We start from the raw sequence: 70653 nt of genomic DNA, 5'->3' as shown, positions 1-70653 counted from the left end.
GCAGTCCCATATCTTTCTATTGAATTGTGATGTTTGCTGCAGTTTTCCACTCCCAGAAATGCTTGGTAATCCACTTATCCAAATTGGATTCTTCTTAACTCCTTGAATTTGTATGAACTCATTAATAAATTCTTCTTCAGAATATCATGTAAATCCTCATGGAGCCTGGGAAAATTATTTTTATGTTGCAAGTATATTATTTTTTAACCAGGGGCAGTTTTTATTTTATATTTTATGTAGCAGAAGCACTAATTACCTTATATCACCTACAATGTTTGCAGAGGCCCACAGAACATATGGTGGGATGGGAACTATCCTAGTAATCAAGGTTGGTTGAATGCAAAAGATGATAGCCAAGGAAAATTTTTCAGAGTTTGATATTCCAGCAGTAGGATTGTCCTCTGTTTGTCTACACGATTTTTGTGCTCCATTATTGTTTTCTACATGTAGGTCTCTGCTGAGTCAGCCAGCCAGTTTGGCGAATTGGTAGCTGATCCTGACACCAATGAGTTGTTGCATTACACAGAGAAGCCTGAAACTTTTGTAAGTACAAGTTCAGATATACTCTTAATATTTAGGGAATTTCAGTGCTTCCACTATTTCTTGAATGATTGATTAAAGATGGATCTGGTTCAACCTTTTTAGCTTTTGCTTTTTATGCGACTGATCTTTTCTGGTTATCTCTTTTTTTTACTGTAAGTAAAATCAATACGTTTTCTGAATACCATATTGCTAGTACATAACCAAACATCAACCTTTTCTTTTCTTTTCTTTTCTTTTATTGAAGTACGAAAGGCTTAAAATTTCATTGAATTGAATGGTGATGTCTGTTACTATCTACTACCCATTCACTTTCATTAGGTTTTTCTTTTTATTTGTTTGATGTTATGTTTTGATGCAGGTAAGTGACCGGATAAATTGCGGTGTTTATGTGTTTACACCAGAAATATTCACAGCCATCCAGGATGTTTCTTCTCAACGGAAAGACAGAGGTATGCAATATGGTGTTTGGCCTGTAGGGTGCTGGTGTGTGATTAATTTAGAAATTCCAGAATTCTGTGGTTCTTTTGTTAAAACAACTTGAATATATTAGTGTAGCCTGTTTCAGCAATAACCAAGGGTTTCACAATTCATCATGAAAACCTGCATCAACTAAAAATCTTTTGACCCTAAAGCTTGCCATATCCTGGCATGTTTTTTTAGAATATGATAGCATTCTATGTAACTATGGATAGTCTTGAGTATCGCTTGTGAAAAATTTGAACTCTGTTTTACCATTTGCAGCTAATCTGAGACGTATTTCCAGCTTCGAAGCCCTCCAATCAGCTACAAGGTTTGTCCTTACTCATGGTTTGGACTTTCCCTACTTTTTCATCCCTTTATCTTGGAATTACTGGCTCTAGGTTGAGCATTGCTAGTATAATAATTTCACTTTAAACTATTATGATAAATTTATTGAAATGAAGTTCAACAAATGTTTTGTCTTGTGTTTTTATTCTAACATACAGCATTATTTTACTTGTTAAATTTGGTAATTTGATTTCAAAATATAATTGACCTGTTGTTGACTATGTCAATCTGGGTTACATGTGAAGAAGCTATCAACTGGGATATTCCAAACAATCCATAAGATGCATATACCTGTGCTGTAACTCACTGGTTTGAAAACCATCAATTACAATGCTTGTGTAATGGACTAAGAGTGGATCTATTTTCTTTCTTTCTTTCTTGGGCCTCTTTAGTTGTTGAATTGACTAAAATGTAGACTGGTGCATGACAATAATCATATATTTGTTTATGTAGCTATGTAGATGAGTGATTTGGAGAGTGACTGTTCCAGCATGTTCTTTTGTCATGATTGATTATTTATTGCCATGGGATTTGCAACTGCATCTTGATCTTGTTTGAAGAGTCAAGTAGTCAACAGGTCTTCAGTATAACAAGAAAATTCAATTTGTACAAGTCAATTGGAATACAGATTCACTGCGGTAATATGAACTTCATTGTTTAAGTTGCAATATACATCCTCTAATATCCGTACTAATATTTTGGGAGAGTCATCCTTGGTAGTTTTAACAAAAAATTGTCTTAGCCTTTTCTTTTCCTTTCTCAACTTGCTAGAATATTGTTGTTATTGCTTAATCATGGATTTGATAGAACCCAATATTTACCACAACTTCCTGCCCTTATGCAACTTCCCTTAACAGGAGTCTTCCAACCGATTTTGTAAGATTGGATCAGGATATCCTGTCACCCCTTGCAGGAAAAAAACAGCTATATACATATGAAACCATGGACTTCTGGGAACAAATCAAAACTCCTGGGTAAGACAATGCTTACATATTATGTTAGTATCTTCTTTTCCATCTTTAACCATTCACCCTATGTGATTTTTACCAAATCCGCACTGCAGAATGTCTCTAAAGTGCTCTGGTTTATATCTTGCCCAATTCCGATTCACCTCACCCCATCTTTTGGCTGGTGGTGATGGCTCAAAGACTGCTACCATTGTTGATGATGTTTATATACATCCATCAGCAAAAGTACATCCAACTGCCAAGGCAAGTTTTCCATCTTGTTTATGATACAGAACTATGGGTACACTATTACTGTTGGCCGATGCAATCCTTTTAGAATAATCCCTTTTTTTCCTTTCTGTTTATAAGTTAGTAATTACTTTTTTTTATCCATGGAATGCATATTAGCACTCTGTTTGTCCCTTTATGGTTGATTAGGTGATGAGAACTAGGTGTGCATGCCTCTAGATGACCTTAAAAAACTTAGTTTCTTTATTCATCTATTATGATGCAAAATGATTGTTGCCGGCATACTCTTTTCCTGTTGGAGTAGAAAATGATTTACAAACAAACAAATCATACTGAAACTCCATACAAGTTGATGTGTGAAATATTAAGCGGTAAAACTGCGGGTCTTGCAAATAAGAAATGATTGTTCAAACATGAAAAAATTGTAACTGCTACATCATTTTTTATGATATGTTTGTTTCTATAGCCTTACTCCTTCCTGTTTTATGTTCCTTTTCTTTCTCCTTCATCTAATTCATATATGATACTGACCTTTTGTGGAATGTGATGAAACAGATTGGTCCCAATGTCTCTATATCCGCTAATGCTCGTATAGGACCAGGTGCAAGACTCATCTGTTGTATCATCCTAGATGACGTTGAAGTCATGGTAGGAAACTGAAATAAGGGATTTACTGGATTAGATTACTATTTTATACATTTTTTTTAGGGGGGGGTTGTGGAGGGGCCACTTAACATATCTCAAACTTGATGGTATGCTTGTTTCATTTATCAGGAAAATGCAGTTGTCATTCATTCAATTGTCGGGTGGAAGTCTTCCATTGGGAGATGGTCCCGTGTCCAGGCAAGTTTCCTGTTATATTTTAGTTGGCATGATACATCTGTTATTTGCTACTTTCCCAATGTTCTTTTCTTCAATCAGTATCCAGACAATGTAACAAAGGCAGGCATCATATTCGTATGGTGGTGTTTTTCTCAATATCTGTGATACCATTATAATATCAGTGTCTTGTTTGATGTTGTGCTAGTACCTTTTTTCCCCCTCTTACAAACATTTTCTGAAAGCTTCTCTCTATCTTGTCCAAATTTGTCTGATATGATACATCTGTTGGTTCTTATTACTACCACTAGGGTCTGTTCCTTAATCAGCTTGCTTTCGCTTTAATCCATGGTAAGATTTATTATGTTTAATGAACTGATTACATAGGCTGAAGGGGACTACAACGCCAAGCTTGGGGTTACAATTCTTGGTACTTTCTTTATGCATAAACCCTGTTTTCCCTTACCAGACCATTTCCATTTTTTAGAGACAAATTGTTTCTCTGCACAATCTCAGTGTTCTTTTCCTTGATCCAGGCGAAGCTGTTACTGTTGAAGATGAAGTGGTGGTGGTTAACAGCATTGTCCTCCCGAACAAGACACTCAATGTTAGTGTTCAGGAGGAAATTATTTTGTAGACGACCTGGATGGCTCCGATGTCCATTTCTGCCTTCTCTCTTTCACCGGGAATCCAATATTTTTAAACAGTTTAGTATCAAGGTTGTAAATTGAAATTTGCGAATTACAATAATAAGAAATTTATTTAAAAAAATAAAGAACAAGAACATGCATATTCAGAATAAATTCATGTCTTTTCTTATATATATTTTTTGAATCCTTAAAATACAAAACAAGTAATTTATTTATAGAAAAAGAAATAAGAACATACTAATTCAAGTGTCATGAAAAATTAAAAAATTAAATTTAAAAGTAATGAAGTCTAAGAGATTTTAATGAATATTTAATATATGTAATTATAGATTTTTTAACATTTTTTTTAATGATCTTGTACTAAAATTTAGTATGCAAAAAAAATCCAATGAAAAAAAACCTAAGCAAAGGAAAAGGAGTGCAATATTTGTGTGGTTTTTTAATACTTTAGAATTCAATAAAAAAAATTAATGTAGATATTTTAATATCTATATTTGAACATTTTATTATTTTTAAAAATATCAAACTGTTTCATTAAAATCTTATGAAGTAAATTTAATGGGAAAATCTAAGCAAAGAAAAAAAAGTATAATTTATATTAGTTTCACCTCAAAAGTACATGTCTTATGATAAATATTTAAGATAACACATTTCAATATTATGATAAAAATTTTGTAAATAAGTTTATTAAATTATCACTTGACCTGATTTGCTTGATATTAATTTTTTGTTTTTGTTGAAGCTTATGAGTATAAAAGAACTTTGATAATATATGATTTATTTTGTCTCTTTTAATGTAGCCTCCTCTAAATTTAGTGATGCAGGCAGTATAATTAACCTTAGCCATATATATTCTTGACTTGGTTCATGGATTACAATAATTTCTGAATGATTTGACGAAGTAGCTACTAATGTTTTTTTGACAAATCTTTAAGAAATTACAGTATCTCCATAGATAAATAAATAACATGTTTATAATCTTCCTTTATAGGGATAGAGAGATAACCTGCATTTGCAAGATACATGAGTGCTTCAATAACACTAAGACATAGTACTTTTGGACTAGGAATTTCTTCATCCTCTTCTAATAGTCAAAAAGGGTATTTCTTCACATCAAGTGATCCAACAACTATAGATGTACTCAAAGAATGAGCATTGTTCATGTAAAAGTGCTTCAGAACCTTTTCTATATATCGATTAATGAACAAATATTCTATTTGAAAAATGTTCAATCTATAAATCAAGACAAAATTTTGTCTTTATGAGATCTTTCTCACAAATTCATCTTTCAAATAGGTTGCAGTTTTTATTAGCTCTTTAGGAGTACCAACAAGATTTAAACCATCAACATATACTGCAACAATAGCAAATCTGGATGTGGTTTTCTTAATAAAAATGCATGGACAAATCTTATTATTCTCAAACCCTTTTTCTAGGAGGTATTCATTAAGATGATTATACTACATTCGACTAGATTGCTTCAACCCATATAAATATTTTTGTAGTTTAATAGAATAAACACTTCTAGGTTTATCATAAAAGGCTTCAAGCATTTTGAATCATTCAGGGATTTTCATATGGATATATTTATCTAATGATGCATATAAATATGTTTTAACTATATCCATTATATATATATATATATATATATATATATATATATATATATATATATATATATATAGAGAGAGAGAGAGAGAGAGAGTTTGAGACTACTAAACCAATCAAAAATCTGAAAGTGATTGCATTCATAACTAGAGCATAAGTTTTCTCATAATCAATGACAAGTCTTTGAAAGAAATCTTGTGCAACAAGTCGTGCTTTATATCAAACAATTTCATTGTTCTCATTTTGTTTTCTAATGAAAACCTACTTATATCTAACGAGCATAACACCTTTAGGTGTATGAACTACAAGTCCAAATACTTCACGTTTTGCAAGTGAGTTTAACTATGTTTGGATTGCTTCTTTCCACATTGACCAATAATTTCTATGTCGACATTCTTCGATAGTTTATGGTTCAATTTCATCACTTTTGGTGATGCCAAAAGCAACCTTAAATGCAAATATGTCATTTATGATAATTTTATTTCGATCCAAAATCTCTCATATGTGAACATAGTTTATGGAGATCTTATTATTTCTAAATACCTGGATCTCTTCAGGAAATGCCTCTTCAGGAGGTCCCTCTTCAGGATGATCAATATTAGAAGATGATTTTGACACAATATTTATCGCCTGTTTTATGAACGAGAAATCTTTAGGAGTATCATCATCTATTTGTTGTAATTTTCATTTTCTATGATTTTTTTCCTTAACCCCAACAGGTCTTCCGCGCTTTAGGCATGATATAGATTCATTTGCTACTATGTTACCTTTTTTTCTTTTAGGGATTTCAATTCTAGATGGAGCATTTGCAGTTAGAATATGAGATTTAACCATCTTTTTATTGGTGGTAAAAATATCTGGTAATTGATTTGCAATATTTTGTAAATGAATTATGTTTTGAATTTCAAGTTCACATTGATTTGTTCTTGGATCGAAATGAGATAACTTCAGGTTTTCCAAGTAATTTCTTGTCATGTTTCAGGCACTAACTTTTCTTTTTTTAATGATGGAAAAATGTTCTCATCAAAATGGCAGGCTTCAAAACGTGCTTTAAAAACATCATCAGTTAAAGGTTCAAGAAATCAAATAATAGATAGAGAATCAAAACCAATGTAAATTTCTATTCTACGTTGTGGATCCATTTTAGTCCTTTGTCCCATACTATAGGCACATAAACTGCACAACTAAAAGTTCGTAGATGAAATATGTTTGGAGGTATACCAAAAACAAGTTGCAAAAGAGAATATCTATGGTAAGCACTTAGTCTAATTCTAACCAATGATGTAGTGTGTAATATAACATGTCTCCATACAGATGTAGATAATTTTGATTTTATAAGTAATGGTCTAGCAATTAATTAAAGACGCTTTATAAATGATTCTACTAGACCATTTTAAGATTGTACATGGACAACAAGATGTTCAACAACAATTCCAATAGAAATGCAAAAATTATCAAATGCTTGAGAAGTAAACCCACCAGCATTGTCCAATCGAATTTTCTTGATTGGATAATCAGGAAACTGCACTCGTAATCTGATAATCTGTGCTATTAATCTAGAAAATACAACATTTCAACTAAAAAATAAACAAACATGTGATCATTTACTTGATGCATCAATCAATACCATAAAATATCCAAAAGGTCTGCATGGTGGATGAATAGGTCCACATATATCTCCTTGAATTCTCTTGAGAAAAGATGGTAATTCTATAATAATCCTTCATGGAGATTTTGGTAATTAATTTACCTTTAGAACATGCAATGCATGGATTTCACTTGGTAAAAAAATCTTCAAGTTCTTTAAAGGATGCCCATGTGAGGTTTCAATAATTCATCGCATCATTATTGATCCCGGATGTCCAAGTCAGTCATGCCAAAGCATAAATATTTTTAGGTAAGAACAATTTTGGTGTATCATAATATTTATTTCGATAGATTTCATGATCGTATAATAAATTCCAGAAAAGAAAACATGTAATTTTTCGAGTACAAGCTTCTAGCCTGAAATACATGAAATAATATAAAGATATTTTTTTTTGTCTTCATCTATTGTTTCAGTATGATAACCATGAGCACATACATCTTTAAAACTGAGTAAATTTCTTCTAGACTCAGGTAAATATAATGCATCTTTGATGCCAAGTTTTGTGTTATTTGGTAACAAAATATTAGCTCTTCCGAAGCCTTTAATCATGTTTGTTGGACCTAATATTGTAGTGACATTAGCTTTGGTTAATATCAAATATTAAAGTATTTATTTTCCTTGAGAATTGTGGGCATTGTTGCACTTTTTGCTAGACATAAATCTTCATCATGAAAATGCAAACCTTTATTCAAAATATAATTAAATTTTATTACTTAAATGAAATAAAATTGACATTGTTTATTGAAAATACAATAAGATAAATATCATAATACAAATAAAAAAAATATTAATCATCCCTAAGGATTCCACCACTAAATATATTATCTGTTTTATCTAGGTTTTCAAAGAAAAAAATACATCAAGATAAGTATTATGACCTTCAAAATCATCTTTGTGAATAAAATTAGTCTCAATTGCATTTTGTTTTAGAGAAGTTTGATATAAATCTATAAGATGTTTTGGTATGCGACAAGTGAGAGGTCAATGACCATGCATACCACACATATGACACTTATCTTCAAGTTTATGCAAATTCTTGCTCTTTTCTTGTTTGGGTTCACTGTGTCTCCATTTATGGTGGTATGGTGAGTTGCCTTTTTAAAGGATTATCTCTTCTCCTTTTCCATTTATTTTTTCCATATCTATACCCTTTGGTTCTTTCTTGTCTTTTGGACAAATGTTCCATTCACTTCAAGGAATGGTTTAGAACCTGTGGGATGGGATTGATGATTTTTCATCAAAAGCTTATTATTTTGTTTAGTCATAAAAAAACATGAAATTAGTTTTGAATACCTCTTGAAACTACGTTCTCTATATTGTTGTTGCGGGACAATATTTGAGGCATGAAAAGTAACGAATGTTTTCTCTAACATTTGATTCACCATACAATTTGAGCTATGAGGTAATTTTAAAAGGAGCTGAATTATATTCACTAACCGATTTAAAATCTTGCAACCTCAAGTGCAACCAATCATAACGAGCTTGAGAAAGTATGATAAATTTTTGGTGGTCATATCTTTCCCTTAGATTTTGCCACAGAACAAGAAGACCTTTTATTTTGAGATATTCAATTTTTAATCCTTTATAGAGATGGTAGTGAATGAAAATCATGGCTTTTATGCGATCCTGCAAGAATACGTTATTTTCTTCTTTGATGGTCTCTCCAAGATTCATAGCTTCCAGATGAATCTCAACATCAAGGATCCATGACAAAAAATTATTCTCATATATATTAAGAACGGTAAATTTAAGTTTCATTAGATTTGACAATATCCAAAAAAAGGAACAACTTATTCAATAAAGTCATGCTATTTATTTAGTTCTTTAGAAATATTAGTTCTTCAAGAACTGTATTGATTTATTTAATTCTTCATGAACTTACAATACTAATTCTTCAGGAACTTTAAATCTTGATGAATAAAAATGAAAGAAAAATTGTCAAAATAAGTTATCGAACCAAATATTTTCCATAAAATATGTACAATAATGGGGGGAAATGAAATTGATACAAGCCACGTAATATAGGAGTTCATGCATGCCAAGATTTCAATATAAACTAATAACGTGTTAAAAAAATAAATAACAAATAAGAACATGCATATTCAAAATAAAACTAAAAAGAGATTCATATATTTTTTTATATATTTTTTCAATTCTTAAAATACAAGACAAGTAGCCTATTTATAAAAGAAAAAATAAAAACATTAAAGGATACTAAAAAATCTAAGTGTCATGAAAAATTAATAGACTAAACTCAAGAATAATGAAATTTTAAGAAATTCTAATGTACATTCAATATATATAATTATAGATTTTATAACAAAATTTGATTTCTAGCTGTTTGACACCTTCCTGCCAAAGTTTGTGAGCTTGATAGTTTAATGGCCCAAAAGACCATAAATATGGATACATCCAGATATTTACAGTACAGTTTTCACTTTATTGAGGCAACCACTGTCTTGATATGCCAAATTACGGCTGCGGTCTAACTATTTTTTATAAATCTTAGTGCAATGACGATATTCCATTCGCCATTGTTGCCCAAAGTTGAATGCTTCATGTACTATCACTTCCAAAAGAGAACCAGAGGACATCAGGGTGTTTGTAAATGTGATTGACGTAAGATTTAATAGCATTCGTCTTGTTCCTCGCATAGTTGATTTAGCCATAGTTTAGCGAATGCAATCTATCCCGTGTTAGATGGGATGAGAAGCTTCCATTCAATTATACATTTGCAGAGACTTTATCTGTAATATCTTTTATACCTTCTGGCATCATAAGAGTATTGAAACAATCAGGAGATGCAGAACAAGTTCAAGATAGAAAAGAGTCAGGAGAGTATTGTTTTGTGCTACAGCTGCTGTCCCATGAAGAAAATGATATGTTGCACAATCGAAGGCAACTTCGTAGCTAGTTAACCTACGGAGAAAAGACCATATATTCAAATTTATTTGCTTCGATGCATCAGATAAAGAACATTGCGTGGCCATGCTAAGATGGTGCACGGGGAATGTGCATCCAACCTGAAGCCATTTCTTCTGTCCTAAAAAGTACAAAAAGAAGAATTTTGAGAGCCCAACACTGTACTGGTCATAGCGAAAAGCAGAGCCACAAAGTATCAGAATTTAGGAGGTGTAATGGTTTCTTCTCAGCAACTTCAGTGTACCATAATTTCCATGCTTCCGTGTAATGGGAAAAATTAGGAGATGTGTAATGGTTTCTTCCCAGCAACTTCAGTGTACCATAATTTCCATGCTTCCGTGTAATGGGAAAAGAGATCTCTCAGAGCTGCAAAAAGTATCAGCTTATGAACTTTTCATATTTCCCCACTTGGGTTCTAAAAATTCAACAAGAAATTCAATTGGATGATAAGGCATATCAAGATAAACGATTAACAACAAGAATAGAGAACTAAGTGAAAGAATGTGGATAGGACAAGGAGAAAAAAAAAAAACTGGACGACAAAAGGATTGCTCAAAAGTGGAGGTCTCAAGGGAATGGGTCCAGATATATTAGCAATCCACTGTAGTGGATAAACAAAGTGATATGACCTATGCAAACCCTATTTGCTTTTCTTGGATGTATAGCTCTACTAGCATACTTCTAAACAATAGCCTATTGACAATTTTCATGCCTTCAGGTAACTCAGCAAGGGAGTCATCAGCTGTCCAACTCATTGCATGATATCACAAGGAAACATGAAATCAAAAGCTGACCAGGTTATGTAAGACGGGTGTTTGTTGTTTCATGCTGCACATGTATTTCTGAACCTAACGTCAAATAATTGGAACTTGAAAACTGATATGATCAAACTATTTCACTGAATTTTTAACTAAGCATTAGATTGTACCTTGGTTGTGATATTGAGGACGAAAAGTAGACGAAAGACCCTCCCAATCATAGATTCGAGTCACATTGTCTTCAGGGTTTCCCGCTTTGGCCACGCTAACAGGAGCAAAGGGGCCAAACTGGAAACTTCCCGACTTCTGCTGTAAATCCTGACCAAAATTGCCTCTCTCGGCGACAGTTACCATATTTTCATCTTTTATTTGCTGCATCTTCAGATTCTGGCTTTTATCCCCGTCAACTGAAGAATCCATTTTGTTTCTTTTGAAACATGTGTTTGTGATATCAGCTCCAAATGTCCTCTTCCTAGACTCAAAAGGAGCCAAAGGATCACCAGATCCGTTCTCTGATTTGCCTCTGAAGCCTAACCACCTGAATGCAGGTTTCCTTGTATCAGCAGTGTGGGTCTGCAACACATTTAATAAACATCAGAACTTCAAAGAATTGTATTAGCGCTTGAGTAAAAAAAGCTAACATGATCCTTTTAGTTTTTCAACAAGTATGTGTCGTAATTGATTACCTTCTCAATAAGTTTCAGAGAAGACAGCACATTTGCAATGTCATATAGCCTCCTTACTTTCGCTGTACAATCATGTTATTCAGAGGATGTAAATCAAAGAAGTAGATCACCAATAGCTCTTATCAAAAGTAGATAAGGTGAGAAAAATTACTTCTCATAATTGACAAATTGTGGCCATCTCCTAGTAATAACTTGGCAGATTCATCGAGTGAGATCAAATTTGCCTAAAAATGAATCCCTCATAAGCACCAAAGTAACAGATAATGGCATAATTAAACTCTTTTAAGATTTCACTCACGTTGGAGCACACAAAGAGCTTCACGAAGTTCTGAGTAAGAAGCCCCAACGACTTTTCTCTCCGATGATCTGTAACAAAAATAATTGAGCTTGTTATAAGATGCCAAGAAAAGTAGATGGGTAATTATATCCACCGTTTCCTTAATGACCCAATTGACAACAATTGAAGTCCACCCAAAAAATTTGAACAAAACAAAGGTCTAGTTCCAGTTTGACACATCACAAGAATAAATAATTAAAGGATCTTTGTAAGTTCGTTAAAGTAATTGCTTTTCAAAATCATATACATATTCTGGGAAAAAAATTACGAGTACAGGTGATGTAACATACTGGAAAAACAAAAGAAAAAAAGAAAACATCAGTATAGATATGTTCATAAAAAAGAGAGGACATTACCAGATCTTGACACAGCCATAGATTTGATAATACTAGAATTCTCATTCTGGCTTCCTGTGTTAGGATTAGAATCAGAGTCATCGTCCTCGTCCTCATCATCATTTGCAACCTAAAAAATTCAAAACACGCAAACAAAAGACAGATTAACCCAAAACCCAACAACAAAACGAATGAAAGAAACCCTTTTTAAAACACAGTATGTTCATGAAGAAAGAATAAATAAACCCTTAAAAATCCACTTACTTTCGCAGAATTATTGCTTTGCCTATCAATTGTATTGACATTATCTCTCAAACCCTCTTCCTATTATATCACCAACAACATAAAATCAGTCCAATTTTCGAAAAATAACAACACTTCATAAAACCCTTATCTAGCTCAAATATACGAAACAAAACCTGAAATTTTTTTTCTTCTGATTTTTGGGTTATTTATATTACCTTCAAATCTTGTAAAGCTTTAGGGACTGAAGCAAATCCCTTCCATGAATACTTATTCTTTGCCTTTCTTGCAAGAACCTAAAGAAAATAGAGGGGAAAAAACATATAAGAGAACTCACAAAACAAACATAAAAAAATCACAACATCATAAATCAAGAATCTCACCCCAACACTCTCCAAGACATTCACTATATCATAGATCCGTCTTCTCTCAACTCCTGCAAATCACAAACCCATTAAAAAAGGAATTCAAGATTCCACCCGAACAAAATACAAATCAATACATCTAAACCATAATAACCAGTAAATTATCAAAATCAGGGTCGAATAAAGAAATAATAAAAACCTAATTTAGAAGCTGCATCATCAAGTCCAATCACGTCAATGTCATCTCGATTATACAGGGTCAAAAAACTGCAAAATAAACAAATAAAAATCAATTTAATTCCGGGAAAATTCTGGGCTTTTGAAAGAAAGGAAAAGGGAAATATGGGTTTATTAACTTGGTGCATAAGAGACCGAGAGATTTCTGTTTTCTGCTATAAGCGTGATGCCTTGAAGGGGGATCTATGATATCGGTATAGGACAAAGCCATTATCTTCTTATTTGGCTGAAGATCTGATGCAGTGAATGGAACTGTAAGGACTGTGGATTTTATTTGATAAAAAGAGGGAGGAAGGGAAGAGAGGTGAATACCGTTAAAAAGGAAGAAAGGCGGAGATTGGAGAAGAGAGGGTTTGCTGTTTGACTTTTGTAGGCGGGGGTTTGGAATTTTGAACAGAGGAAGAGTAAAAAGAAGAAGACGTTTGGAGGGTTAATCGTCTTTTAAAAACTTGGCTCTAGCGGGAATTTGAATTCTCCATTCTCTCTTTTTTTCACGTAGACGCGCTCTCTCCGTTTGTGTAATTAATAATTATGATGCCATGATGGTTGGTGTGGAGTGTTTTTGTTTTTTGGATAATTTTTAAAAGTATTATTAAATAAGAATAATTTAGTATTTTATGATGGTTTTAATATATTAATATTAAAAATAAAAAATAATATTTTGATATATTTTTAATCAAAAAACTATTTTAAAAGACATTGTGCATCACAATTTAAAACATACACGAAAGCATTTTTTAACCCTAAAAAAATAGTTAGATTTTATTATTATTATTATTATTATTATTATTATTATTTACATTTAGGATGATGCTTTTATATATATAAATATATAATAAAGTGATGCTATTAAAACTTATATTCAAATATATTATCGAGTTGAATTATGAGTGTATATATATATATTTGGATGCCCCTATATATAGTCTCATTTAAACACTTGATCATCTTCCCCTGTAATCTGAGATGTAAAAGGCTCTCTCTTTTCTATTCCAATGCAAAAATATTTCTTTGGATAAAAAAAAATAAAGTTGCTGGAGGTAGAAATTAAAAAATGTTTTAAATTTGGTGACGAAAACATCATCCATGCATTCTCTGGGTTTGAGCTCGCAATTGAAGGAGTTTAAAATCACACCAGCATATCTACATACACAGTATTCTTATACATAAAAGGCATCAAGACTTCATAATATTAGATGATTTTACCCCACGATGTGTAGATTATCATGGTTTGGAGCAATAATTTCAATATTATCAAAAACCTCAGTACATAATTTAGAACTGATCTTGTAGAGATTTTCATTCATAATGTATGTCAAATTATCATGGTGTATGGGAGTTGTGGCTGGCGTCACGGTGGCTGTGTTTCCACATGTCGATCGGGAGTTTTGTGTTGATCGGGGGAGGAGGAGAGGCTGCAAGTTTGTTTCTGATTCAATGGGTGGTTGCTGTTGATTTGCATGGAGTTTCTTTGATGGTCTACTGCCGTTTCTTTATTGCTGGGAAATTAGAGGGAGGTGTGGTCCATGAAAAGTGCTAACGTGATGGCTGGAGTTCTGGCTGGAATCTAGTAGGTGAAAGGTGAGAGGAGACAAGAGAGAGAGAGGCGGATGAGGGGGCTAAGTGTTTTTTCTTTTTTCTTTTTTCTTTTTTCTTTTTTTATTAAAAAATTCAAGATGTACTAGTAATATTTTATTAATTATTTTCACTTTGAAAAAGAATTACCAATTTTCCTTAAAAATACCAAAAAGCCATTAAGAAGTCATAAGACGACAAATGGTTAAATGCTTGATGATAATTTTATCACTTTGTAAATTATGTTATTTTTATCATAATATTAATATTTTTTGACCTATTTTTTATGATATTTTTTAAAATTTATAAGGAAACATGTTCAAGTCTCGTATTATTTAACCAAAAAAAGAAGGAATGGAAGGGTTGAATTATAAAAATAAATAAACCCTAGCTCCAGGTCGTCTTCTCTTCTATTTCTCTAGGAAACAACAACCCTCAGTACCTCTCTCTCTCTCTCTCTCTCTCTCTCTCTCTCAAAGACCTTTCTCTTCCATTGATGTTCCCTCCTCTCTCCTCCATCAACATTAATGAGTTCAGCAACATCTTAAGGTCGCCCTCAACAATAGAAATCGAGAAATAGAAGAAGAAATGATAGAGATCGAGAAAAATCAGAAGAAAAAAAAACAAGAGAGAAAATACAATTTTGCATTAACTATAATTGCTTATTACCTGCCCCTAAGTCTTTTCTTAAATAAAAAAACTTTTATAAGGGATACAATTTAATTTATAGGGATAAGAATTCAACAGGGACTCAAATTCCAAATTAAGGTAATTTTTAAAATAAAATTAATTTTTTTATTTTAAATTAATATATTTTTATTACTTTTACGTGCTAGTGTAAAAATTATTTTTAAAAAAAAATTATTATAATAAAAAACAATCATCACAACATTCTCAAACTAAAAATCAATGAGACATTTTTCTCCCTTCCTCCCCGACACAACAACAATAACACCAGTCACTTGGTGCCTATCCCTCAAACCGATCTAAACCACACCATCTCCAACATCCACACATAGAAAAAACCACCCAAAACGTTGTTGTCTCCGATGCTCCGGTAACAGCCAAGCTAGCTGCCGAGAGGGAGTTTCTTCTTTTCTAGTTAAAATTAATGGCTTCCAATCAAGTGCAAGCCACGTGCTTGTCAACAAGTTTAGCAGGTGGAAGCCACTCTATAATAAAACAACTAATTGCTCTAAACACCCCCCTAAACTTTCAGTCAAACACAGGTAAATCCCTAACCTCTTAATTTTTTAGTTTTGGTCTATCAGATTAAGGCAATGTAAGGTCTCCTCCAACGTCCCCCAAAATTCAAAATTTTTTTTTTTTGTTAAAAATTAATTTTTTTTAGTATGTTTTGGATTGTTTTGATGCGCTAATTTTAAAAATGATTTTTTAAAAAAATAAAATAAACATCATTTTGATACATTTCGGCATTAAAAGCATTTTGAAAAGCAATCGCAACCACACTCCCAAACAAGCGCCTGTTTGGGATTGTGGCAGCAATAGCGGTTCAAAGTGTTTTTCGTTTAGAAATGCATCAAAATGAAGTTTTTCATTTTAAAAAAATTATTTTTGATATCAGCACAACAAAACGATATGAAAACATAAAAAAAAATTATTTTAAATAAAAATAAAATTTAAAATTTTTGGGAACGCGGTGCACTCCCTAAAAATAGCCATCTACCATGCATTCTTGATAATTTAAAGAGTGTCCTAATGTGGTAACTATAAAGTTTACACACATATTTTTCAATGGCTATGTTTATCACTTAGAACAAAGTTATTGTAAACTCTCGGTCAAAAATTAATAAATCAAGATAATTATTTAATAGGGCAAAATATCAGTACACAAAAGATTAACTAGCGATAAATCCTATAAATATATTATTTAAAGGAGGAAATTTTGCAAGTTTGAGTGAGACTATTTATAAAAATAGAAGGGAGTCTATAATAAATTAATGCATAATACTTTGGCAAGAAACATTGATGGTCGGTGTGAATCATGCATACAATCATGCTTTTTAGATTGAAAGTAGTAAAAACTATGCGGAAGAAGTTATGATAATTATAAATAAAAATCTTTAACAAATTAGTTCAAGAACCTCGATGATTTAAGTAAATAGTATAATAGGTGAAATTCAAATTTTTGGCAAAATTTTTTATTAATTATCCAATTTTATAATGTTGAACATACCTTTAAATTTGATAGTTACATCAGATTGAGAATTGTTTTTTTTTTACCTTAGGTTACAATTTTAAGACAATTGAAGATTGTAAGGGTCCCGTAAACAAAAGGTCAGTAACGGGTAAATATAACAAATTAGAATTGGAAGAATGAGCAAGGGTATAATAGCAATTGATCTAGATCTCTTTTGTTTGCTGGAAAGTAATTTGTTTTTTAAAAAATGGTTTTTATGGAAAATAAATTCCAAAAAGTAAATTATTTTTTTATATTTGGTAGTGTCATGAAAAATAAGTTCAAAAACACTTTCTAGTATTTGGTTATGTCATAGAAAATAAACTGAAAAATAATTTTTAAATATTTTTTTTTCAAGTTTATTAAAAGAATGAGAACCAAATATAATAGATAAAAAAGTTTAAGGATGATGAAATTGAAAAAAAAATCTAATTTTATAAATTTATTCAAATAAAATAAATAATAATTAAAATAACAGAGACAAAATTTGACATATAAAAAAATTGAAAGATGATGAAATTAAAAAAATTATAATTTCATAAATTATTTCAAATAAAATAAATATAATAAAAAAAAATATAAACATATAATATACAGATCTTGTAAGATTACAATTAATGGTCAGCTAATTGAACATATGGACACAAACACATATAAATATATAAACATATTAATTGGTGTTTATTTTAAGATATTAAATTACATCTTGTTAAATAAATAAAAAATCAATATCCATAAACATTTCATAAGTAACACAATTTAATAAATCCTTCAAGCTTACTTGTATATGATGAAACAAATCATACATCAATTGTCAACAAATAACAAGTTCTTTTATGAATTCATTCTAAATTTCTTTGCCTCAAACCAACATCAAGAACATCTCACCATAGTATTTAGCCAAGAGGATCCATATTCTTTATATCTATCATCACTCCTTAAACTATAATAGCTAGCAAGAGTCAATAAAAAGGATAGGCACCCACATTCATGCTTGTCAAATTCGAGCTAAAATGGCTAAAAAACTACTTAAGCTTGTAGTTTTGAAACCCAGCCCAGTCTGGCGGGTCAATCCGGGGCTGGAACCGAGTCGGGTTGAAAAAAAAATAGGAGAAGAAAAAACCTGGTGTGACCCGGCAAGACCCGGTCAAAAACCCGGTTGCAACCCATTGATTTTTTTTTTACTAAAACAACGTCGTTTTGATTTTTTTTAAAAAAAGAATTGACCCGGGCGACCCTGTCAAAACCCGGAACTCTGACCTTAAACCGGACCGGGTCTGAAAACTATGCTTTAGCTATCTCCTTAAAAATTATTATCACATCCATACTTTTTAAAATAAAGAGTCATGCATATTTTTTTAAAATAATTGAAATTAAAATACTACAGCAGATATACTTCAACAGGCAAAGGCATAACATTAAGGTGACTCGCCCAAATATCTTTCATTCAGATTCATAATAAATTGCAACTTTTGTTTCTTGAGAGTTGTTCTTTCATTTTCAACTTTTTCCTAACCTATAAATTTATTGAGGAAGTGCATCAACAAATGTTATAGCAAGAATATGACATATATATATATATGTTAGCTCTTATACGTGGCATAATGGAAAGAACTCCTTTATATTGGAAAAAGAATATATCTATCTCATCTTGCAATTAGTATGGGACCTTCATGTTAAGGGAAGTCTTAGAACAATAAGTAAATACAACAAGAGAACCAGTATTTTAATCACATATATTCCTCATGTTAGGTTTCATGAAACATATATACACAACAGAAATGGTAAATTTAATAATTTTACAGGAGTTTAAAGATCATGTTAAATAAATTTAGGATTATTTAGAGTTTATATAAAAATTACTTGAAAATAAGATGTTCTTTTCGGCTTTAAATAATTACTTAAATGTTAGATTATTGCAAACCATAAATCGGTCAAGTGTTTAGCCTCTAACGGTAATTTACACGAACCACCTATAAGAAATCTTTCAAACACTTTTAGGAAAGAGAGATTGTTATATTTTTAAGTATTAACTCCTTTTTTTTGTGTTTTTCAGGTGTTATGTATTATATTGTTTACTACTCAAAAAATAAGAGGCATAACATTCTATTTTTAGGGAAACCTGAAAACCCTATAAATGAAAAAAAAATATCAATTTTCCCCTTGAATAATATCATATATATTATTTCAATATAATTTTTAGAAATTTATTCAATCAAGTCGCTACTTGATTTTTCTAGGTCTAGAATTGTAATTCCTCGTATAAATTACATTATAGTCCTCAATTTCTAAAACTTATTTACAATCAAGTCACACTTGAATAATCATCTCAGTTTAATTTTCAACCACTGGTTCTTATGCGTGTGACCCACTAGGTTGTTGTTCTATGATTAAGGCAACAATAACATTTAAGGAGGGGTGAATTAGGTGTTCCACTAATAATAACAAATATTACAATTAACTCAATTAAACAAAACAAACACAATTAACCACCAATATAATTAAAGTTCTTGAAGTAAAGAGTATAAGAATAGAAATTTCAAACTCGGTTTTTAACATGGTTCGGCAAACCTATATCCATACCTTAAACACCAAATCGGTCTTGAGTATTAAAATCTTCACTAATCCAAGTCAAAAATTAAAATGTTTTTGATGAATCTTCACCAAGACCTTTTTCACCACTTGAAAAAAATATTATCTTCAAGATTTTTTTACCTTGATGATGTACCTCACCAATGACAAAGAGTTTTTCACTTAAACTCTTGAAGAATTAAAATTGTTTAAAATGTAGCAACACTTTCTCAAATAGTAGATAATACAACCAAAGCTTATATCTCTATAGATCACTCAATAACACTTAAAATATATGTGTTTAAGTATAGTGAGTGTAAGAATTTTTACTCTTTTACAAAAATATGCAGGTTTTAATACACAAATATGAGTATGATTTAAAATTGATGATTTGAGATTTTTTTTTCTCTTGAAATAGCTTGTATATGATATATATTCAAATTTTATATTTTATTTTTCAATTAGACAAGTATGTATATGTTTTTTACAAAAATTAATTGTTTATAGCCGTTATTATTCTTTTAACAAGTAAAACGGTCAACTGGTTTAGATTGGTCAAGTCGATTGGTTAACCAATTCCTACAAATTCTCATATGTTCATTACATATATAAAATATTAACATGTGACCCAAAGGTCAACACAAGGAAAATATTATGAATCCACTAACCAAAAATTTATCAAGAGAGCTTGTGAATAATTCATCAAAGAAAATAGGCTTAAAGCCTTTAAATAATGATAATCATACCTAGTTGATTATAGATCCCAAAATATAGGTTTAAATAGAAAATTAAGTCATATAATATTTTTTGTAGTACTAGAAAATTATTATTTCCTACTTATTCCTATGTTGAAATAAATGTTCGTTATGGCATGATAAGATGTAAGTTGAACTCTTAATGATTTTTATATCTTGATACACTAAGTGGAGTATAACATGATATTTTTAATGAAAAATCATCTATATAAGTGGAAAAAAAATTCCATTTCTTTGATAATTTCGATAAAAATTAAATTCTTTAAAGCACTTATAAATCTAATAGCTATTCGAGGCCAAAATAAATACAACAGTGAGAGCCAAATGAAACATCTAGATAAAGAACTATATGAGTATTATTATTTTAGTTTACACAAAAGTTTGAATAGTTTAAGACATCTCGTTTATTATTTAACCAAGTAAATCTAATAGTATTTCACTAAGAAATGTTTAAAGTCAAAAACTACTTATTTTGATTTAGTAATCTACCAAATCAACATCTCTCAATAAATCTTTGAGTTGTTTTCAAGTTGGTGAGACAATTTTCAATTATATAAGAAATCTGGAAATTCATATTAATAAATTATTTCAAATAAAATAAATAATTAAACCACCACTTCATCCCACTTTAAAAACTCATTTGATTTCGCGTTGCAAAAACATTTTAAAAAAAATTAATTTTTTTTAATTTTTTATTTGTTTAAAATTGATTTTTTATATATTTTTAGATAATTTTAATATATTAATATATTTTTAAATTAAAAATACTTAGAAAAACATCAACCAGAACACACTCATCCTAAATAAGCCATTTTCGTGGCATGGCATCTTTGACACCGAATAACACTGGCAAAAGTTTTACTGTTAAATGAAAAAAAATAAGAAAAAGGTCCAAAAACAACAGGTTTATAACAAGTTCATACAGAGACAACTTTCAGTTCAAAGACATTGACTAGGTCCAGAAACATAGCTTTCATCACAAGCAGCTACAATGAAATGCTGGGATTTTCAAAAAGAAAAGATGACATTAATTTATATCCAATTTCCTACCAGGTCTGCTAAAACAAAATATTTCCACCAGAATTTAGCACATTATGCACTTCATTTTGGGTCCGTGAAGAAACTGTTGATGAATGATATAACTGTAGGTGGCGCTTCATTCAAACATGCTCATAATAACATTGTCTCTCAGCCAAGTTCCCTGTACTTCCATCAGCCCTGCTGGAACCCTGTTTCAAGAAATAAAAACTAAATGAATATTTTGCTTCAACCAGAAAAATTGCTCTAAACACCCCCCTAAACTTTCAGTCAAACACAGGTAAATCCCTAACCTCTTAATTTTTTAGTTTTGGTCTATCAGATTAAGGCAATGTAAGGTCTCCTCCAACGTCCCCCAAAATTCAAAATTTTTTTTTTTGTTAAAAATTAATTTTTTTTAGTATGTTTTGGATTGTTTTGATGCGCTAATTTTAAAAATGATTTTTTTAAAAAATAAAAAAAACATCATTTTGATACATTTCAACATTAAAAGCATTTTGAAAAGCAATCGCAACCACACTCCCAAACAAACGCCTGTTTGGGATTGTGGTAGCAATAGCGGTTCAAAGTGTTTTTCGTTTAGAAATGCATCAAAATAAAGTTTTTCATTTTAAAAAAATTATTTTTGATATCAGCACAACAAAACGATATGAAAACATTAAAAAAAATTATTTTAAATAAAAACAAAATTTAAAATTTTTGGGAACGCGGTGCACTCCCTAAAAATAGCCACCTACCATGCATTCTTGATAATTTAAAGAGTGTCCTAATGTAAAGTTTACACACATATTTTTCAATGGCTATGTTTATCACTTAGAACAAAGTTATTGTAAACCCTCGGTCAAAAATTAATAAATCAAGATAATTATTTAATAGGGCAAATATCAGTGCACAAAAGATTAACTAGCGATAAATCCTATAAATATATTATTTAAAGGAGGAAATTTTGCAAGTTTGAGTGAGACTATTTATAAAAATAGAAGGGAGTCTAGAATAAATTAATGCATAATACTTTGGCAAGAAACATTGATGGTCGGTGTGAATCATGCATACAATCATGCTTTTTAGATTGAAAGTAGTAAAAACTATGCGGAAGAAGTTATGATAATTATAAATAAAAATCTTTAACAAATTAGTTCAAGAACCTCGATGATTTAAGTAAATAGTATAGTAGGTGAAATTCAAATTTTTGACAAAATTTTTTATTAATTGTCCAGTTTTATGATGTTGAACATACCTTTAAATTTGATTGTTATATCAGATTGAGAATTGTTTTTGTTTACCTTAAGTTACAATTTTAAGACAATTGAAGATTGTAAGAGTCCCGTAAATAAAAGGTCAATAACGGGTAAATATAACAAATTAGAATTGGAAGAATGAGTAAGGGTATAATAGCAATTGATTTAGGTCTCTCTTGTTTGCTGGAAAGTAATTTGTTTTTTAAAAAATAGTTTTTATGGAAAATGAATTCCTAAAAGTAAATTATTTTTTTATATTTGGTAGTGTCATGAAAAATAAGTTCAAAAACACTTTCTAGTATTTGGTTATGTCATAGAAAATAAACTGAAAAATATTTTTAAATTTTTTTTTTCAAGTTTATTAAAAGAAAGAGAACCAAATATAATAGATAAAAAAGTTTAAGGATGATGAAATTGAAAAAAAAATCTAATTTTATAAATTTATTCAAATAAAATAAATAATAATTAAAATAACAGAGACAAAATTTGACATATAAAAAAGTTGAAAGATGATGAAATTAAAAAAAATTATAATTTCATAAATTATTTCAAATAAAATAAATATAATAAAAAAAATATGAACATATAATATACAGATCTTGTAATTAATGGTCAGCTAATTGAACATATGGACACAAACACATATAAATATATAAACATATTAATTGATGTTTATTTTAAGATATTAAATTACATCTTGTTAAATAAAAAAAATCAATATCCATAAACATTTCATAAGTAACACAATTTAATAAATCCTTCAAGCTTACTTGTATATGATGAAACAAATCATACATCAATTGTCAACACATAACAAGTTCTTTTATGAATTCATTCTAAATTTCTTTGCCTCGAACCAACATCAAGAACATCTCACCATAGTATTTAGCCAAGAGGATCCATATTCTTTATATCTATCATCACTCCTTAACTATAATAGCTAGCAAGAGTCAATAAAAAGGATAGGCACCCACATTCATGCTTGTCAAATTCTAGCTAAAATGGCTAAAAAACTACTTTAGCTCATAATTTTGAAATCCAGCCCAGCCCGACAGGTCGACCCAGGACTGAAATCAGGCCGGGTTAAAGAAAAAATAAGAAAAGGAAAAACCTGGTGTGACCCGGTTGATCCGGTCAAAAACCCGGTTACAACCCATTGATTTTTTTACTAAAACGACGTCGTTTTGATTTTTTTTTTAAATTAACCCGGTCAAAAACCGAAACCCGGACCTTGAACCGGGCCGGGTCTAAAAACTATGCTTTAGCTATCTCCTTAAAAATTATTATCACATCCATACTTTTTAAAATAAAGAGTCATGCATATTTTTTAAAAATAATTGAAATTAAAATACTATAGCAGATATACTTCAACAGGCAAGGCATAGCATTAAGGTGACTCGCCCCCGTATCTTTCATTCAGATTCATAATAAATTGCAACTTTTGTTTCTTGAGAGTTGTTATTTCATTTTCAACTTTTTCCTAACCTATAAATTTATTGAGGAAGTGCATCAACAAATGTTATAGCAAGAATATGACATATATATATATATGTTAGCTCTTTTATGTGGCATAATGGAAACAACTCCTTTATATTGGAAAAAGAATATGACATATATATATATATATATATATATATATATATATCATCTTGCAATTAGTATGGGACCTTCATGTTAAGGGAAGTCTTAGAACAATAAGTAAATACAACAAGAGAACCAGTATTTTAATCACATATATTCCTCATGTTAGGTTTCATGAAACATATATACACAACAGAAATGGTAAATTTAATAATTTTACAGGAGTTTCAAGATCATGTTAAATAAATTTAGGATTATTTAGAGTTTATATAAAAATTACTTGAAAATAAGATGTTCTTTTCGGCTTTAAATAATTACTTAAATGTTAGATTGTTGCAAACCATAAATCGTTCAAGTGTTTAGTCTCTAACGATAATTTACACGAACCACCTATAAGAAATCTTTCAAACACTTTTAGGAAAGAGAGATTGTTATATTTTTAAATATTAACTCTTTTTTTTTTTTGTGTTTTTCAGGTGTTATGTATTATATTGTTTACTACTCAAAAAATAAGAGGCATAACATTCTATTTTTAGGGAAACCTAAAAACCCTATAAATGAAAAAAAAATATCAATTTTACCCTTGAATAATATCATATACATTATTTCAATATAATTTTTAGAAATTTATTCAATCAAGTCCCTACTTGATTTTTCTAGGTCTAGAATTGTAATTACTCGTATAAATTACATTATAATCCTCAATTTCTAAAACTTATTTACAATCAAGTCACACTTGATTAATCATCTCAGTTTAATTTCCAACCACTGGTTCTTATGCGTGTGACCAACTAGGTTGTTGTTCTATGATTAAGGCAACAATAACACTTAAGGAAGGGTGAATTAGGTGTTCCACTAATAATAACAAATATTGCAATTAACTCAATTAAACAAAACAAACACAATTAACCACCAATATAATTAAAGTTCTTGAAGTAAAGAGTATAGGAATAGAAATTTCCTATACTCTTTACTTTGTATATGATATATATTCAAATTTTATATTTTATTTTGTAATTAGACAAGTTATGTATATGTTTCTTACAAAAATTAACTGTTTATAGCCGTTATTATTCTTTTAACAAGTAAAACGGTCAACTGGTTTAGATCGGTCAAGTCGATCGGTTGACCAATTCCTACAAATTCTCATATGTTCATTACATATGAACAAGTTGTCGACCGATTAATTTGGTATCACCAAAAAGTCAACCGGTTCATATAGAATACTAGATGTATCAGATTTAATCCCGGTAATTTTTTACAATTGTTTTATCACTTCTTTTTAAATGCATGCAAATTGAAGTTTGTGCATTCATTTTAATTTGTCTATCAAGTATGATATAAATATTTACATTTAAGCACTAAAATGAACACTTAAAAACTAAGTTTTCCTTTACATTGTATCTTGAATTTGTTGATTGATTTTTTCATTCAGTACCCCATGCATGTTGATGTGATTTTCATATAAATTTGTTTAAATTTAATTTCATCCAAGCATATCATTAGTTCATTTCTATATAATTGTTATCATTAAAATATATAAAATATTAACATGTGACCCAAAGGTCAACACAAGGAAAATATTATGGATCCATTAACCAAAAGTTTATCGAGAGAGCTTGTGAATAATTCATCAAAGAAAATAGGCTTAAAGCCTTTAAATAATGATAATCATACCTAGTTGATTATAGATCCCAAAATATAGGTTTAAATAGAAAATTAAGTCATATAATATTTTTTGTAGTACTAGAAAATTATTATTTCCTACTTATTCCTATGTTGAAATAAATGTTCGTTATGGCATGATAAGATGTAAGTTGAACTCTTAATGATTTTTATATCTTGATACACTAAGTGGAGTATAACATGATATTTTTAATGAAAAATCATCTATATAAGTGGAAAAAAAAATTCCATTTCTTTGATAATTTTGATAAAAATTAAATTCTCTAAAGCACTTATAAATCTAATAGCTATTCGAGGCCAAAATAAATACAACAGTGAGAGCCAAATGAAATATCTAGATAAAGAACTATATGAGTATTATTATTTTAGTTTACACAAAAGTTTGAATAGTTTAAGACATCTCGTTTATTATTTAACCAAGTAAATCTAATAGTATTTCACTAAGGAATGTTTAAAGTCAAAAACTACTTATTTTGATTTAGTAATCTACCAAATCAACATCTCTCAATAAATCTTTGAGTTGTTTTCAAGTTGGTGAGACAATTTTCAATTATATAAGATATCTAGAAATTCATATTAATAAATTATTTCAAATAAAATAAATAATTAAACCACCACTTCATCCCACTTTAAAAACTCATTTGATTTCGCGTTGCAAAAACATTTTAAAAAAAATTAATTTTTTTTAATTTTTTATTTGTTTAAAATTGATTTTTTATATATTTTTAGATAATTTTAATATATTAATATATTTTTAAATTAAAAATACTTAGAAAAACATCAACCAGAACACACTCATCCTAAATAAGCCATTTTCGTGGCATGGCATCTTTGACACCGAATAACACTGGCAAAAGTTTTACTGTTAAATGAAAAAAAATAAGAAAAAGGTCCAAAAACAACAGGTTTATAACAAGTTCATACAGAGACAATTTTCAGTTCAAAGACATTGACTAGGTCCAGAAACATAGCTTTCATCACAAACAGCTACAATGAAATGCTGGGATTTTCAAAAGAAAAGATGACATTAATTTATATCCAATTTCCTACCAGGTCTACTAAAACAAAAAATTTCCACCAGAATTTAGCACATTATGCACTTCATTTTGGGTCCGTGAAGAAACTGTTGATGAATGATATAACTGTAGGTAGCGCTTCATTCAAACATGCTCATTATAACATTGTCTCAGAGCCAAGTTCCCTGTACTTCCATCAGCCCTGCTGGAACCCTGTTTCAAGAAATAAAAACTAAATGAATATTTTGCTTCAACCAGAAAAATTGCCTACCATAACTGCTATGACTGAAGTCATTGAACACTTCAAAGCATAATTCAAGATTAGAAAATTCTTTCCTGAATTCAGTTTTTATATGGGGCGGAAAAAACCCTGCTGGGAGTCTAGAACCCAACTCTATTTTAGTATTTCTTGTACTGCATAAATCACATTGGTGTCATAGAAGAAAAGGACAAACTCAATCTCTTCGCAGCAGGTAATGTCTATCTAGCATTGATCGATTTGAAACCAAGTTACACCCCCATATCATATCATCCCACAGAAGCTAACATAGTTGAATCAACATAAAGTTTCCTTTCATGTCACAATAGACAAGCAATGGAAAACTAATGACATGATCTAGCCAAATAAATCCCATAATATTCACAATAATATTATATCCTCAACCCCATCACCTTTCCAATCTCCATGAACCAAAATGAATAATACCCTAGCTTGTCTAGCATTTTTAACTGGTTTCTAAAGCATTGCCCCTTGCTACAATGTCAAACTGATTCATCATTTAACATCAAAGGTAAAAAATTGAAAAATTTGAAAGAAAAGGCAAATGTGGTCAAAATTTATCTATAGCAATGCATGGTAGCATATACATGTAGTGATAAAACAAGTATGCTAGCACAAAGAGATGAAGGGGAGGGAGAGACATGACCTAGTGGTTGACATAGACATTGCCAACTAACTGTAAATCACATGTCACTGAAACAACATCAAGTCTTCAACAGTTGTGAATGGATGATACACCTGTGAGCAGAATGCATCAGCAAGATCTACCTATACACAAACAAATATGAAGAAAAAGATTGAAGAATCAATCACAGAACAGAAATGCATCAATCCGGCATACACTAGTTGAGAGTGCACTTCTATGATACCGGAAGAAAGTCGAATACCCTCATAGTTCCCATACAAGAAATTTCACATCCAAGACTATTTACAGCTTCCATCACCCTTTCTATTTCATTGCATGACCATAATACACTCCATGGCATTGGATTTGGAGATGGGATCAAGTAATACACAATCAAATAGGACATTATCTGCTCCCATCATTTTGTGGAGAAAACCATAGCACTCCCGCACAATCCTTCTAGACAAAAATACCCTTCAATTTCTCTTCTTCTCAACTGACACCAAAGAAATTTTTACAATTTTGGAAGAACAACAAGGTCTGCTAATTTTTTAGCATTGAACAAATACAAAATCCGATGGGATTCATAACTTTATTAACAGGAATGATGGCCAGATGAACTCTGCAATCTCAGAATCTCTTTTGCAGAACTGTTTGCCAGTTAGCAATAGCCCATCGAAACCCAATTGAAAGTAAAATTTGGAGGCACAAATCCGTCATGAACTTTCTCAATCAACAACTTCCCTGCCACAGTTGAAAGTAAATTTTCTCATAAACATCAAGTTTCTGAATTTGGCAGATAATCCCCACTGGTCATATTCTGAAGAAAGGCCAGCTCATTTTCAATCTGTCTCCCATCAGGAAAATGTTGAATCACAAGACTATGCTTTTCAACTTTGAACATTACAACCATCATCCTTCATTCTTACCATAAACTTCATTGCCCACTTCATTTCACCCACATGACACAATCCCATAATCATCATAAGTTATTGAATTTGGCAGGTAACCTTTTATATCATCTACTTTGAACCAATATAGCTCCCTCAGCAATATTTTCACACAAAACATGAATCAAAGCATTTTAAATGCCAAAGCACTCCTTCCTTCACCATCTGATCCAACAACATCAAAGCCAATGATCACAGAGTATAAGTAACAACATCTATATCAAAATCTCTCTTCTTCATTTCCGAAAGGAAATCCCAAGCTTCATAATCTGACCAACTCTAAGTTGTACCCTTTAAGCATTATATTACAACTTGTCAAATTTAGAGTCAAATTCAATCCTCTCCCAACCATCTCTTTTAGCATCTCCAGTGCTCTATTATCATAATCAAACACCATCTGATGCAGTGCACGATGAAGGATTATTTTTTTCATCGCATAACCATCCATTCACAATTACGTTATAACTAACACAATCAACCTCAAACCTATATCTAAAAACCTTAAATGAATTATAATCTATTTCGTCTCACTTTGATTTACACACATCAAGAATTGTATTAAAAGGATGCGGGTCAAGAAAACAACTAAATCGATGCATAGAAAAAAGAAGAATTAGACAGCTTAAAGGGTTCACCTGATGCAGCATACCTTTCAGCAATGATTGCATAGGTTTTTGGGGGAGAGGCCAAGGGCGGCACAGTGAGTGCAAGAAATAGGATCAGAGAACAGGGAAGTCGCAGAGGTGGGCAGAAATGCTGAATTTCTCATTCTGGTTCTCTGGAAAAGAAGATGGGTGGCATAACTTCAGGACTGCTGTTGCAAACAAATTTCCTTGGGACATTTTCAGAATACTTCTCCCTCTTCAATGTTATCCAAAACTGCAGAAGCACTCCTCTGCTGGGTCAATTTGTTTAAGAGATAAAAAAAAATAAACATGGTATCGACCAGAAAAATCACCTCCAAAACTGCTGCTTTCCTCCAATTCATCGAACACTTTCTTCAAAGCTTAAACCAAAGAAGACAGGAGAATTCTTTTCCAAATCCAAGTCCTTTTAAAATCAAATACGAAGCTGAAACAAAAACCATTGGGGACCAACTCTTTCTTATTGTTTCCTATCAATAAAAGATATGAATTGAAGACGTAAAATCAACACTTTCACGGCATCAATCACATTGGTGTAATAGAAAAATAAGACAAGATCTGTCTCTCCATAGGAGTTAAGGCCTTTCAAGCACGCAAGGTGGAAATTAACAAGAGGTCCTCTCCCTCTCTTTTTTACCTGCTGATTGATAGATTTGAATCCACGTTTCAACGTATTCTAACATACCATGGAAGCTAACATAATTAAAGTCAACATGAAGTTTCTCTTTAAGTCAAAATATACAAACATTGGAAAAAAGACAGCATCATACAGTTACATGAATCCAAGGAAATTCTCATCAGTATAACCATGAACAAAATTTGTATGGAAACCACCATTTGTTATTTGTCACCCACAATGAATATACTACCTAGCTTGTCCAGCACCTTAACTGAATACGGTTTCTAAAACACTCTCATGCCAAGATAACAACAAATTAATCTGTCAAATACTATCAAAGACGAGTTTAACTGGCATAGGACCTTTGATTGACCATGGAGTGTATTTTCATTCCAAGAACTGGGTTTGAAGTGTAAAAAGCACCTTCTAATGTTGCATTTCTTTGGTTTGGAAGTTTCAGTATGTTGTCTGTGGGTTTCTAACAAAGGAAAGCCCCCCATATGCCATTTGATTAATTAAGTTCCGTGCTGCTTGCCACTCCCTGAGGCCAAGGACAGGGTTGAACCATCATTCCAGGATTTGCAGAACTTCAGTGGAAGTCAACAGAGCATTACCTACATCCGTACATGTATAAGTAATCTAACCATACACAAACAAATATACCGGAACAACATCAAACGGCAGTCAAGAAAAAGAATGAATCAATCTGGCCAACAATAAAAGAGAACAGATCCTTACAATAAAACAAAAAATAGAATACCTACTTATCTCCCATAGAAGAAATATCACATTCAAAATTAGGTACTACAGCTTCCATCATCCTCTCTAATTCACTGCATGACATAATCCACTCACCAGCATTTAATTTGGAGATGGGATCAAATGATACATGACCAAACTGAGCATATTATCCCTGTCCACCTTTTGATGGGAGAGAGACATACACACAAATCTGTTCAAAACACTGGGTTGAAAATAAATGAAAAGTCCAATCCTTCACCATTTTCACAAATAATGAATCAGTTTCCTTCATCTCATATACCAAACAAACAATAATTATTTACAATTTTCGAAGGTGACATGTTGAAGTCCAGTAATTTATTGGCCAATTAAAAGTCTGATGAGCTTCACAACTTTATTTTACGGGTAAGACGGCCACATCTACTCTGCAATCTCAGAATCTCCTTTGCAAAACCTTGATTGCCTGTTAACAATAGCCCATTCAAAACCCGATTGAAAGTGAATTTCCGAGGAACAAATCCTCTATCAACCATCTCAATCAACAAGTTTCCAGCCACCAATAAGTCATCTGATTTTTTCCTAACAAACATTGCACTTATCAATATATTGTAAGTGTCCAAATTCGGCAAGCAATCCCCACTAGTCATCTTCTGGAACAAGTCCAGCGCTTTGTCAATCTCTCCTTCATCACAAAAGTACCGAATCACAAGATTGTATGTTTGAACATTTGGCTCACAACCATCATCCCTCATTCTTCCCATAAATTCCATTGCCCGCTCCATTTCACCTCTATGACACAGCCCTCTAATAACCAAATTATAAGTTATTGAATTTGGCACATAACCCTTCACCACCATCTCCTCAAAAATGACTATAGCATTATCCACGTTGTCTTTCTTACACAAAACCTGAATGAAGGCATTATAAGTAGCAACGGAAGGAAGCACTCCTTTCTTCACCATCGTATCAAAAACCTTTCGAGCTCGCTTAATCTCACCAGCAACACCAAACCCATGAATCACAGTAGTATAAGTAATGACATCAATTTCACAGTCTCTCTTCTTCATTTCCAAAAAGAAATCCCAAGCTTCATTAATCTGACCAGCTCTAAAATACCCTTTAAGCATTGTATTATAACTAGTCAAATTCGGAGTCAATCCTCTCTTAACCATCTCTTTCAACATCTCCAAAGCTTTATTAGTCCTCTTAATCAAACACCAACCATTCACCATCACATTATAACTAACACAATCAGCCCTAAACTTTCCCTTAAAAACCTTAAACAGATTATAAGCCATTTCCACGCGTTTGGACTTGCATAACACATCAAGGATTGTATTAAAAGATTGCAAGTCTTGAAAACAACCAAATTGATGCATAGACAAGAAAACTTTAACAGCTCTATGGGGTTTACCCGCAGAGGCATACCTTTCAGCAATGATTGCAAAGGTTTTAGGGGTAGGGCCAAGGCGGGCGGAGCGCATACGATAAACTAGGGACCGGAGAGAAGGGGAGTCGCGGAGGCGGGCGGAAATGTCAATGGCGTGGTCGTAGGAGGAGGGGTGGTGGGAGTAGGAAGGATGGTGGGAAAGGAGGTTGAAGAATTGGAGGGCTTTTGGGCCATCGTTCCAAAGGCGTTTAAGGATTGTGTTGACTAATTGTGGGGTCCATTGGATGGTGGGGGAGTGAAGGGTTTGGGCTAATGCTTGTGGGTTTGATGACGTGAGGATTAGGGTGGCTAGAGCGGCGGCTTCAAGTGGTTGTTGAGGTGGTGGTGGAGTGGGGGTGGCGGTGGTGAAGGGGTACGATTTTGGTGGACGAAGATAGAGTAAAAGGGAGCGGTTAGTTCTTTGAGTGAGCATTTTTTGAGTCTGCATGCTCGTGTTTTACTTCAGTGCAGTGACCTATTTATGTGTTCTTGATGAGCAGACTTTGGTGGCAGTGACACAGCTTGAATGTGGCTGGCTGTTAAAAGGCAGGAGATTTCAGTTGAATGTGGCTGTATAACGTGTTTGTAGCCTTCAGTAGCCAAGACTTGGGCAGGCCGATGAGGGGAAATTTTTTACAGTCTATTCTACTCAAATATATATATATTTGTTAGAAAATATATTAAAATAATATTTTTTTTAATTTTTAGAAGATTATTTTTAATATCTGTATATAGTAATAATTTAAAAATATCAAAAAAAATTATTTAAAATTAAAAAAAAAAATTAAAATGTTTTTGAAACGTAAAAATAAACAAGCTTTTCCTTTTCTTAAAATATTAAGATACAAATATGGTGATATATGCTAATGTGTTTTTTAGTAAATATAAAAAATAAAAATAAACCATTAACTCAAAAATTGATGTATATTGTATGTTTTTTTAAAAAAATATTAAGATGATGCTATATTAGAGTTTTTTTAAAAAAAATATTGAGACAACAACATATTAAATTAATGCGGGTTAATTTGTCAAATCTATGATTCAATTAATGAGATCAGAATAAATCTATAAAAAGCAAACTGAAATAAATTATGAAGTCTAATTTCCAGTCAATTCAGGTTAACTTGTCAAACTTACAATTCGAATTCTAAGATTAAGATAATTTCATAGAAAACAAATCGAAAAAATTACAAAAATCAATTCTCGATCAACTAAATGTTATAGGATGAAATTGAAAATAAATCAATTAAAAAGGAATAAAAAAAATAAATTATAAAGTCTAATTTCCAGTTAACTCAGGTTAACTTGTCAAATATATAATTCAGAATCTAAGATTAAGATAATTTAATAGAAAGCAAATCAAAAAAATTACAAAAACCAATTCTCGGTTAACTAAATATTATAGGATGAAATTGAAAATAAATCAATTAAAAAATATAAAAAAATAACTTGATTTAATTCAAATTAACCTATTAAATCAACAACTTAAATCATGAGACCAAAATAACTCTATAAAAGTAAATCGACAAATATTATGAAACTCAATTTTCAACAAACTTATTAAAATTGGAGAGAAAAATTCATGATACCATAATGATTCTATAGAAAATAAATTTATAATTTTATTAAAAAAACAAATCCAAATCATGAAGATGCATAAAAAAGTGTTTGATAAATTTAAAAAAATATGTCATAATGTTATGAAAATCTAAATATAAATCGAATAATATTTAATAAATTGATATTTTTTTATATATATGTTTAAGTTATTTAATTTAATTAAAAATTAAAAAAAAACTAAGTAAATAATGACCTAACACGCATGGACCAAAGAAAAAAAGCCAAGCTCATGGGCCTTAGGCCATATGTGCATGGCCTTGACTTTTTTATTATTAATAAAAAAAATAACCTATTATCTATTTTTTTATTAAAAAAAAATGCTTGATGACGTGCCCAATTTCCAACCATCGGAAAGGTGATTCGAAAATTTGGTTGGGATTTTTTGGATTTAAAAAATTATTTTGTAATATATTTTTATCTAAAAAAATCTATTAAACATCCTTATAATGTTAATAAACCAATAAATCATTACAAAACACCCAAAACATTGTCTAAAATACAAAACCAAATTAAAAAAAAAAGTCATATCTTAACCTCCATCTATGTTTTTCAGCCAGATGAAGGACAAAGAATACTTCAAAGAAACCTTTTTTTGTTGAATAGAACCATTGATATAAAGTATGATTTTTTTTTTATGGCTGAAATATAGTTAACTAAATATCTTATCTCTCTTTTGTTGTTTTTATACGACTTTATTTCTTTCTTTTTTTAAGTTCAGAAACTGAAAAATAAATAAAATAAAGTTTTAGACCAAAACTAAAAGCTCACAAACTAAAAGGACCATAAAGGAATAAAAATAAAATATGAGGACTAAATATAACTTTTTCATAAAAATTTTAGACCGGTGACATATTTTTTCCTTGTTTTATGTTTGGTCCTAAATGTTTTAATTGTTTTTTTTTATAACAAATTCTAAGAAATTGATCATCAATTCAGCCATAAAAAAATGCAATCAAATATGAAAAAAAATTCAATAACTAAAATGAAAAAAAATAAAAAATAAAATTAAACTGCTCCGACCTACAAGAATTTATAAGAGAGCATGCACAGTAAAAAATGCTGAAGTATTTTCCCAAGATCGTTTAAATTTTTGGGTTTATTTTTTAATTGTTAATAATGTTAATGTTAATTTTAACAATAATGGCTGATTATTTAGGTGTTTATTATCTTTAAAGATCAATTTGGTCTCATAAATAGAGCAGAATGGGTTATGAAGAATCAAATTCAAATATTAATAGATAAATAAACAAACTGACATCAATTTACAAGTTACATAGCTCCTCCTTGGCCTTTCAGCATACTTACACAAAAATATTATTGTCCCAGATCATAAAACTCCCATTACTGATCTCTACCAGGATGAATCAAAACTGTCCAGCAATGAAGCTTCACCTGTACTTTCCAGTCCTCTCACCAATTCCTATCATGCTGAAATCCAGAAAACATAAATTATAGATCATGTGCTGGTTTTCACCTATCAACTTGATCATATACACACTACTCTCCAAGAATTCTTCTTGAACCAGATGGTCAATTGCAGCAACTGATACTGCCTATTCCTTCTCTAGCATTATAACTAGGAGACAGTTAGCTTCTAGATCAATCTACACTTTACGAGCACGGTCGCGCCAGGAACCTTGCTGCTTTGCAAGTACCTGAAACCATGAGAAGAATTGCTTAGATTTTGCTCTCCAGATCTCTCTCTTTTTCTCAAGAATGAACCCACCTTCTCACTTAGAAGGCTAGAAGCATGGTCGGTGTCTTTGCTCTCGTTTCTATTGTTGTCCATCTCTATCTCATTGTCTGAAGTAACAGATGCCAAAAGTGATGGTGCACCAAACATGGCCTCATCGTGAGCAACTTTGATTTGCTCTTCCCTTCTTGCCTTTATATATTGTCATTATAAAAGTTACATAACAGAACATATTCATGCTTAAGAGAGAATGACAAGGAAGAAAAACACAGATAATAGGAACCAACACCTATGATCATTAAATACAAGACAAATTGAGAGAGAAACAGCACCAGATGCCTACCTCCACTGCAGAGAAACGGAAACTCTGGCCTAAGTGCTTGACTAGTGCTGCATCATCTTCCACAGCTAAACAGACACAAAGAAACATTTTTATATCAGTTTTAATTATTCTGACCAGGTCCATGGATATCCTGTGTTATAATCTAAGAGTATTCATCAGTCCAGAAAATTTATAACCAATAAAAATGATTTAACTTTAAAATATCAATTTATATTTAGCTGATTTGTGATCATCTCATTTCTCCAACACTATCGCCCATAATTGCAGAGTGTGTACTTGTAAACAATATTACAAGAACATAAGCATTACGAGTAAATAGACAATCATAGGAATTAATTTTATTTCAGGTATGGTTTCAAACTAATACAGAGGTATGTTCGCAAGTATGACAGTTTGGAATTTATTATTTTTATGTATGCCAATTGAAAGGCATGCTTAATGAGTATATGCAAAATACTGGGAGTATCTTGTTTCATTATTTCATAAAGTTCCCCCTTTCGTTTCTTAACCTAACAGTTTTCTGAAAATGAAGTGCACATTTTCTTTCACAGCCAAGTAAAGAAAAGCCACAGGAAGTCAGTAGCACAAGATGATAGTAGCAGCAATGAAATGAAACAGCAAGCATTTTAGCATCCAAAAAACCTCAACCCATCAGCCAATGGCGGAATAGTGCAAGCAACAATAGCTGACCACATACAAACAACATCAACCTGTAACTTGGGAATAAAATGTAGATAAATATATTTAACCTTCAACTTCCTCATCATCAAGTGGGGCATCCTTGTTGAACACAAACCGCTCCCAACCAGAGCCCATTCCCTCATCCTTTTTAGCTGCATAAAAATGCAACCGAATATTATATGGAAAATATTTATGAGCATCTATAAAAAGGGCAATATACATAATTTAAAATAGCAATACCACTGAGGAAGAGTGGGAGTTTATCTGGTGAGAAACACAGCAGTATATCTTCCAACTAGTATGTTCACATGCTTAATAAACCAATGTTTTAAGACTAATCTGGATATGAAATTGCAGTCAGGTTGAAATTTACAGAAGTCTAATAACAACACTCACAAAAGATGGATCAATTATGAATAATATACACTAACAACCAGCCCAACTATAAACAAATTATATTATAATAATTCTACATAAAAGTTTACATTTCTATATAAAATGCATTGTTAAGAATTACTAAAAGTAACATGGGAGGAAAATATTTAGGGCCTATATAAGAGTGTGATAGAGGTTGCTTTTCAAAGTGCTTTTCATTTAGAAATGAATCAAAATGATATTTTTTATTTTTAAAATTCACTTTTGACATCAACACATCAAAACAATCCAAAAACACAAAAAAAATTGAAGCTAAAAAAAAGTTCAAAGTTTTTCAAAAGCGTGGTAGGGACTGCAATGTCAAACAAGACCTTATATTGCAAAAGTAGACAAATGCAAAGGCTAGAAGTAGACCTAAATAGAGTGCATGGTAAAATCAAAACACTGGAGTGCAATGAGAAACATGTCTAACTAACACTCTTAATAACCAAAACTGACCAATAACAGTTTCTTATAAAATCAAGCATGAGTGAAAGAATATGATCTCCTTTTGTTCCCAAATTAAAAGCCTGTATATTTAAAAAAAATTAAGTGTCTTCCCAATAGCAAAACTAACTTTTAACTCTCATTTATAATAGTTTCATAATTACACAAGCCCCTTCCAACCTGAAACCTTAACCTTGTCATAAAAGTTAAGATAATTTGTTAATTTTCTAACATCATGTCTTGCAATTTAGAGCAAAGCCAATAGTTCCACACCACTAGTATACTATTAGATATGCAGATGATAGTGTGACATGTCAGCTTCCTATTTAGTGCAAAGCCACTGGCTACCTGCCGTTATTATATAAGTAGATATGCAGTTGATGCTTTGACATGACATGGTTTGTGTATAACCTAGAATAATTTATGAAGGTGCACTTAGTTTTATTGTTTAAAATCACGAAAATGTGTTTATCTCTATGTGCTTGTGACAAACATTCTACCAATGAAATATTCATGTAAACAGTAGTAATACGTACCTAACAGGGGTAGACAAATTCTGCAAATCAACAGCTTGGCCTAATTTTCCATCGAAATATAAAATTGCTTCATAAATATGAGCTATCATTGCCATTGATTTGTTGTAGTTTCAAACAATTTATTTTTTTCATGGATCCATGAAAATTACACTATTCATGATTGCTAAATAAGGCAGGAAGTCCTCAGATCAATTCAGACAGGAAAACGACATGATGATCTCAAATTTTCAGCAAAGGATGTGATTGCTTACCAGTTTCATTAAGCTGAAGTTTCATCCTAGCTTTGACTCTTTCAGCTGGTGTCTGTTTATCAAGGAAACCCAGTCAACAGCAGAAAGAAATAGATTTGAGCTTCTTAAAGATAGAAGATAGCTAATAGACTCAATTATTAAACCACGTAGGAAAGAAAAATAAAAGATTTTTAGTTAGTAGTTCTTTGAAGTAACTTGGAGATGGAAGCAAGATACACTTTCTTCTTTCCTTACATGGAGCAATTTGGGGGTATTATCTAGTTTCGACTTAATTATACAAAGAGAAGCAGAACTAGTCTTGCTTTCTTGATATTTTCTTAAATCTCTGTTTTTTTTTTCTTTCACCAGTGATATGACAGAGGTTACAACTTACAACAATTAGCATGTTGGACTATTTTGACCAGTCATCAAGAAATTTCTTCCAATTTTCCCACCCCAGATGCCAAATCCAACACGAACATATTGTTGAGAGTTCAGGGAAACACGATATGTTCCATCTTCCACTGATATATCTTACATTTATGTTCTGATTTTGTTTTAGGCAAGGACAGGCTAGTATCCCTCAAGCATTCAACAGCCTAAACACTGTCTTCCATGTCTTGCAACAAATCAAAAGAAATGAGTGTCTCACCTACGTAATGTTTAGTATTCAAGGTTTGGCAACACAACAGTGCTGGTGTATAATCAATAGTTGGACTAATACTACACAATATCATCATCTTCTCAATTCTAAACTTGAAGCAGAAACCTACTAGTACCCTTCATTTCCATTTTTTTCCACTACGAGTAAATCCTGTAGACTAGCATAGCCTCCAATTAAACTATCAGATTATAAATTCAAAAGCCCTTTTAATTATTTCAAAAAAAAAAAAAAACCCAGCCATACCATTTTCTCATAACCTTCAATCAACCGCGAATAATCAATGCTGCCATTCTTCTCCTTCCCTGCTCTCTCCCTTTCCACATCATCACCCCTTCTCTTCTCCGACCTTCTGCCCTCTCGTGGCGATAAACCACGACTTCGGCTTCTTGTCTCCAATCTCCGGTTCCTTCTCCTCTCTCCATCTCTATACCTCTCTCGGCTTCGGCTTCGGCTTCTACGCCTATAATTCCTCTCTCGGCTTTTGCTTCTGCTTCGCTTCCTGTGATTCCTCTCTCTACTTCTCGACCTCGATCGATGCCTGTGATGGCCCGATTCTCTTCTGCTTCTCTCTGACGCCTCATCTTTGGGTTTCTTCTTGAGTTTGTTTTGAATTGATTCGAGCTGAGCTTGCCTTTCAAGATTTGAAGCTTGTGTAGGACTAGAGGCTTTAACAAAATTGCTTAAAAAAGAAGCGGTGGAGGAAGGGAGAGCTGAGCCTCTCGGAGGAGGAGCGGCAACGTCCTTATTGGCGGAGAAGCCGAGGCCTTGCTTGAAGCGCGCGGCGCCTTGGCCTTTTCGAGTGAGCTCTTCGTAGTACGCCGCAGCTTTCTCTTCCTCCATTTTGGTGGTAGTTGTTTTTGTTCCAGTTATTCGGGGTTCTGGTTTGGGAATGGGAGAGGTAAAGAGGCTGAAGTGCCGGTTAATGGCTGGTTAAAGGGTAAATGTTATATTAAGTATATTGGTACGTGCGTGGGTTAATATTAATTTTAAAAAAAAAATTAAAAATATAAATGATATTTTAAGCGTTTTGGGTCTGACAACCATGTCAGACCCAATCGACTTAGATCGCCTTAGGTCTAGTAATCATGTCAACTCGTATCTGGGTCTAGCACTAAACATGATCGCTAGATCCAAGACCCTTAGATTTGGTGTGGTCCCTAGACTCAAGGCATTTGAGCCCGACGTGGTTCTCAGATCTAAGGCGCTTCGACCTGGCATGGTTGTCAGACCCAGGCACAAGTCTGGTATTTATTTAGGCCTGGCATGGGTAAACCCGAGAATTTTTTTAAAAAAACAATATTTGAGTTTTTAATATTTTATATGAAAAATTAAAAAACAATCTACATTGATATAAGCTAAAAGAGTATTTCAAAAGGTTTTTTTATTTCATATTGAAAAAACACAACTTTATATATATATATATATATGGGCTTCAAAATCTCACATTGAAAAAAAAAATATTCTTTTAGTATTTAAATAGTGAACTTTAATATGAGTTTGTAACCAACTAAAAAAGAGGGGTTTCTGATTAAGGAAAAAAACACATTTGGAAAAAAAAATATTTACCGGCTTCTGCTGGGTCACCCGAGTCCCGGGTTGACCCGTCGTGCCAGGCTGAGAGTACACTTATAATTGTTGTAAGAACATATTTATTTTTTATTTTTATCTTTGTCTTTTTAACCAAATATATTTTTATCTTTTCTATATTTCTTTATTCTATTTTGAGACATTAACCATGTGCTTCCCTAAAATTCACTTAATTTTTTTTATTAATCTCTGATTTTATTGAAGAAATCATTTACAGAATTGTATAAATTAAGATAGTCAGAAGAACAACAAGTCTTTTACATATATAATATTTTCTTTTCATACAACATAATGTATCAATTCAAAAGTTTAAAAGTTTTCTCTTATGATCATATATTTCAAATTTTTGTATATACTAATAGTTATAATGTAGAATAAACTTTTATTGTAACAAACTTTGATAATTAGATCATGCAACATCTCAAATTCAAAAAGCATGAACCCTTTAAAAAATTATCCAACACTTGGATAGAAACATAAAATTAATATTTACATCCACAATGCATACAAAAAAAGAAAGTTTATTTTTAAAGATTTGAAATAAATCACTTAGAAGTCAACATTTTTTTTCATTATTTCCTCTTCCAGTATAAGAAATTTATAAAATAAGTTGCATAAAAAAAAAAGAGTTTGCAATTAAGTTTTAATGCATATGAATGAAAAATCCTACTTGAATAAGACAATGTTTGTTTTTGCACTCTAATTGTGCTTTTGAAAAAAATTAATTTTTTTGACCCAGATGCTTGGGTCTGACATGATTGCCAGACCCAAAGGGAGTGGGTCTAGGAACCATGTCACACCCAATATACTTGAGTATGTCAACCATGCTTGATTAGACAAACAACAAACAAATAGGACAAGTGTACACTTTAGTTGTCAGGAGAGAGAAAAGAAAGAAAAAACACAATAATCGATCACTGGCGGCAATCCAATAATTATTTGTCTGCATGTGCCACGCCATATGGGAAAGGGTACGGCTGCGCATCCAAGGAAACAATGGATGACCAGATTTGGCTATCAGAAAGCGTCACACATGTCCTTAATGGCACAGGCGTCACCCATTCATTTGGGAAGAAAAGAAAAGCCAAAAAAATATCTTGTAAAAAGATGAGAAATTGAAAGTGAAATCATCATTACAATCCACAATAAAATATCTCTTAATCTATAGTGATTTTCTCATACCATTTAACTTTTGTTATAACTAGATTTGTGTCCTGAGTTATGCTCTTTTTTTTTCAACATAAAAAAAAATTATTGTTAAGAAAAATTCAAGACTTGAATTATTAGTTTAATTGGTAATTTAAATAATATAATTATAAAATACAACAATTATCAATAAACCGATAACAAAATAACAACAAAAAAAGATAAAAAGAATATGATCTTAGCCTACTAGAATTGCCAAACAATTCAATGTTGAGTGACCAAACTGAAAAAAACAAAACAAAAAAAAATCAGTCAAATTAGGTTAACTTGCAAACTTCACAACTATAAATATAAAATTAAGATAATATCATAGAAAGAAACACAAGAAAAAAAGTTCAAAAACTAATTCTTAATAAATTAAATGAGAAACATGATAACTCCACATAAAGAAAAATAAAAAGAAAAAATTTTTACCTCAATTTCTAGCAAATAAAATGTTTTAGGATGAAAATTAAAAAAAAATATAATTAAAAAAGTTATAAAAAAAACTCTATATAAACCTACCCGGATCAAGATGTAAAATCTATGATCTAGTCGTGATATCAAGATGACCACTTTTAAAACCAAATTAAATAAAATTATAAAATTTAATTATTGAACAACTTGGGTAGTGCTTTGAGAGTGTTGTGTAGCAATTTGTTAATTTCATATATATTAATTACAAAAATATCCGGGGTATATAAAATAAAATCAAAGTAAAATTACAAAAGAAAAACTTTACTCATCATTTTCTTATAACAAGAACTTCTAAAAAATAATATATAAAGAACTATATAATTTTTTTATATGCACACTTAAAATTAAAAATATTTAGTAAAACATAGTTTTATAAGAAAGTTTCCTTTTTCAAAATAAAAAATGGAGAAATAAAACTTTATTCATTCTTGCAATGAATGTAAAAATATTTCTCAGAAAAAAGATGCAAATATTTTCATATAAAAAAGTCAATTATAACATAGGAGTATAACTAAGGATCCCTTAAAAAATAATCTCAATTTTTTTTTTTTAATTATATCTGCATGAATATGAATAAAAATTAAAATTAAAATATAGACATGAATAGAAAACTTATGAATGTTTTGTTTGAAGAAGTCTTTTTTAATATTAGTAGTGATTAAAGAAAGTAAAAATATAGTACATCATACTCTAAAATCTTTTTTTATTTGTTTTTTTTTTATTTTGACCAATTATATTTAGTGATGTAGTTGAAAAATCTTGAAACAAAATCCAAAGAAATGTGGAAAATAGGTGTTAGTCTTTTTTATATATATAAATGTATTGGTATTACAAAGGAATGACAAAGTTTTTATAAATAGTTCTTGTCTGAAAGAGGAAAATATAATGCAAGACAATAACCAATGATTTCAAATAAAAAAACTAAGAATTTGATTTAATAATTTGATAAATTTTGACATAATCTTACTATTTTCTTGTATTTTAATTATTTGACTTGATGGGGTTATTTTTAATTATACAAGTTAGGAGTAATTTAAGAAGCTTGTTTTATATTATTTAAAGTTTTATGTGATATATAAATAAACATAAAATAGAGAAATAGGAGGAACCTATTTAAGAAAACATATTATTGGAAAAAATGCTTTTTGGAGGAGACAAAAGATAATTCAACCAAACAAAGAAGTAATTGCACAGACTAAGATGCATGGATTTTTTTTGTTTCTTCAGTGCTTTAATATCTGAGTTGGGCCCAAAATACACAGTGAGGCCCAAAATGGAATCAACCATCGTTGTTAGGCCCACTGCATCATTGTGAAATCAATTAAGAGCATTTGATTTTCACTAACAGTACAAATGTCTGCTGAAATAAGGTTAATAATAAAGTGTAAAGCTTGCAACATGAAACTTAGCCCAAATAACAATTCAAGCATACATTGACTTCTTCTTCACAACAGTAAAAGCCTCTTTTTCCAAGAAAACTATTAACAAAAAAAATACTTATACCAGAAGCAATAGAAAAACATAAATAGAGAGGAAGATGGAATATTCTTGGAATCTTTTATTTTAATATTCTTCAGGGTATTTGAGAGTGTGATAGAGATTGTTTTTTAAAGTATTTTTATTTGAAAATATATTGAAATAATATTTTTTTTATTTGTAAAAATCATTTTGACATCAATACACTAAAACGATCAAAAAACATATAAAAAAATTAATTTTAAGCAAAATAAATTTAAATTTTTAAAAAACACGATTTCAACCATGTTTCTAAACACACACTTCACTTTATAGAAAATCACCTATAATTATTAGAGTTGTATTACTACAAGACAAAAAAAAAAAATGTTGCACAAACTTTACTATATTCACTAGCCATTTAACATATACTTTGTCGCGGCTTATAATTTTTTTTTCAAAACAATATTAGGTATTTAGGCTGCTTCAAAGTGTTTTTTTATATGAAAAATTCAAAGTGTAAATTAAAAAACTTATGCAATAATCTAACTAAATAAATAAATAACTATTTATGTAAAAACAAAGTCGCTAACAATAGTCAAGAAACAAACTGTAAAATAAAACATTTACTTGATTGTGTTTATTAAACTTATTTATTTAAATAAATAAAAAGATAAATCCACCCTAAAGAACCCATGACTTAAACGATAAATGTAAATGAAACTGATTGAATAAACCTATACCATAAAAAAATATTATGCAAGGTCGAACATATCAGTAAAATATAAGGAATAAAGACCTGGCGATATGAAAGAAAGATATAAAAAAAAATCTCAAGCAAACCCGGCAGCCAACCCAGGTCAACAAATCAAACATATGATTTAGGACATGAAATTGGGATGACCCCATAAATAGAAAACCGAAAGAAATATCAACAAAAATATATTTGAAAAAAATACTTTAAAAAAGAGTGAAGTCTACTCGGATTAATCTTTCAAATATATTTGATTTTTCTTCTCTTTTTTAATTTATATATTTATTTATTTAATTATATACATTTTATCATTATTTCTAACTCAATTTGACACGTAAAATTAAAAAAGCAATAAAAAATATTGAAATGATTACCTGACTAAATTTATTGAAAAGAAAGTTTGTGAAAATATTTATACTTAAAAAACAACATGCGTAAAAAAATAAGTTATGATATTGTCTATGCTAATTTTTCCTGTGTTTTTAATATTATTTCATTTTTTTTGGATGTTCCATGTTTTATGTTTCTATATTTTATTATAATATTTTTAAAATATCTAATCTATTCGTTTTTAAATTTTATTAATATTTTTTTTATTTTTACTTCTTATAAATTACTTATTTTTTTAATATGAGGGGCATTTTCAATCAAAAAGTGATAAGAATAAAATAAAATATAAAAAAGAGTGAGAAACTATATAAAAAAATATATAACAGAATGTGTCTAATACTCGAAGATAAATAGATCAATTAATCCTCTCTTTTTTTCTTATTTTAAAGAAAAAATATTTTCAGAATAGATTTATTTCACAAAACCAAAGTAAAGTAGCCACGTGTTATTATGGAAAATCGAATCTCAATAAAACAATGAAAAGAGTCCATTCGAATTGACTAGTGGCATTTTGGTGATAAGATCGTGGGAAAGTAAAAAACAACATTTTTTTAACAATTTAGCGTAGAAGGTGCTGTGCTGTGCTGTGCCATGTCATCTCGTGGATTCTGTTGCCGAAATGAAAGGACGCAGAAAATCAAATCCAATCTCCTCGCAATTCCCACCCAACTCTTGCATCGCATCCCTCTTGGATTCGATGGATGCCCCATGATGGGCTTTCCGGGCAACACAGACAACTATATTAATAAAATATTATATTAATAAAATACACAGGGATTCACAAAAAAAAAAAAAAAAAAAACAGCACAAGATACGATACAAATTACGTTACTGTGAAATATAACAGTGAATTAATGATTTTACCAATATCAAATTATCCTAAAAGACTTGTCTTAGGGTGAAATAATCTTTCTTATATTATTTATTTGTCATTTTTGTTTTCAATGAAGTTACAAAAGTTTTTCTATTTTAGCACAATAAAATATCTTTATTCCTTAAAAGCAAAAACCAGATCATTGGTTGTTAGGGAATTTTCTGAGGTTTCATATATTTTTTGACTAGTAAAATTATCAATTTACTTTTAAAATAAAACTTAATTTAGGTTTTTTTAGGGTTTTCATGTTGGGTTTTGCATTATAACAAGATTAGTAAAGGGGTAAATTAATATTTTACATTAATTAAATTTTTTAATTTTTAAATATGTTAGGTTCGTGTTTTGCACGCGGGTGTGCGTGGAAGGGTTTTGTCATGCTTTGATGGCTTGTACAACATCATCTGGCGATGAAAATTTACTCTCGTCATGTCTTTAGATTTCGTGTGGTGTCCTCTTTCTTTTCTGACAACATGTGTTTGGTTTTTTTAGATAAATTTTTGCTAGAGCTGCTTTTTTTTTTTTTTTCTTTTCTCTCTTCTACCTTGAAATTCATGCCTGTTAATTAAAATCTCAAGATAGCCTATTTGTTGGAGATATTTGAGTATCAATCCTTGTTCTTTTAATTTTTTATTTGATTTTTATACTTAACTTCTTTGTAAGTTTTTGTAAATTTTTCAATTTCATTATTCAATCTATTTTTTTTCTTTTCCAAATTTAGTCCGGGTTCTTTTTGTCTTCATTTTTCTCTTATCTCTTTTATAAACTTTCATTTTGATCCTTATTCTTTTGATTGATGTTTTATGTATTTAATTTTTTTTTGTGATTGGATTTTTTTTTCAACTTCATCATTTGACATTTGATTTTTTAAGGTTTGAGCTTCGTGATTTTTCCAGTTTTAATGTTTATGATCAAATGGCCTGGGTCACGAGTTTCCGGAGCTAATACAAGTTCTCATCATTTTTTTCATGGACTTATTTTTTTCTTCGACCTCTTTACTCTATATTGATTTTAAAAAAAATATTGGCTTCATGGTTTTCTTTAATTTTTTTATAGGGTTATCTCAATCTCATGATCTAACATATGAGTATGATGAGTTAATCCAGGTAGGCTTGTGTCTTTTTATTCCTTTTAGTTGCATTTTTTTTGGATCCTTATGTGTTATTGATTTTTTTTTTAGAATTTCATTCTTTAATATTTGGTTTGTTGAGAATTGACTTTCATGATTTTTCTATATTTAGTGCTTCCAATCAAATGGCCCGAGGCACGAATTTTAAAAGCTAACAATGGTTGGCATCAATTTTTTTTGTACTTATTTTTTTTTCCATCTCCTAATTTGACATTGTTTTCTTTTTTATATAAAAAATAGGTTTGGTGATTTTCTCCATTTTCTTTTCTACCGGGTTATCTCAATCTCATAACATAACCTAGGGGTGAGCAAAAAAACCAAAAAACCAAAAAAAAAAATAACCGAAAAAACTGAATCGTGAAAAAAAACCGATTAAAATTTTGAAAAAACCAGCCGGTTCGGTTCGGTTTCGGTTTTATAAGCCTAAAACAGAAAAAAACAAACCGAACCGAACTCAAACATAAAAAACCGTCAAAAAACCGAGCCAAACTGATAAAAAAGCGAGCAAAACCAAAAAAACCAAACCAAAACCGAGCCAAACCAAGCCAAAACCGAGCCAAACCGGAAAAAACCGAGCTAAACCGGAAAAATCGAGCCAAGCCGAACCAAAATCAAGCCAAACCGAAAAAACCAAGTCAAACCGATCTGAACCGGTTTTGGTCCTAAAAAACCGAACCGAAACCGATCGGTTTGACCCGGTTTCAGTTCGGTTTTGGTTTTTTTTTGAATTTTTTTGTTTAGTTACTTTTTTTGATAAAAACCGAACCGAAAATGATCACTTCTTACATAACCTATAGGTTCATAGGATTGACCCAAGCATGTTCAAATATTTTTTTGGCTTATAATTGTTATTTTTTTTATTCTTTTGTATGATAATTTTTTTTTAATTTTATCCTTTGTTTTTTTTTTTTATCAATTGCCAATGCATTTTTTTTATAATTTTTAAACACACTTGCATTAATTTAACATTTATTTTCTTAATTTTATCCGAGCCGAACCGGATCTCGAGTAAGATATCTGGGTCATATTATATACACTTTATGAAAGAAGAGGCCAATCCAATCACCGAAGATCAGGCATATAAAAATAGTACAGTATCTTCGAAGTCATCGGTCACCTGTCCTGCATACAGAACATATCTTCCCATGCTGTCGTTGGCAAAATGGACGCCATCTGTTACCGATTTTATTACTCGTGAAAGAGGGACCTTCACGCAAATGGAGGAGATATATATATATATATAAATAAAAGAAAATAAGAGAAGATTACACGACAAATATATATTGCTTTTTCTATGGAATCCCACTCAGTTAACCCTTTTGCCTGTTGCACAGTGTACGATGATGTCATCTCATCAAGTTTATTTTTTCTTATTATTATGATTTAAACTTTGAGAATACTAATTAATTTTTTTATTAAATTCTTACAAAAGATGAGCTATTGAAGTTTAGTTTGATTAATATAAAAACTACCTGTTTATTTTTATGTTTGAAAAATGTTTTTTAAAAAAATTAATTTTTTTATTTACTTGAATTAATATTTTTTAAATATTTTTAGATTATTTTAATGTATTAATATCAAAAATAATTTTTTAAAAATAAAAAAATATTATTTTAATATATTTTTAAATAAAAAATATTTTAAAAAACAACTACCACCACACTTTTAAATACAATAAAATATACTTATTGTATAATAATAATAATAATAATAATAATAAATTCTGCAGGAAAGGAATATCCAATCAAAGATTTTGTGATCCGTCGATGGGTCACGGCCACAGGCAGTCCAAGGGGCGGCCTTTCCAATTTTTGACGCCGCCGCTTCGGACCTTTCTTGGTTATCGAATAGAAACTTCACTTTCTATTTGTCAGGTCCAAGAGGTCAGCAGCTCTCATACTGTATGCTACAGTTAGTTAATAGTAATAAATAAATAACAGTATTTAGAACTAACGGTGTTGACTTAGGGTCAAAGGGACTTTTCTTGCCATTCTCTCAGTTCTGTGATCCTTGGTGATTAGACAGAAAGGCATCCATCCTTGTAACGGGAAGAAAAGAAAAGCAACCGGCACCCATTTTTGAAGTAAAAGGTTTCCTCCTTTTTTTTTTTTCCCTCACTTTTTTCTCATCGAAGAATAAACCGATCATTAAACCATAAAATGTAGTAACATTTTAAGTCTTGAGTAGTTAAACCTAATATAGAATGCTTATCATATGAGTTGAGATTCTCTAAATCATTTTTTTTTTCCTTTTCAACTTTTTAGGTTCAAAACATGAGGAAAAATAGAAAAATTTCTATAAATATACTACATCGATGTGGAGATATATCCTTAAAATCATTCTGAAATGGATTTAGTCTTACTCGACTTACAAACTAGCTTAAAGATATGTTTATTATCAAATAAAAAAAATATAACTATAAATGTCAAAGAACCAATTCAATCCAAAAGTTTAAACTGTTAGGTAAGGTCCTAATATATGATTTATATTATTATTTAACACATCCTGTCAAGTGAAAGCTCTTTCGGTTTGAAACTTGCATGGACCTACATTACCTAGTGCTTAATTTTTATCAAATAAATGCAGATTATGAAATTCAAACTCGTGACCGCTTGATCATTAAGGTTCTGATACTATGTTAAAGAATCAATTCAACCCAAAAGCTTAAACTGTTAGGTGAGGTCTCAAGATATAATTTAAATTATTCTCTAATAATAAGAGAATGTGAAAAAACTGAAACCGAAATGATATAAATATAAAACCTAAAATTTCATCATAAAACTAATCACTTTTAACTCATTATTTTTATCAGTTGTAAAATAATCATTTCTAGGTTTTATACTTATAACTTGTCAAATCCCCAAAGATGTAATCCATACATTTATCTTAATTAATTAGAATAAAAATAGAAATATTTTTGCTTTCTCATACTAGTAATCATTTTCTCTTTATCCTAAAAACCTTCTTTCTTTTAACTAATACTAATTATAGTGGTTATACCATTAGATTTGATGTCTTCTCGATCCAATTTATTTGGTGATTTTACTCCCTTTTGAAGTTCTTTTCTTTGTTATTTGTGTATCCTCTTGGTGGATTTATCACCTTGAGGTAAAGATTTATTCAAGATTTTGATGTCTTTAAAAGATAATATGATGATTAATTATTGTCAACCTGTTGATCGATTGTTGATTTCTTGATCAATATATTATATGTTTTTTTGTTTCTTCATTCCAACAAGGAGAAACTACAATTAGAAATTTAATTTTAAACGGAGTCATGTAACAATCTCACTAATTAAACAAGTTCTTAACTTGATCTTTAAGAAGGAAAAAAAGATAACGCCAAAAACACAAACTAGAGAAGAACATAAAAGAATAAAAGCAATAAAATAAAGCTTGTAAATAAAAGAAATAAATCATGATAAGAAAAAAAAACAGAAGCAATATATTATGGAAAAATATGAATAAATTATGTATATAGGGTTGACCATCATTTAAATTGTTGAATGTCCTATTTATTTTGTTATAAAGACATGATTTCATCTTTTATCAAGGTTAAAAAGATGCTGATGATTTTTGATCAATTTTTCATTTTCATCACTGAGTTTGGTGACTTCTATTATGGTTGATGTTTATAAAATTCATTGTCATAAGGCTTTTTACACCTAAAGGTCTTGAATTTTTGTTAAGTGCTAATTTGTTCAGCCTTGGCCTTCAAGTATTTTCTTTTAGATAAAATTATATGATAAGTGAGGCACCTATATATTTCACATAAAATGTTTTTCATAATCTTCTAGCCAAGTCAATCAATGTTACTTTTAGTTTTATTATATAAAAGTACTCATGAAAATGAGCTTCCATCTTTTATTAACTATTGATGAAGTTAATAAGAAGTACAAAGAACCAATAAAATACAATTTTGGTTAATGGTGAACCAAATAGTCTTAGTTTTACAAAGGAATTGACAACACCATCACCATATTGATCAAGGAACTTGGTGATGTGTTCCCCTATTAATTTGTTATATTTTATAGAAACTATTTAAACTCAACCATCTTGATTCATGTAAGGATTATATATAGCCTATCAATCCATTCAAAATATAAATGATTATATGAATGATTGTATATGGATCTAGTTGTACATCCAACTCTAACCCTATCTCTTTCAAGTATTGGGCTAACTTAACCCTATTAGTTTTTTTCCTTGTTTGCTGATCGATAATAGGTGCTCAGATGCGTGAGGACACTAAGATTGTTTTTTCAAGAATAGTCTTTTGCTATTGTAGGGAATTAGATGGTGAACATTCATCATGTGACATGTTTATTGCATGTTATTCCATTGATAACTGTGTTGGTGAATTGTTTATCGACTCTTTATGTCTAGAGAATGGCATCTATCAATTGTGTGGATTGACTAAAAATAAGTTATTATGACTATATTTTTTCCAATTTATTTTCCAGGCATAATGACTAATCTAAAACTTATCCCATCGGGCGTGCCACTCTATTTATATAATAGACAACCAAATAACCAATCATCATTAACTTGTCGATCGATTATTTATTAATATATAATTTTTTACTCATTTTTTTTCTTCCAACCAGAAAAAACTATAATTTTAATCTGAGTTATGAGTAGAGGCATATAGTAGCCTCACTAGTCAAATGAAATGTTAATTCTTAACTTGATTTCTAATTGGTTAAGAAGGAAAAAGATAACGCTAAAAAACAAACTACAAAAGAACATAAAAGAAAATGAAAGCAATAAAAAAGGCTTGTAAGTAAAACAAATAAGCTGCAATAATCAAAATAAATAAATAAATAGTAGAAAGTGCAAATAAATTATGTTTACGGGGCTGATTATTAATTTTACGTTGTTGAATGATCTATTTATATTATTATAGAGACAAATTTTATGTAAACATAAAATTGTAATCCTATTTAAACTATCTATAATTGATATGGGCTATATAATCTTAATTTTTATATAATTTATACTTCTTTATACATATCCTTTTGATAATCAAATGTATTTATATTAATCTATAATATCCATTAGTTATCTTGCTAAATATTTCTATTCTACATGGAACATGACCAATCGATTATTAAATTCTAATAATCTTCTTGATTGACGATCGGCTTTACCCTTCTTTAGTGGTGAATGACCGACTTCAAATTTCTTAATTGTTTTGCTTAAAAAATAATAATTAACAATTATTGTTCTTAATCACATGACATGTGAATGATTTTTTTTTATATAAACAGCTTGTAATCGAGATTGTTTTCGCAAGGATGACAAAATTACTTGTCTCTATCAATATAGGGCGAGGACGGGGAGGTATAGTCCATCCCATTTCCATCATTATTGTTCAAGTAAAGGTGAATAGCGAGAGAAAGATTTTTGAAGATAGCTTTGGATTACTGAAAAATAAAAGTTTTCCTTTCTATAGTATTATAGTTTCAAGCCTAATTATAATTTATCTTGTATAAAATCTTCTTTGTATGCTTTTAATGAGCATATAGTTAGCCAAACCGGAAAAAACCGAGTCAAAATCGAGCTAAAACGAAAAAACCGAGTCAAACCGGTTAGAACTGGTTTTTGTCAAAAAACCGAACAGAACCGAAACCGGTCGGTTTGAACCGGTTTCGTTTTTTTTGCAAAAAAAATCGGTTTGGTTATTTTTTTTTGATAAAAACTAAACCGAACCGAAAATGATTATCCTTATTTGAGATAGTAGTAGGATTGTTTTTTAAAATATTTTTTTTATTTAAAAATATATTAAAATAATATATTTTTTATTTTAAAAAATATATTTTTTAATATTATCACGTTGAAATGATTCAAAAACACTAAAATAAATTAATTTGAAGTAATAAAATAATTTAAAATTTTTAAAAATTCTGATTGAAAGGCCCAAGATATTTTATACTCTTCGTCAAATCACTTGTTTTAAAATTAATAAAAAAGATAAAAATTGAATTGTATAAAAAAAAAATATTCAGGAGAAATTCTTTTTAGTAAAATCATATGATGTGATTCTAAAATTGTGCGGATAAAATCTTGAAAGATTAGGAAAAAAATTTGAAAAGAATAATATACTCTATTATTCAAAATTGAAAAAAAGAAAAGAAAAGAAAAGAAAAAGAAAGGACATAATAACGCTGTTTGGCACTTTTGCTTTTGTCTTGTAGTGGAGAGTGAAAATCTAAGAGAGACCATAGTATCCATGAACGTATGACAGGACAAGAGACGAAGTGGGGCTACTTTAAGATTTGCTAAGATCTCAAGAAATGAAATCTTCAGAATCTCACGAACATTTTCTGCTTTAAAGAAAGAGGGGAACATGGCAATATCTCCCTCAAATCTTCCCCCTTTTCATTTTCATATAAATCCACCCACAAACTTTGAAACCTCACTACTTTTAAACTTTGACATATAGTAGTTCTGCATTGCAAGAAAGCCATTACCAACCAAAGACCCCGTCAAAAGATACGCCACACACACACACATATATTTTCTGGTGATATGGCAACGGCCGGCGAGATCTTAAGGAGAAGTTTGACGGAAGAAGTTGGATTTTCTAAAGGGTCTGTTTCTGGTTCAGAGGAGTTGCATGTTCTTGCTGTAGATGATAGCTTTGTAGACAGGAAGGTTATAGAGAGGTTGCTTAAGATATCATCTTGTAAAGGTGATCCTTTTTTTATTTTGAGGTTTTAATTAATGGTCTTTGTTTTTTGTGTTTTTGAAACTGATTGGGATTTTTGGATATTTGCAGTGACTGTTGTAGAGAGTGGGAGTAGAGCTTTGCAGTATCTTGGATTGGATGGAGAGAAGAGCTCTGTTGGGTTCAATGTAAGGAAAAAAGAGTAACTTTATTGGATCTCTGTTTCTTTGCTGAGAAATTAAGTGGTGCTGACGGTTTATTATTGCTTAATCGTTGTGATTATAGGATTTGAAAATCAATCTCATCATGACCGATTACTCCATGCCGGGGATGACAGGATATGAGCTGCTTAAAAAGATTAAGGTCCGTGCGATCCTCTTACTTTCTTCACATACCTTTTTTGTTCAATCTTTATTTTGTTGCTAGAATGCATAAGATGAGAAATGAAAATTAATTTATTGAATTGTATGTTGATGGGGTTTTGGAAATTTGTTTTTTTAGCAGGAATCATCAGCTTTCAGAGAGATTCCTGTAGTGATCATGTCATCTGAGAACATCTTGGCTCGTATTGATAGGTATCCTCCTCTCTGGCTTAATCTTTCTTTTTCTGTGGGTTGGGTGGAAAGATGAATTTTTCATCTTGTTTAATGTTTTGGAGTTCTCTGTCAATTGATGAACTTTGAGTTAGAAAAGGAAATAAATTTGTTAAATATTATGATAACTAACAATTCGAAGAGCAAGTCTGGACGAATATCTTAGATTTCGATCCGTGTCGAGTAGGATACAGTTCTTTGTACAACTCTGCCCAAGTATAATTCTGTGGAAATGAAGGGCTAATTTGATGTAATTACTGATTACTTAAGCGCTGTTAAATTCTCTGATTCATTGTTTATCAGCAGCATATTTTGGTGTATCAAAATCTGATAATATTTTCAGTCTGCCTGTATTTTTTTAAGATGTCTCTGTTTTCAACCAGAGACCAGTTCCATGCATTTTGAATTATAGAATATCAAAATTGTATATGGGGTGAGCTTGCTCGACAAGTTGATCTCTGCGATGAGATTTTCTTTTCCTTTTTTTTTTTTTGTTTTATCAAGATTGTATCAGAAATGAACATTGATGCTAACTGCTTATTATTAAATGGCTCAGGTGTTTAGAAGAAGGGGCAGAAGAATACATACTTAAGCCAGTGAAATTGTCAGATGTGAAACGAATTAAAGATGTTATAATGGGAGGCGATGGAGAGCAAAAGAAAAGGAGAAGTGTTAGGAAGAGAGGAAGGGAAGATTGTTTCTATTCATTATCACAACCACAGCTTGTACAATCATCCTCGTCCCCTGCTTTTGATTTTCTGCCGTCCGAACTTCAGTCTTCATCACCATTTTCTACTTTGAGTTTGTCAAAGAGGCCTAAATTGCTAACCAGAGACTAATTCTGCAGTCACATGGATTGGAGTGGCAATTTTGTTAGGTCTTGCTTATACTCAATAGCACACCCTGCTTCGGACAGGAGATCACTTTCCCATGTTTTGCTCATACTTGGCTGACTTAACCTGACATGAAGAATTGATTAGCACATGAAGAAGCAAGTGTAGGGAAACCGTGAAAGGGATTTGAAGAACACATTAAGAAATTCTTTTGTTGATATTCTTTAGAAGATGGCATTTTGTGTGAAATTGCTATTGCTAGAGGGATTGCACCACAATCGTGCAATCGATTATTGTAGCCTGGCCATCTGAATGGGTGCCGTTGTTTTACTAATTTTGGTCTTCATCAATGCTCGGGCTTGCTTTCTGATAGGCCTACACATTAATAAACACTTAAGCACATATTTGTTATGATTAATTGTATGGAAAGATGAAATCTCGTTGGGATCGTTTAAATCACAACTCTTCAAATGTTTGCGTTGCCTGGTTATCTCTTGCTCCTTCTGTGTCTGCCAATTATCGTCTGTTGTCTCTCCTTCTGCTAGGCCTGGTAAAACAACGAGTTCGTGTATTATAATTTAAGGAGATAGCATATGTTCCCGATATAAGCATGGGCGATGAAGCCGAAACCCGTCTCTACTTTCTCATTTTTTAAGATTTCTGCTGGATTAACCAGTCTTGATCGAGCTTGCATGTCAAAAGTCTAGGCAAGGCAAGTTGCTAATGCCTTCAGAAACCATTAAAGAAAAGGGGCTACTATTATACTCTTGGATGGAGCAATACAACCAATAGCTTGATCCAACACTATCTAGCCTAGTCCCACTCAAATTCTTGTCGGTTGTTTCTACACCCTTTTTTGCATCTCTTGGGAAACTTTCTACGCACCGGAAGGTTTCACTTTTTTATCATACAGCTATGTGACAGAGGCTTCAGTCCCCAAAGAAGACCAAAACAACCATGGTCCACACACTCTTATCTAATTTGGACGGAGTTCCCCAGCTACTTGAATGTCCAGTCTCTTAACTATGCTAGGTGCCCACTATGATTCGACAAATCTGGCAGCATTGAAGACTTTGTTTTCACTCTCGCGAGCCCACACACACGCCTTCAACCTTGAAATTTAATAAATATATTGCTACAAGGATTAACAGGTTTGGTTTCATTCATTGCAGAGTATATCAATTTGCTATCTCTTTTAATTTATTTCAGCTACCAAACGATCATAAGAACGCGACCATCCATCGTCCAAGAAAAGGGTGCAAAGCTTTCAAATCATCCCGCAAACCATGAACTGGATGGTAGGCCTCAGTTACCGACCAGCCTGCCATTCTTAATGTCTTGTCCCTCTACCAGAATTAAGGCCTCCTTGGGATTGTGCAGCTTGTGTTGGCTTGGACATGTAACATGCGTACAAAGGGGGTCCCAAGACAAGTGAATGAGAGACAGTCCCATCTGGCTCCGAGGCAGCTTGTGCTGGCTTAGAAACGTGCTCCTTCCAATACAGAAATGTCTTTTGTTTGCCCTAGTTTTCTTTGGCAGGTGGGTGCCTTGCAAATTAATGTTTTTCTTAATTACCATTTTTTTTTGTTAATGCACAGGACAATGCAAACCCTGCAACTATTTTAATCTTAAAATATTGCCATTAGAGACCTTGCATCCGAGCTCAACATTTTCTATTTTTTGCAAAGAAAGTAGCGCGTCTCGATAACAAAAGCAGCTCAAGGATATAGCAACAAAATGCCAATACAAGTGACATTGTTATGTCAAGATACAAGACTCCATTTGGCACTAGCATGACTTCATCATCATCGTTGATCACAATGGAACTCATGCAGGACGGCTAAAATGTCAAGCCAGCCTTATTCACAACAAAATCATGCGACCTTAGAACAAGAGCCATTGTTTGCACATAAACAATTTCATCATCAGGACAAGGGCAGTTAAGTACATATAATAAGACAAACCCAGGATGAGTAAACAAAGCTGCTAACAACAACTACCTTCATTGAAGCTGTCAGAAATAACACAATGCAGAAGACAGGAAATTGCTCAAAAGCCGCTGATAGCCACAATGAACTAAAACAACCAAGATTCTCTCCCTTTCTCTGCATCCTTGTCCCTGGTTCACGTCGGAATGATGGTCCAGCCGCGGTTCCATCCATGTCTCATTTTCTTACTGTTTTTCTCCCCTCCCCTTTCTCATTCTTATTGTAAACAAAACTCCTCACAGAAGACAGAAATTTCTCCTGCATTTGATTCTTCACCTGCAAGTTCAATGATAAGATCTGCAAGTTATGAAGCAGTCTCTCCCGATCATGATAGGGAGAGACTGATGCCTCAACTCTTGGGACCTCCTGCCCGGAAACAGGCAATGGAGGAGTCCTCATCGTCAAATGGAAAAGTTGTGGCAGCCATTGTTGTCACAGCTGCAATCACTCTGGCCATTGCTGTGATCTTCTTCTTTATCTACTTGAAATTTGCCAAAAAGCGGGAAAAAGTTATGGCAACTAGTGACGAGCTCAAAAAAGTTAGCAGAAAAGTGAAAAAGTTTACCTTCGATGAAAATGGGCAGGGTTTGCTTTATGTAAAAAGTTTTGACAGGAAACCCAAAAACACTTTCTCAAAGGTTACGCTGAACCCTAGCTATGAAGAAGAAGGGGAAGAAAAGAGGGTGGATGTGATAGTAGAGCAATTAAAAAAGTATGAGCCACAGGAAGTTTTGCTTTCATCTTATGGAATTGGTCATGGGAAAGTAACAGAACCAGTTTTGCGAAATGGAGAACCTACAGCATCAGTTACAGAAATGGAAAGTCCAAAATTACCTCCTCTACAATCCCCTCCAAGAAAGAAAATCCCACCACCACCTCCGCCGCCGCCGCCGCCTCCTCCTCATCCACCACCGCCTCCTCCGCCTCCGCCTCCGCCTCCGCCTACATCAACAAAACCACCACTTATAACAAAGAAAAATCCTGCATCACCACCCCCACCACCTAAAATAGGCGGTTTAATCTCATTACTGAAACCTCCACCAGTTCCAAGAGGGAAATTAAATAGCAAGAGCAGGGAATGGGCTCCAACAGAGGGAAGCTTGAGAGGGACTAGCAGTGGGCATACAAAACTAAAGCCACTGCACTGGGATAAAGTAACAGCCGATGTTGATCATTCAGTGGTTTGGGATGAGATTAATAATGGCTCTCTCAGGTTTCCCTCTGAATTTTAAAATATTAGTTTTTCTTTTCGGAGCACATTGCATTTCTTAGGTTGATATTTCTCTGATCCATCATTTTCCCATTTTTCTGTCAGATTTGATGACGACCTAATAGAAACATTGTTTGGATATACAACTGCCAATAACAAAATCCTTCTCAGAAATGAAGTTTCATCAAGTAGAAGCAGCTCCAACCCTACCCCAGCTACTCAAGTTTTCATCCTTGAACCAAGGAAGTCTCAAAACACAGCAATTGTACTAAAATCTTTAGCAATTTCTCGCAAAGAAATTCTTGATGCTCTTCTCGAGGGTCATGGACTTAATACAGATGTCCTCGAAAAGCTTACCAGAATTTCCCCGACTCAAGAAGAAGCAGTCAAAATCACCCAATACAGGGGCAACCCATCTAAACTTGCAGATGCTGAATCTTTCCTTCACCACATCCTGAAGGCTATTCCTTCGGCATTCATCCGTATCAATGCAATGCTTTTCAGATCAAATTATGATTCAGAAATTCTTCATCTAAAGGAGTCCTTACAAACACTTGAATCGGGGTGCAAAGAGCTACGAACCCGTGGCCTCTTCTTAAAACTTCTTGAAGCCATTCTCAAGGCTGGCAACAGGATGAATGCTGGAACATCCAGAGGCAATGCACAAGGTTTCAACCTTACTGCTCTTAGAAAGCTTTCCGATGTTAAAAGCACAGACGGGAAGACTACTCTACTTCACTTTGTTGTAGAACAAGTAGTTCGATCAGAAGGTAGACGTCGTGTACTTAATCGGAACCATAGTATGGAAAGAAGTGACAGTCAAAGAAGGATAAACAGTGATTTGAATTCAGACACATTGACGGAAGAGAGAAACAAAGAGTACCTGTTGTTGGGACTACCAGCATTGAGGGACATGATTGCTGAATTCTCCAACGTTAAAAGAGCAGCCGCAATAGAATTTGACAGTTTCGTCAACACATGCTCCTCTCTCACAGCTCGTGTCACAGAAACTCAGCAACTCGTGGTAAACTTTGGCAATAGTGAGGCTGGTGGGTTTTTGATGCAAATGAAAGGATTCTTGGAGGATTGCGAAGAGGAGCTTAAGGTGGTCAGAGATGAGCAAAAAAGGATTATGGAGGTTGTTAAGAGAACAACAGAGTATTACCAAGCAGGAGCATCAAAACAGAAAGAAGCAAATCTGCTTCAACTGTTTGTTATAGTGAAAGATTTTCTTGACATGGTTGATCGAGTCAGTGTAGACATATCCCAGAAGGTGCAGAAGAAAAATGTGGCAGCAAGAGCAGGATCATCATCACCACCTTCACCTCCATCAAGTAATCCAGTGAGATTTCCAGACTTCCGTTTACATCCTATGTCAGATATGTCAAGGGCAACATCTTGGAGTGAATCAGATGATGGTTTCTGAACAACAGGATTTGTTCACATCAGAACATTACATTCAGTTAAATCAAGGAGTTGGCTCCCACGGAAACAGAAGTACAAAAACATGATATTCACCAAGCTTTTACTGCATAGGTACAGCTGTCTGAGACTGAAAGGGTTACTCTGCCGGAGAGAGAAAGAAAAAGAAGAAAAGCGATCAACACAACACGAAAATCTTAGCCCCGTGAGACAAGAAACCGAGAGAAAAAGCCAAATGGACAGCAGAGCAAGCAATAAAAACCTCCGAACGTGGCATTTGCTGACCTATAAACGCAAATAGGCACAAAAATATATTTCTTAGTAATTGTTCTTCAAATTTCCAGCTCAACTACGTTCTTCTAAACTTTGTGTGCTCTGTGTTGATTATGATCATATAAATGGTCGTGTTACCTAAAGCAATTTTCTTGCAAAAGAAAAAATAAGGGACATAAAATTTAGTTCAGCTACATGCAGCAAGGATGGAGGATAAAGTAGCAATCAATGAGTAAAATAGAAAGAAATGTAAGAAGTTCAATCAAAACCCACGTTCTAAAAAGCTTCAAATTTAAAGCAAACAACCTGTAAAATAAATCAATTATAGAAAGAAATTCATTGAAGCAGAACTTGAGTGGCGGTGACAATGGCAGGGGCGGATCTAGAGATTCTTTCCAGCGGGTGCAATGTTTAATACGATCCCAGGAAAATTCTACAGTCTACTGCAATAACTTTCCATTGATACTCTGATCACTCTCTAAGAGTAGAAGAGAAAGCAAAAAACCAAGATAAAGTCATTGAACTTAATACTAATCAAAACTCCTTTCACACACCAAAAACCAAAGGAAAGTTTAATGGTCATTTTAAGCCAAGTAATTTTTTTTTTTTTTTAAGAAAAGCCTTATGGAAATCATTTTTACTCCAAGCAAGCAAGAAATAATGGGACCATTTCCAAACCCACCATCAAATAATGACAACCACACTTATTAATTAAAAATAATTATGCTTGCTTTGCTTATGATAAATCTAGGCATGGTGCTAGAACTTGAAGTTTCCAAGAACACAGACTTGTTGCTGAAGCTAACATTACCAAGGAGCCACTTGTGGCTATGATTTCTAAGATTAATATTCTCAAAGGCTTAGATGGATTTATTCAAAAGCTACTCAACATGTCTCCTATGATAAAACCTTATTCAAGATGTATACCATCTTTGGTCGGAAAAAAAGAAGATCATGCTTGGTGATTCACACACTACTAAATAGTTTGGGGTTGGAGATGTTCTTAAAACTCCCAAAAATTTAGTTTATGATTTTCTTTCAAGTAAGGGTAGTCTTAAACAAGTTATTGAGTTTGATCAATATATACTTTCAAATAAAGGTTTATTTTTGAAAAAAAAATCTGTGCTTATGATGGGATGTTTAATTTTAAAATTGAAATGAGTGAAAGTTCTACCTCTGCTAATATGGTTTCTTCTCTTTATACTCATATCATTAGGTTAAGAATAAGTTCTTTCCTGGTAATGTCTTGTAAGGTCAAATCAATCATAACCGTAAATAAACAAGTTTTCTATTTATTTTTGTTTTTATATATATATATATATATATATATATTACCATGTTCAATTTGTTATATTTTAAGGAATAAGGATTGATCTTTATCAACCATAAACATGTGAAATTAAGTTTTATATGCTCTTTAAGCAATTTAAACGAGCCAAGCATGAACCTAGCAAGTTTTAAATAAGCTGAGCTTGAGCCTTGATTATAAAATTGTGATTGGCATGAACTCTAAACGATAAATTGTGATTTTACGTGCATGGACTGAAAGGGGGAGGATGATGGGTTCAATCCATGACGACTCATTATGATTGATTAACTGAGAGAGGGATTATTACAGTGAAAATAGAAAGAAAAAAGAAGGAACAGAAGCTGTGAGGTGTCTCGTGCGGGAGTTACAGTAATACATTAAAATAATATTTTTTTTATTTTTTAAAATTTATTTTTAATATATTAGTATATCAAAACAATCCATTTTTTTTTATTTTTTTACAAAAAAAACTCTTTCAACTACAGATACAAACTGAAAAATGCTTTTAAAAGTGGAGTTCATGAGAGAAAAGATTGTTTACCCATAGATGAATATGGTTAGGTGCGTCCATATGCTTAACATGTAGTAGCGAGTTTGGATTTATAATTGATGTATTGCCTATCTTATGAGACACAAGGCACATTAATGTGAGCTGGTATATTTGTAAATCGGCGGACTTTGGAGGATCCTTTTGGTGTATTTGTAAATTGACAAGCTTTGTGAGATTCTTGTCACATAGGTCCCTATAATATTTGAACATTTCATTTTAGTCCCTTAATGCCAGGATATGTTTGCTGGTAGGTTCTTGATTTTGAACTTCTTTCATTGTTTGCTAAAAAGTAGGAAAACTTGCTACAGCGTGAGGGTTGGAAGCTGGTGTATGTTACTAATAATAATATCGTTTTTGCTCCTAGTTATTTAGACATAACATTGACCAGAGAAGAATCGAAGGGAGGGCTAAACAGGTGTCAATCAAGACCTAAACTTGTGCATTTTAGGGTAGTGTCCTTTCATTTTAGGGCTACACAGGTGTCAATCAAGCGAAAGGAGGTGAGGTTCCCAGTCCTTTTATTTTTCGTCTTGCTATTTACTAATCCAGATCAAAATAATATTGTTCACATGCTAACCTTGAGCAGAATGGTTAATTACCTCCTCAATGAGCGTGCACCTTTTTGTATTGATCACAGCAAACTACCGAAGCAGAAGCTGCTCACACCACAGTACGATATTATTCCACAACTAGCGGAAAATATACACTGATGAAATCCTCGTTCTCTTAGTCCTAGCAGGCTTTTCAAAAGCGCCTCACAAAAGAGTAGAACTATATTGTGAGATGGTTTGTTTAAAAACAAGGTTCCAACTATGCCTCCATGGTGATTGGTCAATCATCTCCTCCCTCCTTCCAATCCACTGATGAAACTATTTACACAAACAACACAGCACCATGCAAAGTTTTGGCAAAAAATCCGCAGAAAGTAGGTTAAGGAAGATACAGCAAATATGATCGAAGATAACATGTTGCCGGATAGATAGATACACGTTTCGACCAGCACGTCGTACCGCCAAAACCAAATTCAACAAAATAGAAATAAGCAAATTTGCCAAATGAAATCTGCATACACTGACATGTAATTTGTCCTGCCTATAAGAGGATATATCATCTAATTTAACAAAGGGCCCTTGACTATTCTTGTCTATGAACAAATAACAAGAATAGCCCAAGTCAAAATTCTCAAGTTGTTTATTATATTGAAATCATAATCAACTAAACAAAGGAAAACAAGCAGAAAAAAAAGTAGGCAGCACAAGCAAATCATTGGAAGCTTAAACTCTTCTACAGTATCCCTTACCTTTTTACCTGGAACATGAAACAAAGAGAGAGAATGTTTCCTGCTGCCAGTAGGATGAGGTGAAAAATGATTGAAAAAAATGCTCCATGTTCAACTTCTTGATCATCGTATCTGGGAAGGGGAACAGAGCAACCCTGAAGCATCTGCCCCAGCTACTGCAAGATCACACACAGTACACAGCTGCCCTTCCTGGCTTGGTACAAATCGGGAACCACAATATGGACAAGAGACGTCCTTTTGTCCTCGGTAAATTGGAACATAGGTTGCACCACATACCACAAATGGATTTCTGAAATCATAGTTCAGCTGAGCGGCATCCGTCATGCTCCTCTCTGCAGCTGCCAATACTTGCCTGGCAGCCCTTGCCTGGTTCTCATTCGGGGGGTTTGTCTCCAGTAGCCGCCTGGCAAAGTTAGCTGCTGTAGCAAGGTTCTTATTCTTGAAGCAAACAGTCATTGCATTTTGAAGAGCAAGCCTTAAGTGAGGAGCTTGAAGGTTGCAGTGGGTGAAGTACGCAGCAAGCTCTTGTTGGCGCACTGGATTGTCTTTCATCTCCCTCCTCTTAAGCTCCATTTGGAGACCCAAAACATACTCTTTGACTATAATAATCAACTCCTTGACTTCATCAACTTCCCTCCTCGAATCAACAACAATCAGAGGAATTGTGTGAAGAATGCCAAGGAAGAGTCTAAGTGCCTCAGTAAATTTCCCAGTTGTCGTGGCCTTGTAACCAGCCTTAAGCTTCTCTTCCAACTGAGAGAAATTGAACACCAGAGCTGGAGGACCCCTAACATTAGGGCTAGCAGACTCATTCCATCCCCGTTCAACAGCCAGTGATATCACTGGGGTAGATGAAAATGCACGAAGATAGGTATGGCTGCCTGAGTAAAGATCAAGAAACATGGACTTTAATGGGACAAAGTTTTTAATTCCAAGTTGTCTGTTGAGTAGTCGCATAGCCGTATCAAAATTGCCAGCTGCGGCATGTTCAGCAGCGAGTGAAGATCTCTGAATCCAAATCTGACTTACAGGCATACCAGGAGTTGGAGCCACAAAAACTGATGAGCGGGCACTGACAGAAGCCCTTGGTGTGTCTGCCTCGGGAGGTAGCTCCAGATCTTCAAGGTCCCATCCTCCCTCCTCTTCATTTTCTTCAGCTGCTTCCCCATCCTCCAAAATTGCTGAGACATCCCCATTTTGCAAACCATCCACATCAACCATGTCCAGTTCCTCACCCCAGTCACCATCAGCAGCTTCTTCGTCCTCATCAGCACCACCTCTGCCCATATTATCCAGCCCACCTTCAAATATACCTTTCATAACTCTCAGAAGTGGCCAATCACCACCGCACATAATAGGGGCTGGAGGCATCAGAAGGGATGGTGTTTTGCCCTCTGGCAAAGACGGAATATCATCTCCCAACTCAGCTGCTAGACGTTCCACAACATCCTCTAGGCCATGGACCTTAGCTGTGGCATAAGCAAGTGGCAAATGGCCAGCATTCTCCAGGATCTTAACACGTTCTCTGACATCACCCAAATACAAGGCATTGTGAAACTGACCCATGACATCATTTTTAACTTCAGCAATTCTAAGCATCTTAGAGAGCTTTTCCAAATTCCCAGTTACGAGATAAAGGAAAGATAACCTCTCAAAATTTTTTGTCCTCTGGTAGGCATATTCAACTATACCTGCATTCCCTTGGCGAAGAGCTTCAACCCCCAACCTATACCAGTGGTCTTTCTCATCAATTTCCTTTGCTGAAGCAACAGCAATCTGAATATTTCCACTCTCTAAAGCCAAATTAAACCTAGTTCTCTCATCTTTCACAAAATGCAGAGCGACTTCTGGGAACCCCTTCTGTTGCAAATAAGCAATCATTGCCTGACCACAAAGCTGGGAGTTCCTTATCATGCTCATAACATTTTCATATTTCTTCTTCAGCAGAGATAGTTTGAAGATGTATTCTGTTGCATCAATAACAATAGCCTTATTCTTCCCATCCCGATCCAAGCAAAAGATAGTATTTCCAGAAATCTTAGTAATATATATGGGGACATTGAGGGTTCTGATAATGCCACTATCTCCATTGGGCAGGCAGTATTTGATATGATTCAAAGTCGTGTAAATGAAAACACCATTATCATCCCAGGCTCCACTCTTTACACGAATTGTTTCGTGGAGAGTGCACTGGTGCACAAGCTTCTTGCTAGCAATGATAATGGCATGTTTGCTTAGCAAGGCAACACTTTCCATGTCATTGGACCAAATAACATACTTGATAAAAGGTGTCTGCAGCTCCCCAAGAACAAGCCTCTGCTGGAGATCAAATATGACCACCCTATCCTCTGTCCTGCAAAGCAAGTTACCTGTGCCAGCATAGAATATAGCATCTGCAGAGATGGGAAGACTGCTCTTTTTGACAACTTCATTCTTGAGGTTCTTAACTAATACTTGATTGCTGCTCTTGTCAAGCACAGCAAACCTATTCCGAGCTACAAAGACAGCAGATCCACCAACACCTCTCTTTGCCTCTGGCACAGCATCACCCCTAGCAATGCTGTCTCTAGGGATGACGTACAGCTCGTAAGATCCTCCATCCACATCCGAACAGATAAGGACAGCATTTTCTGTAGGACTGTACGAAAGAGTTCTTGGACTTTGATTCAGGCTTGTAGTACCAGGTCGTCGAATGGGAATTACTTGTGTATCTCTTTGAGTTGAAAACTCAAAAAATCGTAAAAAGCGATCTTTGGCATAGAACAAAGAATCACCACTCACAGCAAAAGCAGGCCTTTCTCTCTCTAACTTAAAGACAATCATGCCACTGTCGTGACCTGCAGCCAGAAGATTCATCTCAGGATGGGATGCAAGGATCCAGAATCGGTCATGCTCTCGGCGGAAAGTTTGGACTCCAGTTCGTTTAGTTACATCCCAGACACGAATGCTTTTATCCTCTGAATTAGATACAATTATATCTTGTTTGGCATGGAACATAACACATGACACATTGTTCATGTGTCCTCTTAATGTGTCCACTTCCCAGGCCTTTGTGTCTGAAAACAAAACAAACAAAAAACTTCATATGATGAATTATCCCAGGCAACAAATGCACACAAAGAATAGGGGATGCCAGGGGGTCAAAATTTCAGCTCTCAAAAATAAAATATAACTACAAATCCTCAACCCAAAGACAGCAAGAGAACTACAAAGTAGTTTGACATAGATGCTTAATAACCATTTCATTGATGATAAATATCAATGCGAGCCAAAAATCAATAACAGGTAGTTAATGACTTACCATTCATGCGCCACAACTTCACTTGGCGATCATCTGCTCCTGAAACAATCAAAGGAAGTGTAGGGTGGAATGCAGCCCAGTTGACACCTCGGTCATGGCCTTCCAAAACATACTTAACAACTGCATCAACACCACCAAAAAGGTCACTGTTCATCTGAGTCAACCTCATGATGTCATCAGCAGGGGACACCGTCTTTTTTCTCAGAGCACCAATATCCCAAACACGAACAGTCTGATCTAGAGAAGCCGACACAACAAGGTCTTCTTTAGGGTGGAATGAGGCACACATCACATAATGATTGTGTCCTGTCAACACAGAAATGCAAGTACGAGACTGCCAGTTCCAAATGCGGATGGTCTGATCATCACTAGCACTCACAATCCATGGGTATTCATGATGAAACTGCACAGTGCGAATGTAATCAAGATGTCCAAGGAGCGTAAACAGACACCTATGCAATTTGTAGTTCCAGACTTTAATCTTGTAATCATCACCTGGCCATCAATTTACAGACATAAGCATCCTTTTTTAAAAAGCAAAGGAAAGCACAGCAATGTCTCTTTGTCATTGTAACCAGGACTGGGCGTTGATCCTACTTGAATGTCTGATGATAGGTTTTAAGACTATGATATCTACCCCCATTCAAATAAAATCAACATATATCATTGTGAGGTTGGGTAGGGAAGATGAAGGAAAACATTAATATAAATATCAATGCCCACTTAAGAAGAGTGATAACACAATTTTCTGAATCTAAAATCCAACATTATATTCTATCAGCACATAAGAATTACATCTTTCATCCAATCAAAATCCTAAATCTAGCACCTGGATCTTACTTCTGCCGGGAGGGGGGCAGTACTATCATTCCATCAAATCACAAGCAGATCTACTGTAAATTCAACCAAAACCAACAAGACAAACCTAATAGGACAAATGGTTACCAGAATCACTTAAAAACCACAATGTCATTGCATAAAATGAGGGAAAACAAGTACCTCCAGATACAAAAAGAGGCTGAGATTTGTGGAAATGAACACCACGAACAGGGCCATCATGCTCATCAAAGCGATCAATGAGAGTGCCCATACGATAGTCCCATAGCTGGATCACACCACTGTGAAGGCTAGCAAGGATCCATGGTCTCTTACTGTGGAAACTCAGCCCCTTCACTCTATTACTCTTGGTCTCAAACTTGGTCAACATCTTCAATCCAACAAAAACACTACAACTACACACATCAACAACAACAACAAATCACCAGCCAATCAATCAAAAAAATCACACGCCAATTGTCATCATCACACTCACTGAAACAATAGAAAAGAAAAACAAAAACCTAATCCCATCACTGTTCCATAAAATCAAACCAAAACAGATCTACAAGAATCTAAGATTCACTAAAACACAAAGAAATGAGAGATAATTAAGTTAGATCTGATTGGGAACCGGAGAGATCACATTAAGGGATCGAATTCTAATCCAAAAACCTAGAGAAATTAGATCCAATGGTTCGGATTAGAAAGAAATATTACCTTTAGATCTGATCAAAATAAACGGAAACGCATCTGCAATTTACAAAATAGTATTGGAATTTGAGTGAGACTGTAAATTTGTTTGTGTTTAAAAAAAAACAGAGAAAGCAAGAGAGCTAGATGGGGGAGAGAAATTTTTTCCTTTTCCTTTCCTTTTATTTATTTTTTTTGGGAGCGGGGCTCTCTCTTTATTATTATGGAACTTTAGATCTGGGTCTCGTCGAGGAGTTTAGTGCGTGTGTGAGTTAATTTTAGAGAGAAGAATATATGGAGGGGATTTCCGTAATTTTCAAGAGTGTAACTCTGTGGATTTTTTGTTATTTATTATGATGTTAAGGCACTGTTGACCGTCCGATTAGAACTTGTTTGCTGTGACTTTTGTGACATGGGAATTGTGGCCGTTGGATTAGAAATTTGAGGGGTGTGTTTTCATTTTATTTTTTTAAATAATAAATGTAGGCTTGTAAATTAAGCAAGATTTAAAGAGAAGACAGTCAGTTGGTGGTCAGGTCTGGATCTGTTATTCTTTAGGTAGTGTTAATTCATATGCTTTGACTTAAAAATAATGGACAGTGGTAGTAATAATGAAAAATTACTGTCACATTCCTATAGTTGAATAAAAAGAAATTATTTTGTCTTTGTTTATTTAAAAATTATAGTTTAATAGTATATAATTTTATAACACTTTATGTGTGCATAAAAAATTAAATTATTTATAAAATTATTATTATATTTTAATTAATAACTAAAGAACTTTTATAGTGTTAAAATTATAAAGTTGCAAAAAAAAATTTCAATCTTCCCTAATTTTTCCAAACCTTTTCTTCCTCACTCCACACTTTAACTAATTTTATCTCCATCATCCTTCAAAACCGTATTCATAATCTGGTACCCAAAACACCCTTCTACTTTCCTTTCTCTTCTCCTAAGCTTACCACCATTCCATTCGCTACCAGAACCTCCTTTTCACGAACAATTATGGTAAAAAATTAACTCAATTAATTAGATTTTATGTTTGTTTTTTAAAAGTCATCAGTTCGAGTCTTATAAATCTTAGAGCTACTGGAGATTTTTATAATTATTAACTTCAAAACCCGTGAAATTAGTTAAGGTGGACATAAATTCATCCATCAATTAACACAAAAATCACCATGTTCCTCCCCTTTCTCTTTTTCTAAAGTTGTGGTCTCATATTCAAAACTCTCATTTGTAACAAAAAAAAAAGAAGTACATACCCTATTTATTTATTTAATAAAGGATTTAAAAACTAAAGGATTTATTTAATTATCATAAAAATCACCATGTTCCTCCCCTTTCTCTCTTTGTAAAGTTGTGGTCTCATATTCAAAACTCTCATTTGTAACAAAAAAAAAAAGAGTACATACCCTATTTATTTATTTAATAAAGGATTTAAAAACTAAAATAACCCTCTAATTTCATCTAATGTATTGCTTTTATCTTTAAGATTAGTTCATATTCATTGATCCTCTATATCCAAATATATACTATGTGACCCATGTAAAAAGGACATCTTTTTAATATATCTAAGCTAGGGTGTACTATAAAATTAGGCTGTAGTTTTTTGCCTCGTCCATTTTGTAGCTAATCATTTCTCTTTTTGATGACCCTTAAGTCATATATTAATATTTTTATGTATTTTATGTATTTTGATGATAATAATTAAATGAAAATGGAATAATGATATGTTTGGATGAAATTAAGTTTAAACAGGTCTATATGAAGATCACATCAACTAGTATAAGGAATTGAATGAAGAAAGACATAAACAAGCTAAAGATGCAAAGCAATTGAAGACTTAGTTCTTAAGGAGTCATTTTAATGCATATTGTTAAATATATATATCCTACTCAATAGAAAATTAAAATGAATTCACACACATCACATTGCATGCATAAATAGGATTGATATACATTTAATTGATTCAAGTTTCACTAGGTTTGAAACTATCAAAATTAATTTTTAAGCTGAATCGGTTGATCGCTTGAGCATACCAAGTGAACCGGTCGACCGTTGTTCATCAATGATGAACACTTGAGAATTTTGTAGGAATCGGTCGACCGAATGATATGGTCATTTGAACCAGTCGACCGTTTTAGCAGTCAGAGGCATTCTAACAGTTATAAATGACAAGTTTCTTTCGGAAACATATATATAACTCTTTTTTATGCAAAAAAAAAAAGGTGAGATTCAAACATACATAATATAGAAGCTTTCTAAAAGAAAAATCAACTAGAAATCATCAATCCTAACATACCCTAAGAATAGTAATAATAATAAACACTATGCATAACAATAACAACAATAGTAAATAATATTATGATTTCGTACAAAACATAACATAATTAACAAGTGAAATTATGAAGATCATAAAATTTAAATTATTACAAAAAAATTTAGCATAAATTATTAGTTAGATTTGAAAGATCAATTTGTATATAAATATGTAAGAATGACATTATACAAGATGAGTTTTAACTGGTTTTAATAGCCATGAAGTATGAATATTGGATAACTAATTCGAGTTTAAAATAAGAAAAAGAGATTTATAAAATTTAAATTAAATAGCTTAATCATTTTAGCATTTTAGTGATTCTAATAATACCAAAAGAATAATAATTTCTTGTTTTCCAAAGCTATAAGAAATTTCCTAGACCAATATATGTCAACTTCCAGGTTATGTTTGGTTAGGTTAGTGTTCCAGAATAAAATGGATAAATACAAAAAATATAAAAATATATTTAGCTAAAAAACAGAAATGTAAAATAAATATGTCTATAATATAATTTTATATATTTTCAAAACAGAAAGTATATATATAAAAAAACATATTTATTTTGTCTTCTATCTTCATCTCTCATGTTCAAAACAATACCCAAATGCTTCTTTAAACTATTTACATACTAAATTATTATTTAGCAAATATATTGAAAATTCAAATCAATCATCTATAGTAAACAATTAATTTTCCTTCTAAACAAATGATTATGATAAAAAAATTTCATTGACTAAAAAATAAAAATAAAAAAGTAAATAATGCTATTAACACATGATAGAGACTATCATGTATTAG

General features: G+C 32.2%; 7 protein-coding genes across 16 annotated transcripts in view; 3 read left to right on the top strand and 4 right to left on the bottom strand.

Annotated features, from left to right (window-relative positions):
• The window catches only part of LOC7474871 (uncharacterized), a 5658-nt gene extending 1490 nt beyond the window's left edge, over window positions 1-4168 (top strand). For all 4 annotated transcript variants that reach the window (XM_024586979.2, XM_002322110.4, XM_024586978.2 and 1 more), the window contains exons 6-16: window positions 5-65; window positions 282-328; window positions 451-543; window positions 902-992; window positions 1285-1333; window positions 2208-2324; window positions 2414-2561; window positions 3102-3194; window positions 3321-3389; window positions 3753-3795; window positions 3902-4168. In XM_024586979.2, the coding sequence (XP_024442747.1) occupies window positions 5-65; window positions 282-328; window positions 451-543; window positions 902-992; window positions 1285-1333; window positions 2208-2324; window positions 2414-2561; window positions 3102-3194; window positions 3321-3389; window positions 3753-3795; window positions 3902-4002 (912 nt within the window). In that variant the 3' untranslated portion in view covers window positions 4003-4168. The remainder of the gene's footprint in view (window positions 1-4; window positions 66-281; window positions 329-450; window positions 544-901; window positions 993-1284; window positions 1334-2207; window positions 2325-2413; window positions 2562-3101; window positions 3195-3320; window positions 3390-3752; window positions 3796-3901) is intronic.
• Window positions 4169-10073: 5905 nt separating this feature from the next.
• Window positions 10074-13655, bottom strand: LOC7474870 (E2F transcription factor-like E2FE). 2 transcript variants are annotated; one of them, XM_052447417.1, is made up of 12 exons: window positions 13274-13655; window positions 13117-13184; window positions 12936-12988; window positions 12771-12848; window positions 12574-12633; window positions 12331-12439; window positions 11936-12003; window positions 11789-11861; window positions 11638-11699; window positions 11122-11524; window positions 10478-10559; window positions 10074-10403 (listed from the first exon to the last, which is right to left on the bottom strand). In XM_052447417.1, exons 1-12 carry the CDS (start codon window positions 13363-13365, stop codon window positions 10397-10399), a joined length of 1155 nt encoding a protein of 384 aa, XP_052303377.1. In that variant the 5' UTR covers window positions 13366-13655; the 3' UTR covers window positions 10074-10396. The 2 variants fall into 2 exon arrangements, with proteins under 2 accessions (XP_052303377.1, XP_002321561.3); XM_002321525.4 differs by having other exon boundaries at window positions 10074-10559; window positions 13274-13653.
• Window positions 13656-26685: 13030 nt separating this feature from the next.
• On the bottom strand, window positions 26686-32735 carry LOC7474869 (pentatricopeptide repeat-containing protein At1g74900, mitochondrial). Of its 4 annotated transcripts, none has more exons than XM_024586075.2 (4): window positions 29628-32735; window positions 29305-29548; window positions 27741-27832; window positions 26686-27027 (listed from the first exon to the last, which is right to left on the bottom strand). In XM_024586075.2, the coding sequence occupies exon 1, from the start codon at window positions 32548-32550 to the stop codon at window positions 31060-31062; it is 1491 nt and encodes a 496-aa protein (XP_024441843.2). In that variant the 5' UTR covers window positions 32551-32735; the 3' UTR covers window positions 26686-27027; window positions 27741-27832; window positions 29305-29548; window positions 29628-31059. The 4 variants fall into 4 exon arrangements, with proteins under 4 accessions (XP_024441843.2, XP_024441840.2, XP_024441842.2 ...); XM_024586072.2 differs by having other exon boundaries at window positions 27741-27862; window positions 29319-29548; XM_024586074.2 differs by having other exon boundaries at window positions 29319-29548.
• Window positions 32736-34930: 2195 nt separating this feature from the next.
• Window positions 34931-39658, bottom strand: LOC18105827 (uncharacterized). 2 transcript variants are annotated; one of them, XM_006374445.3, is made up of 6 exons: window positions 38974-39658; window positions 38088-38139; window positions 36508-36591; window positions 35759-35823; window positions 35449-35607; window positions 34931-35377 (listed from the first exon to the last, which is right to left on the bottom strand). In XM_006374445.3, the coding sequence occupies exons 1-6, from the start codon at window positions 39568-39570 to the stop codon at window positions 35327-35329; spliced, it is 1008 nt and encodes a 335-aa protein (XP_006374507.1). In that variant the 5' UTR covers window positions 39571-39658; the 3' UTR covers window positions 34931-35326. The 2 variants fall into 2 exon arrangements, with proteins under 2 accessions (XP_006374507.1, XP_052303677.1); XM_052447717.1 differs by having other exon boundaries at window positions 34931-35607.
• A 13213-nt stretch (window positions 39659-52871) lies between these two features.
• LOC7462538 (two-component response regulator ARR5) lies at window positions 52872-55144 on the top strand. Of its 2 annotated transcripts, none has more exons than XM_002322109.4 (5): window positions 52872-53271; window positions 53359-53435; window positions 53533-53610; window positions 53749-53822; window positions 54397-55144. In XM_002322109.4, exons 1-5 carry the CDS (start codon window positions 53109-53111, stop codon window positions 54677-54679), a joined length of 675 nt encoding a protein of 224 aa, XP_002322145.3. In that variant the 5' UTR covers window positions 52872-53108; the 3' UTR covers window positions 54680-55144. The 2 variants fall into 2 exon arrangements, with proteins under 2 accessions (XP_002322145.3, XP_002322144.2); XM_002322108.4 differs by having other exon boundaries at window positions 52876-53271; window positions 53752-53822.
• A 137-nt stretch (window positions 55145-55281) lies between these two features.
• Window positions 55282-59713, top strand: LOC7474868 (formin-like protein 4). The gene is made up of 2 exons (XM_002322107.4): window positions 55282-57874; window positions 57977-59713. The coding sequence occupies exons 1-2, from the start codon at window positions 56808-56810 to the stop codon at window positions 59295-59297; spliced, it is 2388 nt and encodes a 795-aa protein (XP_002322143.4). The 5' UTR covers window positions 55282-56807; the 3' UTR covers window positions 59298-59713.
• Window positions 59714-62376: 2663 nt separating this feature from the next.
• On the bottom strand, window positions 62377-67806 carry LOC7462537 (coatomer subunit alpha-1). Its single transcript, XM_002321522.4, has 4 exons — window positions 67563-67806; window positions 67026-67258; window positions 66027-66521; window positions 62377-65781 (listed from the first exon to the last, which is right to left on the bottom strand). The coding sequence occupies exons 2-4, from the start codon at window positions 67231-67233 to the stop codon at window positions 62828-62830; spliced, it is 3657 nt and encodes a 1218-aa protein (XP_002321558.3). The 5' UTR covers window positions 67234-67258; window positions 67563-67806; the 3' UTR covers window positions 62377-62827.
• Between the last annotated feature and the right edge of the window lie 2847 nt (window positions 67807-70653).

This window comes from Populus trichocarpa, chromosome 15, assembly GCF_000002775.5.
Source record: "Populus trichocarpa isolate Nisqually-1 chromosome 15, P.trichocarpa_v4.1, whole genome shotgun sequence".
NCBI lineage: Eukaryota > Viridiplantae > Streptophyta > Magnoliopsida > Malpighiales > Salicaceae > Populus > Populus trichocarpa.
This window is presented reverse-complemented; position numbering and strand designations above follow the sequence as displayed.

What these genes read in the sequence shown, in the direction of transcription:
- LOC7474870 (XM_052447417.1), bottom strand. Translation starts at nt 13,365, where the DNA reads ATGGCTTTGTCCTATACCGATATCATAGATCCCCCTTCAAGGCATCAC. An exon ending in TGATGCAGCTTCTAAATTAG is followed by an intron (nt 12,989 to 13,116) that starts GTTTTTATTATT and finishes TGTGATTTGCAG; the next exon opens with GAGTTGAGAGAAGACGGATC. An exon ending in ATGTCTTGGAGAGTGTTGGG is followed by an intron (nt 12,849 to 12,935) that starts GTGAGATTCTTG and finishes TATTTTCTTTAG; the next exon opens with GTTCTTGCAAGAAAGGCAAA.
- LOC7474869 (XM_024586075.2), bottom strand. Translation starts at nt 32,550, where the DNA reads ATGCAGACTCAAAAAATGCTCACTCAAAGAACTAACCGCTCCCTTTTA.
- LOC18105827 (XM_052447717.1), bottom strand. Translation starts at nt 39,570, where the DNA reads ATGGAGGAAGAGAAAGCTGCGGCGTACTACGAAGAGCTCACTCGAAAA. An exon ending in ACTTCAGCTTAATGAAACTG is followed by an intron (nt 36,592 to 38,087) that starts GTAAGCAATCAC and finishes ATTTTTATGCAG; the next exon opens with CTAAAAAGGATGAGGGAATG. An exon ending in TGATGATGAGGAAGTTGAAG is followed by an intron (nt 35,824 to 36,507) that starts GTTAAATATATT and finishes GTGTCTGTTTAG; the next exon opens with CTGTGGAAGATGATGCAGCA.
- LOC7462538 (XM_002322109.4), top strand. Translation starts at nt 53,109, where the DNA reads ATGGCAACGGCCGGCGAGATCTTAAGGAGAAGTTTGACGGAAGAAGTT. An exon ending in TAAGATATCATCTTGTAAAG is followed by an intron (nt 53,272 to 53,358) that starts GTGATCCTTTTT and finishes GGATATTTGCAG; the next exon opens with TGACTGTTGTAGAGAGTGGG. An exon ending in ATCTTGGCTCGTATTGATAG is followed by an intron (nt 53,823 to 54,396) that starts GTATCCTCCTCT and finishes TAAATGGCTCAG; the next exon opens with GTGTTTAGAAGAAGGGGCAG.
- LOC7474868 (XM_002322107.4), top strand. Translation starts at nt 56,808, where the DNA reads ATGATGGTCCAGCCGCGGTTCCATCCATGTCTCATTTTCTTACTGTTT. An exon ending in ATTAATAATGGCTCTCTCAG is followed by an intron (nt 57,875 to 57,976) that starts GTTTCCCTCTGA and finishes TTTTTCTGTCAG; the next exon opens with ATTTGATGACGACCTAATAG.
- LOC7462537 (XM_002321522.4), bottom strand. Translation starts at nt 67,233, where the DNA reads ATGTTGACCAAGTTTGAGACCAAGAGTAATAGAGTGAAGGGGCTGAGT. An exon ending in GCCTCTTTTTGTATCTGGAG is followed by an intron (nt 66,522 to 67,025) that starts GTACTTGTTTTC and finishes ATTGATGGCCAG; the next exon opens with GTGATGATTACAAGATTAAA. An exon ending in GAAGTTGTGGCGCATGAATG is followed by an intron (nt 65,782 to 66,026) that starts GTAAGTCATTAA and finishes TTTTGTTTTCAG; the next exon opens with ACACAAAGGCCTGGGAAGTG.